A 72,089-nucleotide genomic window follows, 5' to 3' on the forward strand; every position below is an offset into this window, starting at 1 on the left:
CCTCCAAAGCTTCCTGGCTGGCAATGGTGATGATTTCTTCCGATCCAACAGGCCCACTCAGTGAGCTGGCACCCTGACTTCACCCAGCTCACTCACACTGCCTCTACACCCTGGGATCTGAAAAGGGAGCAAAACTCCCAAATCTTTCGAAAGCAGGGTCTGGAACCAGCTGCTGACATGATGCAGTTGGGGTGAGTGGTCAAAGTGTCAAGTAACCTAGCCTGGGTCTCGGTCTCTGTCCCCCCTCAGCCCTGACACCCTCCCCTGAAGGGACCCAGACCTTGCTGGCAGAGCAGGGTAACCACTGAGAGCTTAACATGGGGCTTGCCGAACACCAGGTATTTCACTGTAAGAGCCTCATGAAGTAGTACAGTTATCTCTCTTTTATAGATGAGGAAACAGTCCTGCCAAGGTTTAGCCACAGAAATTGCAAGAAGTCTTAGAAAAATAATTTGTGAATAGACAGATCGTCCCTGGGTCATGAAGCAGGAGAAGGAAAATCCTAAAAGAACCAGGGCCCTTCGACCATGCTCCCTACCCCGTTCCTCCCACTAATAGGGGGAGGCCCTCAGGGGTCCCACAGACAGGCTGAGTACAGGGAAGGGTCAGCTGGAGAGGCGCTGGCTCCCCTTCCCTGGTCCAGGACAGGGATCCCAGGCGGCTGGGGCTCACCTCCATGCGGGCCTGGTAGAAGTCCGCATCTTTCAGCTTCCCCTGGAGGTGTACAAGCTGTGTCTCTCGCCTCCCCACGAGGCGCCCCCTCTTCCTCAGCGAATGCAGCTCACTCAGGTGGGCACCAGCAGACTGGGCGCTGGCGGCAAGCTGGAAGATCTGGAAGGTGGGCAAAGGCAAGGGTCCTCACTCAGGGTAACACTGGGGAGGGAAAGGGCCAAGTCTCTGCAATCCCAAGAGAAGCCAGTTCCTGGTGGCCAAGGAGCTCCAGCTGCAGGCCGCTGCATGGGGGCCCCCATGCTGTCACTAAAACACATCACCCCCACAGCAGCTCTCAGGACACCTGGCTCTCAGGCAGGTTTGCATTGAGCAGGAAGGAAACAGGTCCCGAGGTTACACTCCTGGACCTTGGGCCACGTCACTGGGGTGTCCCAGCCCCCACCCTCTCCACACACAACAGGCTCCCGCTCACCTCCTGCCTGAGGTGCTGCAGCTCCAGCACCAGCTGACCCACCTCATGCCTGGTGGCCACCAGCTGCTCTGTTTTCTGTTCCCTGAGGGCGATTCAGAGGACGCTTGGTGAGGGCTTCCTTAGAAGCACCCAGAAAGCCCACTATCTTGGGAGACCACAGAGGGAAGGAAAGTGGACCTGGCTAATGTGGTGAGGAGAGAGCTTGTGGGGCTCAAAAAAGCTCCTGACTCAAATGTCATTTTTAAGTTTTCAATGCCTGCTCTCAGACTACACACATCAGACACTGAGTTTTCCTGTGAGGGTGCAGGGCAGGTCAGGAGTCCCCAGGAGCCACTGTGCCCCTCCACCAGGCAGGCAGTGAGGCCCACTGGCAGGGAGGTAATGGTTGGCAGCCCCCCAAGACGACAGGCCAGGTCACATCATCAGCTGCAGGAAAGGGGAACAGGCTCACCAGAAGGGGCGAGACACTTCCCCCTCCAGCCAAGGACACACATACCAGTGTGTGGCCACTGGAGCCCCACTCAGGGCCTGAGGGCAAACAGCAGGCTGCCTCTCTAAGCCTGTAATGTCTGGACTGGCAGGACCCCTAAATCCCCAGCAGATCCCCTCCTGTGCTGCACGGGGTGGGAGCTGACTCGTCCCCGGTCAAACAGGGACTGAGCTTGGAGGAGGGCCCAGCGACTCTGGGCTCAAGACAGAGCTCTCTTGTCCGCTGCACCGCATGGCAGTGACCCACATGTGCTAGAAACGTGCTGGTGACACACACAGAAGAGCAGACACGCTGGGGCATTGGAGGACTCACAGTTTCTGGCTGACGTGGCAAACCCTGGCCTTGGTGACAGCCAGTTCCAGGGCCAGGTGGTGCCCATGCTCGCTGGACAGGACACTGGTTGGGCCGGGTGTGGACTCAGCACTGGAGGCCTGGAGGGGGCAGGGCAGCTGCTGTGCCTGGAGGTGGTCCCGCTCCCGAGTCAGGTCCACGATTATCTGCAGCAGGGCAGAGAGGGGGTCTTAGTGCGTGCTCCTGTGCCCGGCACAGTGCCCGCTCTAGAACTTGGTGAAAAATGACCAAAAGAGAGTGAAAGAGAAGATGGCAGCCAACACCCGACACTGCAAAACCAGGAGGGAGGCAGGAGAACAGTGCTGAAACTTTTTAAAAAGCGATGACATATTTAGTGAGACAGAAAGAGGCATGAATGAAGCAGGGTCCCCAAGTTCAACTTCTACCCTGATGCAGGTGATTCAGAGGTAACTGTGCACTGTAGGGAGAGTCCTGTCCCTGTGGAACGTCGGTCAGGGGTTGGGGTGGTGTGCGGGATTGAGAGGGAGAGTGAGGGTGAGGAGAGTGGCCCATAACTAGGACCCCAGGCCCCTCCCCACCTGTCCCACCAGGCTGCTGGGCCCCCTGCAAACACACCTCCCTGTATTCATCTCGCTCATCTACGAGCCTCTTCACGTGAGACAGCATGTTATTCGAGGAGGCCTCCAGCTCCTCCCGGGACACGTCTGGAACCTCCAACATCTTCAGGTCCAGCACGTTCTTCTGGTGTTGGGTCACCTGAGGGTACACATGGGACGGTGCTGCAGCGGCTGGGCAGGGAGCAGCTGCGAGGGGCCAGGAGCACCTACCTCCCAAGGGCAGCCCTGAATTTCATCATCACTCAGGACTCTTTGGGCTGCATTCCAACCCCCTTTTATTACAAATATCCTGCTGGCTGAGCAGAAAAGACAATGAGTGGCAGACCTAGTCCCCAGGTACATACATTTTCAAAACATGTGGACACACCAGGGAAATCAAAAGGCAGAATGGTTCTTAGGCTGACAGGGGGCCACTTGCCCACATGAATGGCTAAGTGTATTTACCGCAATGCTGACTTTCCCCTAGACTACAGCAAGCTGCATCCATCTCCTGCTCCAGTGCTGACTCAGAACCCAGAACCCAGCACCCATGGTGCCTGGCGGCTGGGGACCCATCAGCCCAGCCTGTCCCCGGCACCGGCACAGGGAGCTGTGTTCAGCTGCCCCTGCCAGTCACACACCTGCTCCTATGTGCTCCTGCTCCGGTCTTTTTCACGCCTTTATCTCACCTGTCCAATCAGACTGAAGGCTGAACCTCATCTCCTAAGATACTTAAAACATACAAGGCTGCTTCTGGAAGGGAGGGTGTGGGAGTGTCAGGGAAACCCATTTTCAGGCAGGGGCTTGCCCCACAGGCCCAGTTTCCAGGGAAACCACTTCTCTGATGTTACCACCTCTGCCAAGGTCAATGCAGAGGGGCTGTCCTCACTGCAGAGCCCTCCAGACCCCACCCCAGAAGCAGAGTCCATGGTGACAGCCCTTCTGGGACCTAGTGGTTCCTAACCTCCCAGGTGGTGGCAGCCTGTTTCTCTGCCATGTCACTGACACAGAGCATCTTTCTCTGTGAAGATCAACCATCTGAAGCAGGGTAACATTTGCCACAATATATTTTCAGGGCCAGTAAATCAAATTCGGAGCCCAAACGACTTGACAGTACTTAAAAGTAGTCTGATTCCATATTAGGTAAGAAGAGGAGGCAGTAGACTTGACTGAGATTTTAAAGAATGTTTTAATCTTTACCGCCATTTTATTTTAGCATGCTGATGACTAACCTTCCAAACAGGATCGACATTTCTGTGGTATCTGAAACCTAAACTTAGTAAAATCACCAATGGGTGACGTAGTCTTTAAACTTTTCCCTGGTGGAGAGAGCCTACCTCCTGTCTTCATGGGAGTGGGGTCCAGAGCTGAGCCCCACGAAGCCAGCGACACACCTACCTCCTGAATATGGGCCATGATCCCGGCCTGGGTCTCACTGTCCAGCTCCTGGATCCGGTTTATATACTCCTCTCTCCTCTCACACTGTGGAGGGTAACCCGTGTCAATGGGAGCATTTTGCCAGTGAGGCAACCTCGGTCCAGCGCAGCACAGAGTTTCCAGACCAACTGCCTGCCCAGCCCCTGGCTCCCTCCTTTATATTCCTCCAAGAATGTGTCCTCCCTACCTCCCCTGAGACTGGGGTTTCTCTAGAAGTTGCTCTGAACGCCTACATCTGAATCACCTGGGGTGCTTGTTTATTAAAAAAACCCATCAGGTTGAAGACATAGGGTGGAATGCTAAAATATGCACGTGAAAAGAGCTCTCCAAGAGATTCTTAAACAAGTAAAGATCAAGAACACTGGGTTTAAGCCTGGGAGCGGCAACCTTCTATTTCAAAGTGCTGGGTGGTAAAAGTATCGTGGAGTCTGCGGGTCGTTTGGTGTCAGCTCTACCACTGTGGTGCGAGAGCAGCCAGAGGTAACACATGAAGAAACCAGTGGGACTCTGTTCCCGGGAAAGTTTATTTTCAAAATCAGGGTGGGTCAGATTCGGGCCCCCAGGCTGTGTGTAGATTCTGACCTTTGCTCTAGGTGTCTCTATACTGGGGACAATTTGCTAATGGCACCCTGGGCTGAGGAACCCCCACCTGCTTGTTGCCAAAGGTGCCCTGGTACTAGCATTGACTGCCACCTATTGATTGGTCCCCTCTCTGAGGAAGCCAGCAATGTATCGTGTTGGGCTGAAGGGAGCATCACTCCTACCTCACTAAGGGGGAGCTTTGTCCCCACAAACCCAAACACTAGATGGCTGAAGACAGGCCCCCTCCACCCTTGCCCAAGCCCTACCTGGACAGCACAGCCCAGCACCAACACCAACAAGTTCTTGACTTCCTCCATGCTTCTGCCTAAATCCAAAGAGCAACGTATTTTATTAGGCTTGTCTGTTCATAAAATCTCACTGGTGAGACACCAGTCTGCTGGGGAGCGGGGGGCGGGGGACCAGATAAACTTAAAAAAATCATTTCTCTACCCATGATTTCGACTTGGGTGTACACATTCCGTCTGTTTTCCACGTATTGGTTTGTATATTATTTAAGCCAGATGAGAACTCTGTACATAGCTATCTGTGGTCCTTTTCCACTCAAATCTGTCATTAATATTGTCCCAGGATAACCCATGAACTTCAGCATCAGCATCTCTTTTTAGTGAGTGTGGGAAGCAGCGCCCAGTGGCAGAGGCCTCTCGGCAGGGAACAATGAGCCGACTCTAGAACCAGGCTGCGCACAACTCTGCCTTTCATGGTGCCCACTTCAAACAGACCATCCCCAGGCCTGTCATCCTGCTCCAGCCTCCCCACTCTCACATCTACCCTGCCACGGCCTCCTCCCACTTCTGCGTTTCCATGTTTGGCTGGAATGTTCCAAAGAAAACCCCAGACAACATACAGACATCACTTTTGATGGCCTCACACTTATTTTGTACAAAGGCCACAGACTTACTCAACCAATCCCCTTCCAGAGGCTCAATTTTTCAATGTTTTCATCTAAATGATGCTAAACACCTTAGCGGCTGGCTCATTTTTAAGAAGAAGGAAGAAAATTATTTTTTAAAATATATTTTTAAAGAGAGAGGGAGGGAGAGAGAGAAAAGATGAGCACAGATGTGAGAGCAGAACATCAATCGGCTGCCTCCTGTACGCCCCCTGCTGGAGATAGAGCTGGAAAGCCGGGCATGTGCCCTGACCAGGAATCGACACAGCAACTTTTGGGGGCATGAGATGACACCCATCCAGCTGAGCCACACTGACCAGAGCTTAAAGGCAAGTTTTTAATGCAGATTCTTATTTACTTCTTTAGGAGAAACTCACCCTTTAAGCTTCTCCTACTGCCAAATTGCCCCACAGAAACGCTTTACCATTTTACTGTCTCACAAGCAACAAGCTTATGATAAGTCCCATTTGCCTGGACCCAGACCAACACTGTCTTCCCTCCCCTTTTCAGCTCTGCCAAGCAGCCCAAACATGTCCTCTGTCATCATTTTACACTGTCTATCTGATTATGTGTCTTCGTGTGCTTATGAGAACCAAACACTTGATAAACAGAGTCAGATGCTGGGGCTCTAGACTTGGCTTGGTTAGCAGGAGCAGTGTGACCCCAGGAAGCTGTACTCTGGCCCCCATCCTCAGTTTCCACATCTCTGAAATGGAGACAGCTAGCTTGGGTGATGTGCAGAGGGGGTTGGGGGTTAAAAAAAAAAAAAGTATAGTTTTCTAACTTTCTAATCATATCCTGCTCTATTTGGGAGAGAAGGAAAGTGCCAGAAATGGCATTGTCTTCTTGAAAGACTTACCCACACCCACTCACACTGTGCTAAAATGGCCCAAAGTATTACCAAGGACCCCGGGATGAAAAACACAAACTCGTGCCCCGAGGATTAGTGCTGTGGGTCATTTCGGGTCCCTGGGTGTAAGGTGTGGATGGAGTAACAGGCAGCCTCATCCCAATACCTCCCAAATGAGACATCGCTAAGAACAACCTTCCTGAGATGGAGACACTATGGCTGAGTCTCAGAACTGAGGACTGGGTATTCACTGACCTAAACTGCACCAGCCTGGGGAGGGCGGGAGGAGCGGGAACCGGACCACAGGGTCCCTGTGGACCATCCAGGTTCCACTCTAGCATATTAGGAATATGCTGGATACGGGTGGGTTCTGCAGATCCATCCCCTCCGGTCAAACCCTCGCCTTGCTAAGTCTAGAAACTCCTCAGTGTTAGGAATGGAAAAGCGTCAAACACTCCTATGAATTATTTTTCCTTGAGGCTTTCATTGGGCCTAGGAGGCTCCAATCCATAGTCGTTAATAAATATAATCACCACACTGACTCACTTCTCTATTGGTGCTGAGCTGATGATCAGTCACAATTTCAGTTTTGATAAAAAGAAAAGGAAATGCACACATGAGTGTTAAAAGCCACCAATCAGCCTCACCAACATCTCTCCCAGCTACAGTGCTAGTGCCCAGCCCATATGCCCATGTGATGGTCCCTCCTGCACTATCAGTCCCCTCCCCTAAGCCTTTGGTGGATATTAGAGGTACAGTCCCCTCCAGCCATCACCAGCTCCTCTCCCACAGTGATTCAGCTTTCCCAGGCCAGGAACTTGGCGCTGTAACCAGCAGAGCTGATATAAGGGAGAAAGTGTTTGGAGGGCTCGGATCAGCCAAAAAAGAAGGCAGAGTTCACACAGAAAATCTTTATGTATTCTGTCCAGAGCAGAGGCCGCGAAGCATCTATTATACCATACTTTAGAATAACTTAAACAGCCCTGACGACCCATTTTCCCAGCCACAACTGATGAAAACAGTATTAAAAGTGGAAACAAGTGTTCGCTAGGCCCACTGCTAGTAGCGAGTGTAAGCAAGGAGACTAGAAAACCTGTACATACAGACACACACACAGATACACAGACACACACAGGTACACAGACACACAGACACACACACAGACACACACACATAGACACAAGCTCAAAATTACAGTCTGAGGCTGCTCAATGAAAGAGCAAAGGGTTCTGCTCCCTTAGCACCTGAGTCACATGCAGTGACAACCCTGAGCCATGCATTCATTCATTCATTCATTTAGTTCATTCGTTCACTCACACCCATTAGGCATCAAGAGAAGCTAAATCCCACCCAGAGCACTGTTAGAAAAGCACGGAATTCCTGTTTGCTGAGTTTTGTTAGCAGAGGGGGAAACGGCTTAAAGGTAGAGAATTAATTTTAGAAAAATCTTCATGGACAAAAATTATTCAAAATAAACTTTTGGGCCATAAGCAGGGCACTAGGAGATTCCGCTCTGCCTCCTCCGGGTGGGGCAGCCCTGCGCTTGTTCTCACCAGGCTGCTTGAGTAAAAACATGCGCTTATCACAAACACATCCTGTGATTTTTATCCCTACAGGTTCCTATGAAACTTATAAAAAGAGAGATAAAAGCTGAAGTTCCCTCATTTCTCATGGGAGGCCGATGCCCAATTTCTCTCCAGGATTTTAAGAGTAAGAAAAACTGCTATTTTCATAAATCTACCAGACTGTGGGTTTTGAATAGTTTCAAAACATACAAGAGACTGTCTACAGGGTTTCAGCCAGTGATATTGGCTCAGTGACACAGTTAAGCAGGCAAAGAAAAGAAACAAACCTACTGATAACTCCCTTTCCAAGCACCCATGTCATCTGGGTGCTGGGAGCTTTGTCATAATCAACACAGTCCTCTCAGCTCAGACCAAGGAAATCAACAATGAAAAAAAGCTGAAACCCAGCCAGCATGGCTCAGTGGTGGAGCATCGACCTATGATCCAGACTGCAGTTCCATTCCCGAACAGGGCACATGCCCAGGGGTGTGCAGGAGGCAGCTGATTAATGATTCTCTCATCCTGATGTTTTTCTCTCTCTCCTTCTCCCTTCCTCTCTCTGAAACCAATGAAGATATATTAAAAAAAAAAAAAAAAGGTGAAAAATTCTAAAGGAACCTGGAAGGAGGACATCTAGTCTGCAGTAAGAATCAGGCAGGGTTTCTTAAAGGAATGACCTCTGAGCTGAGACCCAAAGGATGAGGAGAGATCTAGGATGCAGGCGAGCGAGAGCATCCCAGGCACAGGAAACAGTATGTGCAAAGGCCCAGAGGTAAGAGAACGTGGTGTTTGTCCAGGAGCCATGGTGCAGGCAGATGCTCACAATGCGGCAGGGAGGAGATCTGCCGCCCTTTTCAACTCACCAGGGAGCTACCTGACAGGTACAAACTAAGCTCCGACTTTCTAGAAGATGTCCAGGAGCACATTTCATTCAGTCTTTCAGGGTCACAGTGAGTGTGCGAGGCTAGAAATTGGAACCATTGCCCTCTCAGGCCTCAGGGCACAGTGGGAGACATGACAGGATTCATGCTGAGACCCACCACAGACTGAAAGAGCATCACAGGGACCGTGGAAGGGAGATGTGAGCTCCCTCAACAGATTCATGTTTTTTTGGTAATCCTCACCTGAGGATATTTCTCCCATTGCTTTTTCAGAGAGAGTGGAAGGAAGGGAGGGGGGACAGAGAGAGAAACATCGATGTGAGAGTCACACTGGCTGGTTGCCTCCCACATACACCTCAACTGGGGGTAGGAGACAAACCCACAACCGAGGCAGGTGCCCTTACTTGGGAATTGAACTTGTGACCCTTCGGTGTGAGGACTGACACTCCAACCACTGAGCCACACTGGCAGGGCCCTCAACAGAGTCTTACTTTCTTACCAAAGGGCACCCATCCCGTGATGGTGACATTGATTCCACATATACTAAGGAGGAGAGACCCTGGAGAGCCCACCGCAGCAATGGCCTTGCATGCCTCTGCACTTGGACTTGGTCTTAAGGAAGAAGTGTGCTCTTGGCTTCATGCCTCAGGGTAACAAACCCACCCTTTAAAATCGAATCGAAATGATGCCGTGTTTTCACTGTGCTGGCTCCAAGCTGGCAGCTGGAGCTCCGTGTCCAACAGCTGCCCAGAGCCAATGGCACTGCCAAGCACCCCAGAGGCAGCGTTCACTCACCAGACAGCGGGTCCTCGCCGATCACCATGACATCGGGCAATCTCATGAGGATCACCTGCCTGAGAACATCCTACAGAAACAAAGAGGAAAAGGTACCAATGAGAACAGGAAACAAAAATAAAGGACTAAGATGACCGGATGAGCGTGCAGCCACTACACGGCGACTTTAACACACTATAGAAGAGGAAGGTCTACTTAGGATACAAACAAATGTGAAACGTCAAAGCTAACTCACGTCTGTCTCGATCGTAACCAGGTAAGCCTCATGTCTGCTTCTGCACAGAGACCTTGGGGAGAGAAGACACTTTACACGTCAGGGTGGCAGGGGCAGGGGTGAGCATCTGTTTAAAAGATGTCTTTATTTTTATGGTTTGGTTTGCTTGTGCAATTGAAAATACAGAGTGAAAATGAGAGAGATGCTGCTGGGTCTCCATAGCCTGATGACCCAGGATGCTGGCGCCCAGCAGGTCTCTGGTACACGCTATAGATGCGGATACTTCCATCCTGTACAGCAGCGACTTCCCTGGGACAGGGATAGGTCACAGCTAATCTGCACCCGTCAGAGGGGTGGCGGGGGAAACAAGCTGCCTTCTGGCCCTCACACCAAGGGCCTTTGACAGCGGGGCCAGGCACCAGCCATCAGCCATGCCCATGCCTGGGCGTCTCTGACAAGCCCTCCTTGGAGTGTGCGGGCTCGCACCCAGACCCACCACTGCGTTCCCAGAGCGCCTCCAGGGCAGGTTGTCTTTGCTGTCCAGATGGGCCTTGGTTTTTACAAAGCAGAAGATAAAAATCTAATTTTACAGGAGACGAGTAAGGGGGGAGGTTCCAGAGTATTCTTGGCCTTACGAAAGTGGTCACTATAGAAATTCTTCACCAAAAAAGCTCTTCTTAAGCCATTTTAAAAGGTTTCCCACTTTCCTCAGTAGTCACCCTATTGCGTAGCTCACTGCATCTCTGCATTCAGCATCCTGCCAGCGAGCAATGGTGAAGAAAGGGCCGATTACACAGCCGGCCCCGTGGAGCAGCCGAGAACTCTCTCTGGATCATCCGATGAGAATGGCGGCCTGGTACACGCAGGCCGGGGGATGCCAGAGCCTCCAAACAGCTTGTGCATGGACTCTATCCCCCCTCTTACTGTCTTTCTGTGGCTCCTGTCTGCACCAGAACTTGGGGGGAGGGATGCTACACCACGAGGTGCACCTCACCCCAACACAACGGGACCCTCTCCACTTGGTGTTGGAGGTAGTTTAACTTTATTGTCTGGGTTCGCATGTCGCAGCATCAGAGAGGCTGGTGTTTTCCTAAACATGTCTCAGTGGTGAATACCTGGCTTGGACAGAAGTCTGAGCTGTGTAACAGCCTCAGCCCTCCTTCAGGCCTTGGGGAAATTCAACATGAGAAAACTGTCTCTCAAGTGAATGGCTCATGAAGGTATTCCACAGTCCCACCCAGGGCAAAACACGCACCACGAGCAAAATCAGCAAAATCCACTTTCCAGCTGCTCAGTCAGCACAAGGAAGGACTCCTCCCACATGAGCCCTGAGTCCTGGAGGCTCTGCCTCCCTCTTGCCTTCATACACAAGTCAAGCGCTCAGCGCAGCTTCCAGAAGGTCCACGTGTTACCGATGCTTGACCACCCAGAGCCCCGTCTGGTCTTGGCTGCTTTCCCCGACTGCCCCCGTGCAGCTGGAGTTAGGAGTCTTGTCTCTGGCCCTGTCAGCACAGTTTGCCTCCCCTGGCCCTTAGCACACAGCACCAAAAGCACTGACTCACCATGAATGGTGCCTGCAGGCAGGAATCAGGCGCCTTCCATGCCCAGGCCCAAGTTCAGTGGCAACACCACCCCCTTCCCCCAGCTGCCCCCGCCCGTGGCCAGCACAAGGGCAGCACTAGCTGAAACCCAGCAGCCTATAACATGCCGGGTCCTGAGTGTGGCTCCCCTTGGCCAAAAAATGAAGCCACTTCAGCCCCACCGTCCCAGCTCTCCCAGGACCCACCTCGACCCCCAGTGCCTCCTCAGTGCAGCTGGCATTTCTAACTAAAAGGATGGGGCCGGTTGTACGCCTCCTAGAGGTTGCCCAGGGAATCACGGTGCTGTGCTGCCAACAGGCCATGGAATGAACACAGCTGAGCGCTAAGAACAGGTCCCAGGCACAGTCTGGCCCAAGATCTCGGTGGAACCCCAGCGTGAACCTGGGACATGTTATTGAGCACTCAGTGGTTATTGAACCATGTTTCCTGGGGTCCCAGGAACCCACAGAGATGCCCTGGAGGGAGAGGACAGGGCTGAGCAGAAGGCACTAGGGTCCCCCAACCCCCACATCAATCAAAATCATTGAACTTCACCTCAGATCTTAAAAAACTTCATATGGGTGAAAAAGTTTCAGTGCCAAGAAAACCAGGGTCCTGGGGGACAGTTTAGGTCCATATTGCTTCAGTGCTGGCCATATAAACACCATAAACATCAAAGATTTCACCCAACCTTCCCAAGGCCCTTCCCCATCAGGCCCTCCTACCCACTGACTATCTGCTAATGAGGTATGGTGAGCACTGGACAAGTGGACACTCCACACGGTGAACTCTAGAGCTCCTGTGAGCAAGCTCAGGGCTCATCAATTACAGTCCCAAACCCAACATAACCCTTCTGTGCTCCCATATCTCCTTCAACCCCTTGAATTGCTGCTGTACAAAGACTCACTGAGCTGTGGACAAGAACCACATCAGGATGCCCATCCCAGAGGCCATCGCAACCACTCCCAGTGCAATTGGTGCTTGGGGTCACAGTGGTACCTGAGGCTCATCTTTGGGGCTCTGTCAGTACCAGACACTAATGCTCTGTACATCGCTTGAAGAGAATTCCCTGGACAAAGTAAAGCAATCCAACACCCGACCCTTCTCACAATGCAAAAGAACAACATGCAAGTGAAAAAAACAAAACAAGTGTCAGCACGTAGGTGTCTGCCCTTGAACACAATGCCCTCCCGGCTTCCTATGGGGAAATCATGTGAGTGACAGCACTGCCAGGGGCACAGAACTCCTGGGGAACTGAGAGCTGCCCTCACCTTGTAGAAGGTCTTGATATTTCTGACCAGGATGCTCAAGTTCTCAATCCGAAGGTTCGCATTGTTGTTGACGTTCTGGTGGATGGGCTTCTTTCCAGGCCTGGGATCACTGGGGGAAGAAACAGGAGAATGGAAATGGCATCTCCCAGCTTTGCCGCACCTCCCTGCCCGGCGGCAGATAGTCCTCTCCAAGTCTAGGTGGATGTGAGGCTGTAACGAGTGTGGCTCCAGTAAACCTAATTCTGCCACTGCTGTGGACTTGGATGAGCCCCATCACTCCTGCCCCACAACAAGGCCCTCAACCTCCTCAGGCCTTTAATCACAGTCACTGCCATTCCCACTGTTAACAGCACCCACAAACCACCACCAGTGCAGACCCCAAAAGTTACACCGTGTCAAAATCAATAACCTACCCCAAGATATATTTCAAGATTAAAAGGATTAAAAACTGAACATACCAAAATGTATGAACTATCAAGAGAGAAAAGGGGGAAAAAAGGAACATTTTCTGATTTACATCAGTAAAAATCATTAATGTTCCACTTCACATGAGTCCTCTCCTCTGTCACCAGCATGGGTCTCGGGCAGGTCCTGCCTGTGATTTTACATCCCAGGGACACAAGTCACCTGGAAGAACTGGCATCATCAGAACTGGGCACTCTATGGTGCCCAGAGCAGCCTACGAGAAATGCTAACAGTAGCTGATGTGGGAAGCCCCAAAAGTGTCTTTTACTTTCCGCTCCCAGGCAAAAGTCTAGTCTGGTCGTGATGAGACTAGAAATCTGAATCAAGTGACTTATAATTCCACTCATCTGTATACGTGCAGGATATTTCTCAAAATTCTGTCAAAAGAAGGTTTCCTATCTGAAGAGAATGGGCTCAATAGGACCATTTAGCTGCCACATCTCCTGCTTTTCATGACAAAGCCATCCCCCCACGTGACTGTCCCAAGACACAGGCAAGGATATCTAATTCAAATGAGGGCTGTGTTCACGGTTCCATCTGTCCCCAGCCCTGTGATAACGGTGCTGAGAAATTTCATAAAGTGACACATGTGCTTCTTAACATAGCAGAACTTAGAGAACATGCAGGGCTTTTCTGTTTCGTTGTTACTGTCACCTCAGCTTTCCTTTAGGTCAGATGGGACCACCCCAACTGTGCCAGGAGCCAAAGGGCCTCAGCACACACCGGGATGCTGGCTGCACCTAAAACACACTACATGCACCCAGGGTAGGGCCGGGCTCTGACCACCTCTGCTTCCCCCATCAGTTCTGAAGGCAGCAGCTAACTGCAACAACACTGCAAAAGAACCCCAACATTTACTGTGCGAGAGGCCCTTCACTGAATTTAGCCTCAGGCCAAATGTGAACTGGCAATGAACTGGCATTTCTCAAAGGAACGGCCAGCAGGCTTTCCTGATTTACAGGCAAGTGGTAAAAGCTTCAGGAATTCCAAAGGTCAGGGAAGAGCCCGGCCGGGCATGGCTAAGTGGTTGAGCTTCGACCTGGGATCCAGGCGATCGGGTTTCGATTCCCAGTCAGGGCACATGCCCGGGTTGTGGGCTCGATCAATGACTCTCTCATCATTGATGTTTCTATCTATCTCTCTCCTTCTCCTTTCCTCTCTCTGAAATCAATAAGAGATATATTTAAAAAAGAAAAAAAGGTCAGGGAAGAAAGAAACAGTGCCCGGCCTTTGTTCTGCCTCTGCCTGGGTGTAAAAGCTGAATGGAAAGTCTGGGGACACTACTAATGTTCTTAATTAAACAGTCCTGGGCTTGGGTAAGGGCAGGTTGAAGTTTCACTCATCACTGCACCAATGGAATCCAGTAATCTTCAGGGTCTAACAGAATGGGGGGGGGTAACCAGAACTGGAACATCCAGGGGACGACCTCAGGAAAACTCATTTTCGCCAATGGTTTTGGAGCAGTGCTGCCAAAGCTAATAGATATGTCGTTTAGAATCTAATCACAGGCTTCTGAGAGCGAGACCTTAGTCCCTCACAGATGCTCCTGACCCACCGACTCCTCTGTAACCAGACACTGTCTGTTACTCTTCCTGGATCCCCAAAAGGTTTTTGTTTTAATTTCATTGCTTAAACCACATTCAGTACCCGAGTTGGAAGTTAACTGCACCACCTACACCAAGTGTTTGACAGTCCTTCAATTCCAAATTCCCGTCACCAAACAAGCTGCCAGCCTGCTGTCCTGGAGCTCTTCTCGCCCCAAGGAGTGGCAGCAAAGGCACTCGGACTGAGACACCCCTGGGCCAGTGGAAAGACCCTCCCATAGCAACCACAGGTCCCATTTCTACACCCTTAAAGCAACACTTTCGTAGACAACTTACATTTGTAGCATGACCTGGTTCAGAAAGATGCCATCCACCAGTTTCATGTAGAAATTCAAGTTGTTGCAGTTGCCGCTTTGGAATGGGTCCAAAGTTTGAACCTGTGAGGAGGGGTTGGGGAGAAAGGCAGCACAAGTCACCCCGTGCACATCCTAAAGCTCTGCAGACAACCACAGGCCTGTGGGCTGAAGGGGTCCCCCAATGCCCACCCATGCTTCAGTAGGCACAAGGCCCCCCTTTCCCCAGGGCCCCCTCACTTCCTTCTCCAGGCAACAGACAGGAGGCAGCAGGAGGGACACCTTCCTCCCACTTTTCTCCAGCACCCAGAAGGGGAAAAACAAAAGTAAAGGGAACTTTTCAACAAATTTCTCATGTCTCTGATCTATTGGAAGTCACTGTGCCCACCCCAGACTGTACACATTCCCACTCTGAGACCCCCAATCCCACACATCACTGCCATTCAAGGGCTGGTCTTGGGTTCAAAAACTAACTACACGAGGATATTTGGGGAGAGTGAGTCCTATTCCTGGGTGGTCAATCCACAGGGGCCACGGCGACCACATCGACCCTGTCCACTCCTGGACTGGCAGCCCAGCACCCCAGTAGGGACAGGTGTACCCACAGGCCAGGGTTGGGGCACTGAGGGGTCCTGCACAGGGAGCACCGGCTCCAGAGTTGGAAACACCTCCGGACCCCAGGCCACTGTCCGGACCCCAGCTGGGAACACCTGTTAAGACCCCTGAGTCCCCGGACTGCCTGCCACCCGTAGCCCCCACCCCGGCAGGTCAGGTCTGCAGTGACCCGAGGGGGGTGGGAGAGGAGCCCGGGCACCAACACGGGCTGGGAGCCAGGGGCACTCACCCAGGTCACCAGCGGGCTCTGCAGGAAGAGCTCCATGAGCTCTGACACGGTCACATCCATCCCGAGGCTGCGTCCAGTCGCTGCGCCCACCGGCTCTGTGCACACCTCTGTGCCCACCGGCTCTGCGCCTCGAACTCTAAACAGCTCTGTGCCCCAAATTCTAAACGGCTTTTCACCCCACATTCTAAACCGCTCTTCGCCCCGCATTCTAAACTGCCCTTCACCCCACATTCCAAATGTACAGCGGTTTGGGCCCAATGCCAAGTGCTTTGAAACATGCAAAAATCATGACACTCTCCCTATGAAACTTAAGGCCTATCTGGACACATAAAATATAAAGGTTACATATCTACTTTCTACATGATTATTAATGGAAATTAACCACAGAAACCTAATTTTGTCTATCCCCATTTTTTAAAATTATTTTTTTCCATCAGCCGAATTACAGAAATGTGATCAGTTCCTTTGAAGCAACAATACACTCACTTTATTTTGCTAAGTGTTGCCCAGTATCTCAGCTTGGGAATTCTCCCCATCGGCAGGGAAAGGGGATGCTCCGGTTAGCAGTTCATCCGTCAGGACAGCTAAACTCCACCAGTCAACTGCCTGCAGAACAATGTGATAGAATAGTAACTAATATGTAATTTATAGGAAAGAAAAATGAAAAAAATAAACCTGTATATTTGGAATATGTATTTTTTCCATTGCTTTTCAGAGAGTGGAAGGGAGACACACACACAGAGAGAGAGAGAGAGAGAGAGAGAGAGAGAGAGAGAGAGACTGATGTGAGAGAGACACATCAATTGCTCGCCTCCCATAAGGCACCCAGACCTGGGCAGGGGATTGAGCCTGCAACCGGGGCACGTGCCCCTGGCCACAATTGAACCTGGGACCCTCCAGCCTGAGAGCTGACACTCTAACCACTCAAACTGGCTAGGGCTGGAAAATGTTTTAACAAAAAGATTTTGTACATAGCTTTCCATTTAAGGAGTATTAAATTAGCACATGCAAGAAAGACATTTAGAGAACAAATATGCTGGTACCTCACAACAGAATTTAAACATTTAGGCCATCAATCAATGAGATAAAAGTGTTTTAATCATTTTCTAAACCAGTAATGGTTTTACTTTGGTTAATTAAATTTTAATTTAAAATAAATTTGAATTATTAAGTAAATGAAATCTTTGGACTTATGAGAGAGGTGAAAAAAGTACTGATTAACATTTTTATTAATTATCCAGCTCCAATAAATACTATAAAATTACTTAAAGTCAAGGAACAAAAATGAAAAAAATCCCACTCTAAGATGTTCTTTTTTCATAACCACCTAAATCAATTCCTTTTGTAAAACCTATCCCATAAATCTAACAGTCTTCATTTGCAGGAAACATGATGAGATTTAAAATAATGTACATCAAAATATGATCCAAATGGGAAACAAATTTATAAATGTAGTTAAATCAATAGCTGTGAACTGACACAGCTAATAATGCCACCTAGGGAAATGGCCTGAGGTTCCCTATGTTCAGCCCTTTTCTTGAGCTCCACCACTACCCTGAAATCCGCTCCTCCTGCCACATCCTTTGTGCCTCCACATCCAGGCCCCTAGAACCTCCAGAAACCCCTGATCTGCCTTCTTCTGAGCTCACCACCCCCCTCCACAGAGCAGCCACCTGGGTTTAACCCTTTCTTTACTTCAAAACCACAGGCACCTGGAGTGAGACACTTACTTAGCAGTCCTGCTACTATCAGAAGCTGACTCATTACCACCCAAACCTTAGCATGTTCTCCCTAAGGGTATAGTAAGTAGAAAGCCTGTTAGAGGAGTCCTTTGTGTCTGTTATGAGAGCTGAGCACTTTGGGGATGCATTTTATCAAGCAGACAGCCCCAGATATCAAAAGAAAATTATATAAACTAGCCTTAGGACCCCAGGCTCCCGCTGACCAACTGGTAGAAATAACTTCCAGTTTTTAACAACCGAAACAGGGCATAGAAAAAGCAAGAAAGCCATCCTATCGCAACAAGCAGCTCAGCTTTAAGCCATATGTCACCTCAAGGGCCATGCCCCCCCTGTCACAAGTTCGGTCACTGGAAGGTGGACTATCTTGGGGTCTGGGGGTCTCCGGGATGAGAACCTTACCACACATGGCCTTGAACTGACGGGACCCAACGATCCAGTTGGCCCCCCACTAAGAACATCATCTATGAAGGGACAGAGCCATAGGTGACCCTTGATGTGACAGGTAAACCCATTATACTTTTATTTTATTAGACTGCTTGCTCTGCTCTCACCCACTCGCCAGGACCCCTTTCTTCCAAAACCTGTTTGGTCCCTGGGGGATGGGGATCCTCAAGGCTACTCAACCCCCCCAACTGCAGCCTCAAGAATCTCACTTTTAGTCATGTCTTTCTAAGCCTCCAGATAACATAATTAAAGAAAAACTTATAAAAATAAGTCTCTGAAATGCTCGAAATCCTCCCAGAAGACTGGAGTTGCACAAGCTGCAGAAGCTGCAAACAGGGAGGAGTGCCGCCCTCCCCTGGTAAAGGAGAGAAGTGTCAGCTTTAAATCCAAAGTGCAGGAGGCCTAGGAGCTGCAGCTCTGGGGACAAGCTGCCTGCCAGGCCTGTCTGCTCCTCCTCCTGCCTTTTCTTAATTTTCCAAAGTCTTTGGTAACTTGAAAGCTTTGGAGCATTGCTGGGTTAAATAATAAAAGTTATGAAACATCTAGATATTTTAAAATAACATGAAATACTGAAACATTTTTTGCTAGACAAGTTAAATTCACCTGCTTTTAGCTTTTATCACACAAAATCTAAATGGATTTGGAACTGTTGATATAATGTCTTGTGCTTTTTTAAAGGTGTGCTTGAAAATAAGAGTATGTTTAAGTGTATTCATACATGTCAATCTGAGAAATGCTGGTTGTTTACTTTTTGGTTATCATTGGGAAATTAAGGTTTCTAAATATTAAGAATTCAAATTAAATGGGGAACATTATATGAATTTAATAATAGAAGGCACAAAATATAAAAACACATATTTTCAGGACAAGGATTGAAATTAAGTTGTCTAATGATGGTTATTTCTGAATGGGTAAAATCTTTGTAAAAAGTTGTGAAGATTGTAAAAGTTTATGAAAGTTTGAAGTCTGACGGAGGACCCCAGTCAGGCCCCAGTCCCCTCCTCCACCTAATTTCTCTCTGGTGGACCTAGAGTTGCTTTCATTGCACTTTCTCTCCCACTTGTCAGTGTTGGGAAAACTTACCTGTCCAGCTACAGAGTAAGTCCTTTATGGAGACACACGTCATCAATGTGGAAGTGAAAGAAATCTGCCCTCTGGACACAGAGTCACCCGCCTACATGACTGACACCTGGGTGACGGGGCCCAGTGAGCCAGGACCTGATCACCGCTGATATCGAAGGGACCCCTTCTCTCCTCGTATTTCTAACAGCCCCACTCTTGTCATGTCACATCTTAGGTCACTAGGGCTCTGACTTGTAAGTTTCCAAAGCAGCCCTGCCCAGGCTCTCTCCTGTTGCTTAAGGCCTTCGATTGAAGCCCAGACTTTCTTTATTTCCACTGCTCATTCACAGTCCTTGACTCTTACATTGAAAGTCTCAATAGGTCTTCCCGCTTGGTATTTAGGAACTTCTCTCCCCTTTTCTAGCCTTCTTAAATGTTATCAAAGGCAAGGGGAAGATCTTATGTCTTCTCTACAAAAATTAAGAATTTAAATCATGCATATGGTCTTCGTGTATTTGTCTGTATGTGATATGTAGTGTGTTTTCTGCCTCTGGATGGCACCGCTAGGATATAATGTTGTATTGGCCTACAGAGATTAAATACTTATATAAATTAAATAGGATCCTATGGTCTATACAAAATGTTTAATATAAAAAACCGATTTAAGTTTAATTATATCTTTTAAAGTTATTACCATAATATATATACCTGTGTTTTACCTAGATTTACAAAAGATTTATAATATAAACTTTTGGTTAAGTATATTTAACAGCCTTCCCAAAGTTTAAATTTCAAAAGACTTTTTTAAACAGACAAATGACTTTGAGTTACTACAATGGGCCCTGAAATACCTCAAGGATTCATCCTCTCTCCTATGTTTTTAAACCAATTAGGCCTATTTAATATGCTTGAAAATTACCTGGGAAGCTTTGCCAAATAAGAATTAATAATGATAATAATAATTATTATATATATTTGACAAATATTCTAAAACTTCCAGTCTGCTCTAGAAGGAACTTACAAAGATTCAGAGCCGAGCTCAAACAGGAAAATCTCAGGAGTAACAGGTATCCTGTCAGTGACACTGGACAGGCGTATAGCAACAGTTCCCTCTGGAAGTCAACTGGCAGTAGTTATTTAGATGTTTGTAAACCACATATTGGGGTGTTGATGAATTGTTTCCCCTGCCCGCACCACTGAATTAACCTTACACATGTCATTTAAAGAATCTTGATATATTGAAAATTATTTCTTTTATACTTACACAAATCAAAATTTCAATAACAGTTGAATATATGAACTCATTCCGATGAGATATTAACTGGATGCTAAAATTTTAAACTCCCTGCTTCCAAATTTTAGGGCCAACATTTCAGAAAAATGATGCAAAACTGATGAGCCTAGAGCTATGTTAGACAAAATACAGAACAATGCTGTGGAAAAGAGGGCCAGGCAGACAGAAACCACAGAGGAGTGAGTGCAAGTCAGGCACAGTGGTGAGCATGCTGCATAATTATATCTCATCCAGTCACCTCAAAGTTGTCAAGCTGTTCCATGAACTCCCAATGACTCAGCTGTCTTTTGGACCCAGGTATGCAGAAATTCTAGAGTAATATAAGGTTTTATTTCATAAGAATTGGTTCTGTGCCCTGGTTGGTGTGGCTCACTTGACTGGAGCATCATGCTATAGACTGAAAGGTTCTGGGTTTGATTCCTGGTCAGGGTACATACCTAGGTTTTGTGTTCAATCCAAAGTCAGGGTGTGTATGGGAGGCAACCAATCAATGTTTCTCTCTCATATCGATGATTCGCTTTCTCTCTCTCTCTCTCCCTCTCCTTTCCGCTCTCTCTAAAATATGTAATAACATACCCTTGGGTGAGCATTTTAAAAAGTCTACCCTGAATTTGATATTTTTATATACACATTTTTATCAATCATAACCTTACATATATTTGAAATCTAGTAGTAAATTCACAAGTGGCAGACATCACTGGCAGAGAATTCTTTGTGAGCATATAGGCTTGAGTTTTAGTTCCCTAGGGTTCAGGTGAAACAACCCTGACCCTGGGAGGCAAAGGCAAAGTGGTTTTTGGAAAGTACAGCTCTGCCATCATATAACCATATGACTTAGGGATGGGCAGTTCCCTTCCCATGCGGACCTTACTGTCCACAAAGAAATGATATGCCAACCGTCCCCTCTGTTTCTCAAGGGATCAAATTATAATGTGATAATAAGTTAGGATTTTGGAAATATTAAAAGAGCTATTTAAAAGTGCATAATACCATTTACAATCCCAAGTTTGTGTCCTCAAATGACATTTAATCTTTTCCTTAAACAAATGCATAAAGAAAATGGTTTCATGGCAATGCTACTATAGACTAACTGTCTGAAAATTAGATGCAAGTTCATTTGTCTTTTCAAATATTGCCTCATGCATTCAAAATCACTATCTAAACTCTGAAATACAAATGACTAAGAGAAGGCTCAACATTAATTCAGGAAACGAAGGAAGAGAAACTAGACAAGAATGAAAGGAAAATAACCAAGATGTAAGCATAGAAAATTCATATGCAGGGCCCATGAGTAGGTTTACAGTTCTGAGTACACCAAACACAGTGTATTCTTGTTTATTAATCCTTGTACTGTTTAGTTCAGCTGTAAACCTACTTTTGCCCACCCCTGCATATTGAATACATATCTAAATCAAACTATTACTCTGAAAAGAAGAGGTGAATTTGATAATGATAATTGATTAAATCTTAAAGGATATAAGTATTTTATTTCCACATGAATGGAAATTATCAATCAGAAATGTTAATACATGAACACAAAGGAAGACATCAGGCTGCAGGAGGAAATGATCTGGGGAGAGCCAAGTTTCCCTGGAGCACAGATTGAAGTTCTGAGTCCTTTAATGTTCGGCCCCTTGAGTTTGGCCAGGGTCCCGTTGGGGACTGGGTGAGGAGCTCAGAGCTCCTTGGTGCAGTCCTGGGAGAGCAGGAAGAGTGCACACTCCTGCCCTTCCCTGGGACACCTGTGCTCCCAAACCTCTTCTGCCACAAAACTTGTCTGCCTGTGTTCCAGATGTTTAGACAATTACTGACCACACTGTGATAAACTCATTCACTTTTCACTAAGCCCACACCTGGACATGCATAGAGGCAGCACGTGAGAACTGGAGAGGAAACAGAAAGGAAAGAGGCACCAGGGATGCAAAAGGAGAAATAACCTTTGGTCACCTTGGTCACTGCTCTTGTTTCTCAGGCTAGATATTCAGGGCTCCTGAGTCCAGTTCAGAAGACAAAGTACTGGGCAGGGTCTAAGAAAGAATGTTAGGAAGGAGGGCACTTAGAGCCAGAGACCCTTTTACCCCAAATTTTATTTTGTTCATTAGATTCCATATAGAAGTGACACCACATGGCATTTGTCTCTTTCTGGCCTACTTCACTTAGCACAATACCCTCTAGGTCCATTCATGCTGTCACCAATGGTAAGGTTTCATAACTCTTCATGGCCAAGTCATGTTCCTTTGTACATATGGACCGAGAGAGTCTGCTATCCACTTGTCTATTGATGGGCACTGGGACTGCTTCCAAATCTCAGCCATTGTAAATAACGCTGCAATGACCACAGGGGTCACATATTACTTCAAGTTAGTGTTTTGGGTTCCTTCGATGTAGTCCCAGAAGTGGAATGGCTGCATCATAAGGCAGTCCACAGTGTTTCCACACTGTTTCCACAGTGGTTGCAGAGACTTTTGTTTGAGTTGGAGAAAGCAGTGCCCAGCTTTGGGCGGAGTGCTCCCCCCCCACTCAGGACAACCACAGTCCAGAGCCCTGCCTTGGTCCGCCAGCATCAGAAAGCTCTATGATCGGTGAAGGGAAGGCCAGGGTCACCCAGCTGCCACTTGATGGGGGAGAAAGGCAGGGTTCATCACACAGCAGAAAAAGATTCACCTGCTCCAAAGGAAGATGGGGAAGCAGGGGCCTTGTGCAGGGAACCATGGAGAGCTGGAGTTTGACAGTGTCCCTGGCAGATGGCACAATCTAAACAGCTTGATTTTATCCCGGTAGCTGGTGACACCTTGAGAAACCCAACTGGCAATGCTCTAAGCTGAGTTCTGTAAGATCCCCTAAGACAGGAGTGGGGTAGGGCTGATGTTCTGAACAGGAGGTTGTGGGGAGCCGGCTGGCTGCCCCTCATGAATAGTCTCCCTGGTAGGGTGCTGCCCTGGAATACCTCCAGGGGCTCGCCGACCCTAGCGCCGCCTTAGAGAGAAATCTCTGGCACGTTGACCCGCAGGGTGGGTCAGTTGAGCTAGCACCTCTACCCCCTGTAGCTTAGTTTTAAGATTAAACATTGCTTTAGGGAAGTAGAAGCTTTGCACAATAGATTTATTGCTCTACCTGGAGACATCAAGTCTCGATAAACAGGTGCGGATATGCGGGAATTTGAATTGTGTAAAGGTCACTGCTGGGGGCATTGTTTCACTGCTTGGGGTATTGTTCGGGTGCACTATAAAAAGCTTGTAATCAATAAACTCGGGGCCTCAGCCTGACTCAGCTTAACTTAGCTCTGCCTTGGTTGTGGCCCTCCCGATCCCATCCTTTTGTCTTTTTCTTTCTTTTCTAATCCTCACTCCCTCAATCAGGTCCTCGTTCGCCTGCCGGCTGGCTCCGGCAGGAGGTAACATTCATAATAATATTCCTTATTATGAATATTACCTCCTGTGACAGAGCACTGCTAACTGGGACCTTTCCTTCTCTTGTACCCGAGGCAGGTGCCAGTGCTGCGTGTGTCTTCTCCAGACATTGCAGTCAACTCCTAGGCTGTCACTTGTAAAGGACTCCCAGACAGACCCCTGTGCACTTCTGGAAGAGTCTGGATTATGTTATAGGTCCATGTACGTGTTAAATGAATTTGCCCCATTACTTATCTGACCTATAAGACAGAGCTTTGCTCAGTAGGAACAGTAACAGCAAAGTACAAATGATGATTTACTCTGTAAGTCTGATGCCCACAAAAAGCTGTGATCAATTTGAAAATTACTGAACACCGGGCACAGATTAGAGAAGCAGTGTTATTGGTGTTTTTCAATTTTATATATCAATTACAGTTTACATTTTTTATTTTGTATTAGTTTCAGGTGTAAAGCACAGTGGTTACATAATCGTATACTTCACAAAGTGGTCCCCCCGATACTTCCAGCACCCACCTGACACTGTACATAATAATGACAGTGTAACTGACTGCATTCCTGTGCTGTAGGTTACAGCCACTGACTATTCTGTAATTACTAATCTGTACTCTCAATCCCTTCCTCTTTCACTCAGCCCCCAACCCTCCTCTCCTCTGGCAACCATGAGCCTAAGAGCATGATTATGAATTTGGTAAATTGTTTAAGATGCCAATACTCATTAACTACTACTCTTATGATTTTCAGCTTCATGTTCATGGATTTAAAAAGCAGTTTCCTGATTGAAAGCTCAACTATGGGAAAATGCAAAAGTGATATTTTTTCCTGCTATGACTGGGAGAAGGAGCTCAAGGCTGCCCCCCTTTCTGTGCACCTCTGCTTCCTGCCCAGCACCGTCCAAGGGGGTGATGAAATGTGACTTCTCAGAGATGGAGGCTGTCCTTACCCAGGCTGGATCTGTAACTGCCAAGCAGATACTGAAGGGAGGTAACAGAATCACTTCCCGCTACTCCCTCTTGAGCAGCTTGTCCCTCTGTTCTGTACATGGCATGCCTGTGTCCCCAACATTCACTTGCTGAATCCTTAATCCCCACGTGGTGGTGCTTGGAGGTGGGTATATGGAAGGAGGTGAGGTATATATGACGTCATGAAGGTGACCCCTGGATTGAATTAGGGCCCTTTAAGAAGAGGAAAAACTAGAGCCCTCCCTCTGGTCTTAGCCACAGAGGAACACCAGGAGATGACCATCTGCAAGCAAGGAAGCACGTTCTCACCACACACGCCATCTGCCAGCACCTTCGTCTTGGACCCCCAGCATCCAACACTGTGGGGAAGGAAGGCCTACTGTTTAAGCCACATACTTTGTGGAATTTCTTAGAGCAGCCTGAGTTGACCAAGACACTGTCAGGAATCTTCCTCTACCTCCAAGACTGGAAGGAGTTTGACAGGACCAAGTCTGCACCACTTCTGAGCACATCCCTTTCCAGAAGCTCAGAGATTGTCCCTTATTTTAAGGGTCTGGCCGTGGGGGTGACATGAGGCCTTCCTGTTCCCTGAAGCTTTCTCCTTTCCTTCCTGTATGTCTTTAGCAGAAGCAGCCATGTGTGTTGGGGGGGGGGGGGGGTCTGACCTTTCTGTCCAATTCACCAACCAAGAGGAGGGGAATCCCAGTGTCTTGGGAGGAGTAGGAGGCCTGTGTGTCCCAGTCGCAGATGTGGTGTGTGCTCTGCCAGCTCTGACTTGACATCTTTCCTGGTCTCGTCACTAGTCACAATATGATTACACCACCTGCAGGCTTGGAGCTGTTTGTGACTTGGCGAAGATTTTTAATGCACTTATACCACAAGGAACTTACTGTGGATGATGCTGTTAGATAAACTAAAAAGATAAAAGCATGAACGGTGTTTTCCAGATGGCCTGTGGATGGCATGCTGTTTCCAACACTGTTGTTTTCATGCCTCTGGCACATATTAGTGCAGTTCAGAACTCTGTTAGGAGGCTGACTAGGCCTTTGGGCACTTATTGTTTGGAGTATTTGTATCCCACAGCCATGAACCCAAACGCATAATATGGATGGGCATTGAAAATAATATAAAATCTTAAAAACTGGTTATCTTGAACCTTAAAATTTAAATTCAGAAAGATGCTTCTTTGCCAGGCCTTTTCAAATTCATTACTCAGAGTCCTGGCTTTCATCATTCTTTTCTCAGCTCATCGCTCTCTCTTTTTTAAAATTCTTTAAATCCTCACCTAAGGATATGTTTTTATTGATTTTTAGAGCAAGAGGAAGAGAGATAGGGAAACATCTATGTGAGAGAGAAACATAGACATTTGCCCATGCATGTGCCCCAAACTAGGATCAAACTCTCAAGCCAGACATGTGCCCTGACCAGAAAGTGAACCTGCAATGTTTTTGGGATATGGAATGATGCTCCAATCAACTGAGCACTCACCAGGGCTTGTCTCATCTCTTGTTCCCTGACTCACAACTTGCTCCAGTCATTCTGGGCCACTGCTGTTACTAATGAATATTCTCATTTTCCCACATCTCATCTCTCTGCTCCTGATTACTCCAGCTCAGAAACCTTCAACACACTACGTGTGGATTCCTTTCAAATTACAGTCTGTAAAAAAATAATAATAAATGTAGCCTCTTTAAAATGGAGTAGAGCTGCCATGCCAGAGAAACTGCATTGAGTGTCTTAAGTCTCAAACCTTTAATGTTATATCATATCGGGAGTGGATTAAACTCCTGGCTGTGTGGATGAGATGTTCTTCATCCTGCATTCTCACCCAGCCTTACCCACATAAACACTTGAGCATTCTGAGAGTACATGCACTCCTGGGCTTGGTTTTCTTAGAAAGTGATAATAAAATAGTTTATGCTCTCAGAGGAAATGAAAGATGCTTCATTATGGCAGCTTCAACTGGGGACGTTAGGTAGGAGTAACAAAACAATCAGACACTTGAGAATCCCCTATCGGTAGAACACAAGGTGTGTAGAAATAGACAAACTTGTCAAAAGAGGGGGAGCAATAACCACACTAGTGCTCATTTAAGAGCAAAGGTTCTCATTACATGATAGAGGAGGACTTGGCACCATATACATGTCCATCTGCCCAAAGCCATCTATAGGGTCCATGGAATTCCTACCAAGACAACAATGGTGCACTTCACAGAACTAGAGCACATATTCCAAAATGTATATGGAATCACAAAAGACTCAGAAGAGTCAACAGCAATCTTGAGAGAAAAAGAACAAAGTTGGAGTAATTATGCTACCTAATATCAAGCTACACTGCAAGCCATAGCAGTAAAAACAGCCTGGTACTGGCATAAAAACAGACATATAGATCAATGAAACAGAATAGAGAGCCCAGAAATAAACCCACATCTTTATAGTCAATTAATATTAGACAAAGGAGGCAAAAACATACAATGGGTTAAAGATAGTCTATTCAATAAATGATGTTGGTAAAATTGGACATATATATGCAAATAGGGAACTAGACCACCTTCTTATACCATACACAAAAATAAATTCCAAATGAAGCCCGGCTGGTGTGGTTCAGCTGTTGAATATTGACTTATGATCCAGATTGCAGTTTTATTCCTGGTCACTGCTCATGCCTGGGTTGCAGGCTCGATCCCCAGTTGGGGGCATGCAGGAGGATGTCAATCAATGACTCTCTCATCACTGATGTTTCTATCTCTCTCTCTCCCTTCCCCTTCCTCTCTCTGAAATCATTAAAAAATATATTTTTTTAAAAAAAGAATATATCCTACAAGGCTATATTAATCAAAACAGCATGGTATTGGCATAAAAACAGATACATAGATCAGTGGAACAGAGTAGAAAGCCCAGAAACATACCTATGACTACATGGTCAATTAAGATATGACAAAGGAGGTAAGAACATACAATAAGGTAAAGATAGTCTATTCAATAAATGGTGATGGGAATACTGGACAGATACATGAAACACAAGGAACCTACAACACCTTCTTACACAATACACAAGAATAAACTCAAAATACATTAAAGACTTATATGTTAGAGCTGAAACCATAAAAATCCTAGAAGAAAACATAGGTAGTAAAATCTCAGACATTTCTCATAGCAATAATTTTTCTGATATATCTCTGTGGGCAAGGGAAACATAAGAATTAAATAAATGGGAGTACATCAAACTAAAAAGTTTTTGCACAGAAAAGGAAACTATTAACAAAATAAAAAGACAACCCACTAATGGAAGAATATATTCACAATACATCTGATTGGTTAATATCCAAAATTTATAAAGATCTCATGACACAACACCAAAACACCATCCACTTAAGAAATGAGCAAAGGCCCTGAATAGACACTTCTTCTAAAAGAACATACAGATGGACAATGGACATATGAAAGGGTGCTCAAAGTCACTAATCATCAGAGAAATGCAAATTAAAATCACAATGAGATATCAGCTCACACCTGTCTGAATGTCTACCCTCAATAAATCAAGAAACAACAGGTGTTGGTGAACATGTGGAGAAAAGGGAACCCTAGGGCACTGGTGGTCTGAATGCAGATTGGTGCAACCACTGTGGAAAACAGTACGGACGGTCCTCAAAAAATTAAAAATAGAACTGCCTTATAATCCAGCAATTCCATTTCTGGGTATATATCCGAAGAAACCCAAAACACTAATTTAAAAGAATATATGCACCTTATGTTTATTACAATAGCCAAGGTATGGCAGCAACCCAAGTGCCCATCAACAGATGAGTGGATAAAAAAGCTGTAGTACATATATATACACAACAGAATATATATATATACAACAGAATATATATATATACAACAGAATATTGCCATAACAAAGAAAATCTTACCAATTGGGACAGCATAGATAGACCTAGAAAGTATTGTGCTAATCAAAATAAGTCAGAGAAAGACAAATACCCTATGATTTCACTTACATGTGCAATATAAAGAATAAAATAAATAAACAAACAAAATTGAAACAGACTCATAGACACAGAGATCAGACTGATTCTTGCCAGAGGGAGGAGTTTTGGGGGATGGGTGAAATATGTGAAATAGGATTAAGAAGTCAAAGTGATAGTTACAAACAGTTATAGGGATGTAAGGTACAGCATAGGGAATATAGTCAATAATATGATAATAATGTACAGTGCCAGGTGGGTACCTGAAATATTGCGGTGGCCACTTTGAAATTACATGATTGTCTAACCACTATGTGGTACATCTGAAACTAATACCAAGTAATACTGAATGTAAACTGTAATTGAAAAAAATACAGTTCAAAAAATAAAGTCTTAAAGAATAACAAATATATAAAATAAAAAGTAGAAGAGTATTACTCTTTTACCATTTTACTACCATGTGACCTTGATAAGAATTTCACATGACTACTGCCTCTTAAATCATTAATATGACTAATGTACTTAAACAGGTTGGCATCAGGAATATGTAACGCAGGTATATGGGTAGTCTCCACATCCTGTTAGGTGTGCAAGTTGATCCCAAGGTTAGGCTCCAGCACTGTTGTTACGTGCCTTAAACATAATGTCCCCAGCCTGCTGCAGTCAAGTCTCCAACAGCAGTGCACTCGTTACTTACTGCCTGTTGCTGAGAGTCATGTTCCTCTTTCCCTTCATCTTCCTCTTCTGTTTCCTCATCCTCTTACCCACTTTCTTCACTTTCTTGTCATCGTTCTCTTCATCTTCTTCAGAAAAATCACCTTCCTCTCTTTCATTAAGTGCCTCAATTCTGCAAAAAAACAACTACGAGGATGATCACATGCAACAGTATTTTAGAGCAGATCAAGCATCTCCTATACATAGGAGTGTCCCCTATTTTGAGCTGAAAATTCAAGAGGAGGGAAAATTCCCAAACTCTTTTTATGAGGCAAGCATCATCCTAATCCCAAAATCAGATAAGACACTACAAAGAAAGAAAATTACAGGCCCATATCCTTGGTGAACATAGATGTTAAAATCCTGACTAAAATACTAGCAAACTGGATCCAGCAATACATTAAAAAGATCATACACCACAACGAAGTGGGATTTATTCCGGGGACGCATGGTTGGTACAACATCCACAAATCAAAAAATGTGATACATCACATAAGCAAAATGAAGGACAAAAATCATATGATTATATCAATAGATGGAGACAAAGCATTTGACAAAACCCAGCACTCATTTCTGATAAACACTCTCAGCAAAGTCGGAATAGAGGGAACACACCTCAACATAATAAAGGCCATGTATGACAAACCTACAGCCAACATCATACTCAATGGGCAAAAACTAAAACCATTTCCATTAAAAACAGGAACAAGACAGGGAAGTCCATTTTCACCATGCTTATTCAACATAGTACTAGAAGTCCTAGCCACAGCCATCAGACAGGAAGAAAACATAAAAGGTATCCAAATTGGAAAGGAGGAAGTAAAACTGCCATTATTTGCTGATGATATGATACTGTACATAGAAAACCCTAAAGACTCCATGAAAATACTATTAGATTTGATAAATGAATTTGGCAAGGTAGCTGGATATAAAATAAACATCCGGAAATCAATGGCATTCTTATACACCAACAATGAACTTTCAGAGAGAAAAACAATACCATTTTCCATTGCAACTAAAAAAATAAGATACCTAGGAATAAACTTAACCAAGGATGTAAAAGACCTGTACTTGGAAAACTATGTGAAACTGAAAAAAGAAATAGAGGAAGATTTAAACAAGTGGAAGAAGAAACCATGCTCATGGATTGGAAGAATTAATATCATTAAAATGCCCATACTACCCAAAGCAATTCATAAATTCAATGCAACTCGTATTAAAATACCAACAGCATAATTCACAGATCTAGAACAAACATTTCAAAAATTTATATGGAAACAAAAAAGATCCCAAATAGCTGCAGCCATCTTGAGGAAAAAGAACATAGTGGGAGGGACCACATTACCAAACTTCAAACTGTATTGCAAAGCCATCGTAATCAAATCGGCCTGGTATTGGTACAACAGACATATAGGTCAATGGAACAGAACAGAGACCCCAGAAATAGACCCACACCACTATGGTCAGTAAATATTTGACAAAGGAGGCAAGAGCATCCAGTGGAGTAAAGACAGTCTCTTCAATAAGTGACGCTGGGAAAATTGGACAGATACATGCAAAAAAATGAAACTAGACCACCAACTTTCACCATACACAAAAATAAACTCAAAATGTACAAAAGATTTAAATGTATGTCATGAAACCATAAAAGTCCTGGAAGAAAACACAGGCAGTAAGTCACAGACATCCCACACAGTGGAATTTTCACTGATACATCTCCTAGGGCAAGAGAAACAGAAGAAAAAATAAACATACACCACTACATCAAACTAAAAAGCTTCTGCACAGCAAAAGAAAACAGCCTCAAAATACAAAGGAACCCGACGGTCTGAGAAAACATTTGCCAAGGATGTATCTGAAGGGGCTAATTTCCAAAGAGTACAAAGATCTCATACTACTCAGCAAGAGGAAGACAGGCAATGCAATTAAGAAATGGGCAAAAGGCCTGAATAGACATTTCTCCAAAGAGGACACACAGATGGCCAAGAGACACATGAGAAAATGCTCAACATTGCTAATCATCACAGAGATGCAAATTAAAACCACAATGAGGTATCACTTCACACCTGTCAGGATGGCTCCATCAACAAATCAACAAGTGACTCATGCTGGTGAGGATGTGGAGAAAGGGGAACCCTGGTGGGAGTGCAGACTGGTGCAACCACTATGGAAAACAGTATGGAGGTTCCTCACAAAATTAAAAATGGAGCTGCATTTTGACCCAGTGATTACACTCCTAGGAATGTATCCTAAGAATCCTGAAACACTAATCAGAGAGAATATATGCATCCCTATGTTAACAGCAGCACAGTTTACAATAGCTAAGATCTGGAAACAGCCCAAGTGCCCATCAGTAGATGAGTGGATAAAAAAGATATAGGATGTATACACCATGGAATACTATGCAGCAGTAAAGAAGAGGGATCTCGTACCCTTTGGGACAGTATGGATCAACCTGGAGAAAATTATGCTAAGTGAAATAAGCCAGGTAGAGAAAGACAAACATCCCATGATCTCACTTATATGTGGAATCTAAACAACTTAATAAACTGATGAACAGAATAGACTCAATGACTTGGAGGCATACATCAGACTAATGGATGTCAGAGGGATGGAGTAGAAAGTAACCAAAGAATTTATACACATATATGCACAACCCAAGGACATGGACAATGGTGGGGAGAGGGACTGGGGAGGGGGAAGGGATGGAATGAAATGGGTCATTAGGGAGAGAAAGGCACATCTGTAATATTTTAAACAAAAATAAAATTAAAACAAAAGGTTTTAGAGTGCAGAGCACACTACTTGGTACATACAGAATACAAAATAAATTAAGTTGCCTCTTTTTTACATTTGTAATCCTTAATCGAATCTTATCATTCCAAAATTTATACCACATAGATATAGATAACTGCAAGAAATCTTTTTAAATATATTTTGAAAATTTCACTGTTACCTCAATATTTTTCTCATTATTAGTGTTTTTAACTGTACTAATAAAAAAGAAAAAAAAGGAAAGAAATAATGCCTCAGTTTCAATGCTGTAAACACAGCTCATTGCAACGCGTATGCTTTACCTTTGGTAAATATCTCGCCTTTTACTGGCTTCTAGAGTTCCTTTCAATTGATTCCCTGAAAGCAAACTACCAACCTACAATAAACAGAGACTGTTTTAAATATCATATTCTTAAATACCATGTAACCTTAGGAAATAAAATTTTAATATTTTCCCCAATATTTTTGGATGAACACATAGAATAACGTGGAAAGAATTTTACAGTGAACACCCATATACCCACCAGCTAGGTTCTACATTAACATTTGACAATACTATACTCATTTGATCCATCTGTTCATCAGCCCTATTTTGTTATGTATTTCAAACTAAACTGCAATTGTCAATACATTTCCCCGTAAATAATGCACCATGGTATCACTAACTAGAGTTCAACATTTGCTGTAAAATTTACATACAATGAAAGTGACAAATCTTACATATACATTTGTGTGCACCTGTGTAACCAAACCCCATCAACGTATAGAAAAGTACCTTTACCCCAGAACACTCCCAGGAAGTATGGACTCTTTTGTGGAATCCTTTCACAGCGTGTTTCTGAGATACTTCCATATTGTTTGTTGTGTGTATCATTAATTTATTCCTTCTTATTGCTGAGTAGTATGCACTGTATGAACTCACCACACATTTGCTTGTCCTCACTCTTTCTTTGTAATTCACACCCGAGGATATTTTTCCCATTGCTTTGCAGAGAGAGTGGAAAGGAGAGAGAGAAACATCGATGTGAGAGAGAAACATGGATGTGAGGGGGATAGATCGATTGGTAGCTTCCTGCATGCGCCCCAACCAGGGCTCGGAATAGAGCCTGCAACCAAGGTACGTGCCCTTGGCCAGAATCAAACCCAGGACCCTACAGTCCAAAGGCCAATGCCCTAACCACTGAACCAAACCAGCCAGGGCCATCCTCATTCTTACATCTTACACCTTGACTTAGTATTTTCCAAACACTTCATGGAACACTGCCAATGTCCTCACAAAGCAGCCACATAACTGTTGTGTTCTTTTCTATAAATGATGTGAAGTCAAAGTGTGTAAGAAAGAGGAAAGTTCTCTAGCTTCTCTGCTCTTGCTATTCTGCATCTTGTCAGGGTCATGAATGAGCTGGTCTCGTCCCCTGGACACCAAGTTGGAAATCTGTTCCGTGTTTTCCTTTAGGCATCCTCTGCAGGGACAGAGAGGAATGAGCTCACACTATCCAAGGCCCTTCCCAAAAGCAGGGCATTAAGGACTCCTGAGCCAATTCTTCTCCAGGCTGACAATCATCGTTAGCAGCTTGTTTTAATAACAATTTCTGTTATTCTCCCAACATCACAATAAACTACAATCAGATACAGAACCATATCCAATATACAGCCCAAGTTCCCCATAAGCCCGTGACTCGTCACGTTTTATTTTTATTTCCACCAGAAGAGTATTTTGTTTTTGTTGCACCACTATAATTCCAATAGAGTCACTTAAGAAATATTTATCCATCAAATCGTTGGTACTTTTTAAATGAGAGTCCAAACTGGATAAAATATGAGCATTCAGTAAATCTCTTCTCTGCCAGCGATAATAAAATTATTTTAGTTAGTGGAAACAACACTTGGCAATTTTTTTAAATGTAAAATTAGCAAAGTTAAATAGGAATTTCAGAAAATAACCCACTCTTTTACTTTTTAAGTAATATATATTTGGTATTGAAAATCATGAAAATATCAAAATGGAGAGAAACGTAATAATTATCACCATGCTACCAGCTACCATCCTAGCAGGCTTCCTTCTATCTTTTTCCTACATATATAGGGTGTTCCAAAAAAGTTTACGTACTTTTACAGCTGGTAGCTCAATTTTGAAAATGAAATGTGTTTTCATAAACACAGCCTTTATAATTATTCAAAGTGTGTGTATATTTATTTTGGGACACCCTATATATAAAAAATTTATTGAAATACTGTATATTCAAATTTATATTTCTCAATCCCTCTTTCTCTCTAATACCAATAGAAACATTTAAAAAGTAAAACCGATGAACATAATAGATTCAATGATGTGGAAGCATAGATGAGACTGACGAATGTCAGAGGGATGGAGGAGGGAAGAGGGTGGAGGGGAAGAGAGTAACCAAAGAATTTATATGCATATATGCCAATCCAAGGACATGGACAATGGTGGGGATTGGGACTGAGGAGGGGGATGGGACAGGGTGGATTGGGTCATTGGGGAGAAAAAGGGACATCTGTAATATTTTAAACAAAAATAAAATTAAAAAAAAAAAATACACACACAAAAAGAAAACCTAAGGATAATATGGGGGTTTCTACTGCCTGCTCTAAAAGTATCTAAATAGAGATAATTTTTTAAAATTAAAATTAAATACTTTCGTGGCATAAATGAAAAAATAAAAAGAAAATAAAAAGTAAATAAAATTAAAATGCCCCAGACCTTTCCTCTGCAGTGGCTTGGGTGTCTCTGAAGCTAACTTACCTCAAGCCCCGCACTTACCCGTGCGCCTGCTGAGGTCCGAGTCCCTCCTCTCACGGGCACACACGGGGACTGCCCTCTGAGTGGCCCTTTAGCCAGAGGTCACGTGAACAGCAGCCGCCCCGCGGGCAGACGGCAAAGGCGACGGGGCCGGGAGCGGAGCGGTGCCCGCGCGGGTGAGGTGGGCAGTGGTTATGGTTAAAAGGCAGGACTGGGAGGGGCGGCGGGTTGAGGGCGCTCAGGCCACGGTCACCATTCCGGGAGGCGGGTCCCCGGCGTGTGGTGGGCGGGGCGAGGGGCAGCCCCGGGTGGCTGAGGGACGCTGGGACTGGCGCGATAGGGCGGGGAAGGTCGTGGGTCAGGGCTCCCAGGACTCGGACACCCGGCTCTCGCCCTGCCAGAGCCCGGCCTCCCCGCCACCCGCCTGGAGGAACAGCCAGAGGCACCTGCTGCCTCAGCTCCAGGCCTGAGCCGCAGGGACAGCAGGGGGGTCGCGAGGACACTGTGCCAGCATCTCCTTGCCTCTGTGCTGTGCCTCACCGGTGACCAGGGAAACGACCCCAGTGGCGCTGGCAGGTGAGGCCACGCTGGGACGCCATCGTCGTGTGTCTGCCTCACAGCCCTATGCTGCAGGGGCGGCGCGGGGGACCATGTGGGCCTTGGTCACCTGTCGCATCCCCGCCCCGCTGCCGCAGGCCCTGAGCTTGCAGCCCCCTGCGCGTTGTCCCCTCTAACTGGCCCACCCAGAGCCTGGGGTGGACACGAGGGAGTCCCACGCGCCCAAAACCCCACCTCCCGTGATACCACCGTGTGGACACAGGACTGTGAGGCCACGGGGTTACGCCCCTAATTTTCTGATGCCAGTTTTGCTAAAGCAACCTTGATAGCATTTTAAGCATCTTAAACTCTTTAATTAACTGCAAGGAGAGCGTTCCTCCCGGCCCTGTGGGATACCCAGTTCTGTTGCACACACTCCTTTCAAAAGGCAGGTTTTAGTCTTTGCCATTTGGGGTGTTGCTGAAGTTTCATTTCATTCTATTAGCAGTTTGGGGAGGATTGTGATTCTTTCTCTTCTACAGCAAGCCTGTGAGGATACAAGATCCCCATTTTGTAACCATGAACAGATACCTCATTTTTAAAATATACTTGAACTTATACAGGACTAATAATACTAAACTTGGTGAGAATTTAGAGGTAAAAAGAATCTTAACATAAATTAGTTGTAACAAATAAAATATTTTAACCCATATAAGACTATACTAACTAAAGGGAAAACTAGAATATTAATGAGATAATATAGGTTCCTACAATAAAAATATGAAAACTTTATATTATTCCAACTGACAATAAAAGAAGAACTAGAATGAAATACACTAACACAACAAAACTCATAAAAACAGTTATATACTTACAGTTTCCTTATGAGCACCCTGCAGGACTCAGCAGTTCCAGTTCCCAGGTGAATAAGAAATGCCTGATCCCAAACCTCCCAACCTTGGGAATTTGGCTGAGGCTGACCAGTTCAGAACACTGACAGCGAAGACCTATATCGGGAACAAGAAGAAGGCAGCGTGGCCATCCACAGTTTCTGTTCATGTCCACAATGTCTCCTCCCCCCTTCCTTCACGACACATCCATTGTGGCCTGAGGGGTCCTTTCCATGGTCCAGGGCATCCCAGGGTTGATAGGACACTGGCCATAAGGGATCCCCCTTGTCTGTGCTGCTTTCCCAGAATCCCTCTGGCTGCGAAGACAGGCAGTTCACCTTTTCTCTGGGGACTTACATACCTTCCTGAGTCTGTCACTCCTTTTGACATAGGGAAGAAAGCTTAACAGAAGTGTAGAGAGGAGTTGAGATCAAGTTGCCTTTTCCCCTATTCTTTTTAGAGGTGACAGTGTTGAAGAAATCCCACCTCTCTTATTTTTTATCATCTAAAGCAATGCTGCTTTGAAGGAAAAACTGGAAATCTTTTAATATTCCTACAGGAAGGGTTTGCATTTCTGAAGGGCTGCTTTACTTCTCAGAGCCTATTTGGTTTCTGTTTAATTTGTGCAGGGATACAGCAAGTCTGAAGAGTATTGCTGCAACAATTATAGGAACACTAAGGAAGGAAAGCTACATTCTCAGATACTTCAGAGGGCAACGAGGGTTGTGCATTTTACCTGCACAGAACAATCCCCCTTCTTAACTGGGATTGTCCAGTGATTGTCCCACTGAGAAACAAAAGGAAAGGGCATTAAAATGGAAATGGGGGGGGGGGGCATTTGTTTTCAAGGTCTGATTTGGGAAGTGTGTGACTGGTGCCTTCCCATCCTTCTGAAGTACCTTAAGAATGCCCTGGATTTGAGTTTGGGAAGAGGAGCCTTGGTACCTGACAACCCTGCACAGGGGATCAAAGATAAGTATGTCATCCCTTCCTCCAAAGGGCTTCAAACAGCTCAGGTCATGGGGGCTGTGCTCCTATGAAGAGCAGGTGCCTATTTGGAAATTCTCCTGAGCCCTCCCCTGGTGTGTATCTGTGATTCCTCTAAAGATCTGGGAACTTCCAGGGGTAAATGGAGAGTCACAGTAACTTCTAACTCTATGAAGACATGTGGAAGATGTTTCTTTTACTGTAAATACATACAAGTATAAAAGAAATTATTCATGGTAATACTCTTAATATAATGATGCTGTGTTTTATATAAACTTTGTATACAGACTTATCTAGCTTTGTTGCTCACAGCTGCCCAGTGATGGATAGTTATCTTGCCCCTACCACCAAGGAGGAACTGGCTCCAGAGCACAGGCTGGGAGAGGGAAGAGGGCGACATGCTGAAACCAGGTTTCCAGTTCTCACAATTACCTGTATTTGTATGTGTTTTAATTAATTTTTTGATAACCCTAAGACTATTTTGTCCATTATTTTTAGAGCGTGGAAGGGGGAGGAAGGGGGTGAGAGAAAGAGAGAGATGCACTGAAGCCCTAACCCCAAAATCTAGTATATCGGAAGGTGACCTTATTTGGAAATAGGGCCTTTGCAGATTAATTATTAAAGATGAGATCCAACGAGACAGGTGTCCTTAGAAGCAGACATACACAGAACACACATGACAACTAATGCAGAGATGTGAGTTAGGCAGCTGCTGGCCAAGAAACAGTAAGGGCTGTCCTGAAACCATGAGAAGCTAAAAGAGGCAGGGAGGGATTTCCTGATAGATTTTATGGGGAGCACGGCCTTGCCAACCCTGAGCTCAGGAGCCGGCCTCCAGAACTCTTAGACAGCAAGTTTTCATTGTTTCAAGCCACCCGGAATGTGGTATTTTTATGGCAGCTCTCGGAACCTGACATGGATTTGTAACCCCAGTGAGTCATTAGATCTAAATCTAGTCACCTCATAAATGTGCCTCTTATGTCACTCAGTTCAATTCTCCAATTCTCCTCTGGTAAACAGGATCTGGATGAAGCTATACATCCAAGCAACTTCACTAATTAAACTCTACATTATACAAATATAACCCTTATCCATTAGCCCTATTATCTGTTCCTTCATTTTAATCTGTTGAGCACCACCTCTGTGCCAAGTACCAAGGCCCTCAGTCATGAACAAGATTGCTACCACCACCTTCCTGGTGCCAAGACCCCCGAGACACACAGTGGCCAGAGCCACTCCCACCCACCCGTGTCCCCTCCATGCTCACAGTCTCAGGGACCCACCTAAGCGCTGTAATGACTTGGTGGAGGATCCTCTGACTGCTGCAAACTGCGAGAGCCCATTTTTAAAGCTGGCATCATTGCATTGTTGTTACTTTTCAATACATTAGTATGTCTAAAATACCCAGGGAAGTGACTCAACAGAAAACATTCAACATTTCCTGTTATTAATATACACAAGGGCTTTTCCATAAATATGAGATACGATTTAATTACAGGCAAGCAAATCATTTCACTCTGCATGTGTTGTCACCATCTGCACTTTCTGAACCTGGATATGGAACGTGCTTTAAAGGTATCCAAAATTAATTTGAAGACCCCACAAGCTATCTCCAGTTCAACAACCGGGTAGAACATATCTGAGCTCAGGGACTAGGAGGCATTCTCCAGGCTGTGACATGGGGACATTGCTCATTTCTCTTCATGGTTCACAATATGCCATGATTTCAACCAACAAAGTATTCCTGGCGCCTAGGCAAGCAGTAAGCAGGAGACACACTCCAGAGCGAGGCCCTGCTCCTTCCTGCCACAATTGATACACTGTTGCTAAAGAGGCATCTGCAGTGGTCTGAACAAGGATCAGTGGTGTTAAGTGTTTCACTGTTACATTATTTCTCTCCAGTGATGCTGCTTTATATTGGGGGTTGGATTAGATTCTCCTTCGCAGGGATTATTCACACAGGTTACTGTAGGTAAGATGCCAGCCTTTCTGGGCTGCCGGCTAGTGCACGTGGCTCCAGGTGGGGCAGGAGGACATGCACTGAGGGACTCTCTTCCTTCCCCGGTTACTATCACACATGCCTCCTCTGTGACTTCTATAAACATTGTCAATGAGTGATGGAGGGGGAATGAAGGCAGGAGATAGGCAATGTGAGGAAGACAAGGGCATCCCAGGGTTGTATTCCAGTCCCTTAAATACAGGGAAAGAAACATGCCCCAGGGCTCAGAATGCTTCATGTTGAATCTGAAGCAAAGATCCTCAACAGAGGCTGTAGAAAAGTCATATAAGAAAAGGGGTATTGTCAAAAAAAATCTAAAATGTGAAGCTATCTGGGTCAAGGTCACGGAAGACCCTGTATTGAAGTTGGCACTTGAAGGACCGTTGCAGGTGGCTGCAACTAGCTGGTTACATCATCACATGTTTTGTACACTGGGCATCAATGATATTCCCAAGGAGGCTGTAGATACAGGCAGAAATCACCTCCTCGGGGTGAGAGACTGAAAGAAAAAGAAGCTCAGACTGAAGGTGGCCTTTTGAAAGTACAAAAGGGAAAAGAAAAAAAAAAACTTCTGAAAGTGAACATTTCTTCTTACTCCATCAAAAAATTACTTGAAAATATAACCATCTGGAGTCCTTCAGAGTGAAAAACCTGAATTTGTATTGTCTCCTCCAAGGCAACTTCAGTGAAGATAGAGATGGGTAATTGGGAGCAAATGATCAAAGGGAAGAAGGAATGACAACAAACAAAGGGCCTGCTCCTGACTTGATTTATAAGATAGTCAAAACTTGGACAAATCTTTTTCAAGATAAAAAGAAACAAGGTACAAAAAATTACAATGAATGCAAAAATGGGCACACATAATTAGTGGAGGCATCCAAAAACATATTATAAAGAATATTATCTGAGCCCAGCAGTTGAGCATTGACCTAGGATCTAGGAGATCGCGGTTTGATTCCTGGACAGGGCACATGCCCGGGTTGTGGGCTCGATCCCCAGCAGGGGGCATGCAGGAAGCAGCCAATCAATGACTCTCATCATTGGTGTTTCTCTCTCTCCCTCTCCCTTTCTCTGTCTGAAATCAATAAAAACATTTTTGAAAAGGAATATGATCTGTGACAAAGACAGGACAATCTATCATTTATAACAAATTTCTTAACTTAGATGACATACCTGATTATGTTATAAAAATGTCTCAGAAACATAAACATTACATAAATTGATCAATAGTGAATAAAAAAAATGAAAGTATATATTTTCACGAAAGGTACCCGTGGAAATAGTGTCAGATTTATGATTTATCTAAAATACTTTAAAAACCAAGTTTAAATCCCCAAATTATATAAACAGCTCACATCAAAGATGCAGATACAATTCAAAGTTTATTTTACAGAAACAATTAAGAAAAATCTACCGGTAGTCAAAAATGAGAAACGACAGAACAAATAAATGTTTAGGCCAATCCCACTAATGAACAGCATATAAACATCCTAATTAAAATATTAGCTAATACAGCAGAGTCTGAAAACTGCAATGTGGCATCGCCGAGCGCATCCTGTCCAATGAATGTTCAGCAGCAGAAAACACACCAAGCTTATGTGCTACATTAAACGATTACAGATGATAAAACATAAGATTTTATGTCCAAAAGCTGTTTTCTAAAATGTTCCACCAAACTCTGATTAAAACTTTAATATGTAAAACTTTTAGCGAGCTAGAAGTAAAAAAGGAATTTCCTTGACTCAATGTATTTTATCCACCAGAAAACTATAGAAAAACATCACATTTGTGGTGAAATATTGGAAGCATTTCTTCAAAATCAGTAAAGAGAGAAGAGAGTTCACTATCAGATTGTTAATCAGCATTGTACTGGGGCCCTTGGTCAATCCACCAAGCCAAGAAATAAAAAGATGAAATATATAGATATTGGGAATAAGTAATAAGTCATATACATATTCTAAAGGAGTGAAAAAATTCTGTTATATTCAGAAAATAGCCACAAGGCAATTTTGCATAGCTTTATTGTATGCTGGCAACAATAGAACTTATAGCAGATGATAAGATCTGCTTACCAATACCCACAGAACTATAAAATGCATAAAGTTAATCCTAGTAAAAATAAGTATAAGGTCTATATGAAGAAAATAACGTTTTACTGAAGGACATAAAAGAAGATTTGAATGAAAGGTGATCCATGCCCTATGCTGAATGGTATGATTCCACATTGGAAAGATAAGAAAACTCCAAATTACTCTGTAAATACACTGCACTGTAATAAAGCTCCTATTAATGGTATTCATGAATCTCAAGGTTATCCTAAAGCTTCATTTAAAAGGAGAGAAAGGCCACAAGCACCACAAGAACATTCAAATAACATAAACAGGATAAGACAGGTTTGCCTACCGTGTTTCAAAACTCATTATAAAATGTGATTAAGAAGATATAATACTGCCATAGAAATGAAGAGATGATGGTCCCAAAACAGCTCCAGGAGAATGGAGGGTGAGAAAGGTCGTAGTCTGGACTAGGAACACAATGTGCTGGCCATAACTAGGTGGGTAAATCATCCCTAAAGAGAGAAAATAAATTAGATCCTTCTCCCCCAGAACTGACGGAAATACACGCAGGCATAAACATTTAAAAATGTAAATAGGAACATTGTGAATAAATGAGAAGAAAACATGTCATTATTTAACATCAGAACAGGAATAAGTATTTAAAAATACACACACACTCAAATAATGTAACACAAACACCATGGAAGTTAATATATTTAATTAGATATTGAAATAATTGTATAGTAAAACTCATTGAAGAGTATTAAAGGCCACAATGAAGGAGATAATATTGGTGCTATAAATATATATACGTATTTTTGCATATGTATCCTTGTGTGATTACATATTCTATATCAATGTTAACATTACTGTATGTACTAACACTATATATGTGTGTGTATTTAGGGTGTGTTTATTATTTGTATTTAAATAGTATGTATTTGTACTATATGTATATACACACAAGCACATACACATCAATAAAAATCTAAGAGTAATGGGCAAAAGATCCAGACAGACAACTCAAAGAGTCACAAAAGAGGAAATAAAAATGGTCATTAAAGCAACAAAAAGATGCTTAACTTCACTAACAATCAGAAAAATTAAATTCAAATAGCAAAGAAATGCTACATCCATTGTTTTGCCTACAAATGGGCAAACATTAAAAGTTGGTGTCATTTTGTCAAGGACAAAGGACAGTTCTGCTGAGGGGCCTCCTTTGGCACCACCCATTAAAGTTGTAGCTGTGTGTGCTTTCACCCTGCAATACCATCTCCTTCCTTCATACAGAACATTTTATAAAAGTGTGTATATGTGTATGTATATGTGTTTATACTGATCTAAATATACATCCATCTACAGTAGCACCCCTCCTACATCCTTCTTATCAATTTAGCCTGGAATATATTCTTCACATTTCCCTTTGAGATGCTAACTTTTTATTTAGTTATTTTATTTCCTGACTTGCTAGACCAGACTGTGGTTGTATGGGATGAGAGCAGGAATCAGTCAGTTTCCTCACAGCATGACCTCAGTACCTGGAGCAGCAGCTGACACATAGTAGGCTCAGTAAGGGTTTATCCAAACAGAAATGTTATCTGATATTTATTGGTTAACTGATCACAGGGGTGGTAGGTCAGCAGGATTAGCAACACTGTAATGGAATGTCTGTGGTTAATGCTCAGTATCACCGAGCTCAGTATCACCGAGCTATCTATTAGCAAGTACTTATACCCTTTAGCGTGTCTGCAAATCAGAACATATAAGTATGTCGTGTATTTGCTGGGTATTAGAACTTGTATTAAAGAATTATGTAACTAGTCTATGCTTGATAAGCGCCTCTTCTACCTCAATAAAGCCTTTTGGGGGAAGAACAGAAATGAAACAAATGCTTAGAATTAAAAACAATAAAGTAGAAACGTCAATTTTTCTTTCTAATAAAAATTCTGGAACCACCAAAGTGAAAAATCATGTCCATTCACAGCACCTGCTCTCAAAGTGGCTTACAATCCAGTGGGGGAGACAGCGCGGTGCCCAGATCACTGAGGGGAACAAGGGAGGTCAGAGGGAATCTCAGTCCAGTGGGGTCTGTGTGCGTGTGACAAGGACAGTTAACAGCTGAGCAGCAAGGGATTCATAGAGATTCATCATCATCCAGCTTTCAAATCAGAACAGTACTCATTTGTGTGGAAGAAAAGGGGTCGTTTTAACCCACCATCCAAAGTCCTTGACTAGGGTCTGGGCTGAGGATGGCTCTGGGGGGTACTTAGACTTCAGCCTATGAATTGGTTTCCTGGCTCAGAAAGTCCTCTACCTGCAGGAATACCTGACAAGAGCTGCACAAAGGGGCTGTATATAAATCACATTCTAGCATCAGAATCATTTCATAAAGCCATATTCCCAGGTGATATTTCTTGGTGGATGGGAAGCCTGAGAGGTGCGATGAGAGCCCGAGGCAGGAGAGCAGGAGTTCCAGGCAAAAAAATATTTAGAGATGAATATCCTACTTATTGGCTTTGATGTTTTAAATCCATTTACCACTGTGTATCTGAAATGTAATAAACCCTCTCTCTGAACCATGTCTCTCCAGAATGTGATAGAAGCTTTCAAACGGGAAAACTTATTCTTCAGAAGAGGCCATAAAAGCCAGTAATGCATTTCTAAATGTTGAGAAAGCTTTTTGTTAAAAAAAAAAAAAAAAAATCATAGGGTGACAACAGTGAAACTGGGAGTCTAGCTCTGAAATTTTGACCGAATGGGCTGTTCATCTCCATCCTTGCTATTTGCTTGCTTTATGTTTTACTCCTTGAAATAACAGGTGTGCTAAACTGCTCATATTGGTTGGTGAATGGGCATTCTTTGTATGTATCTTCTCACAAGCACCTCTTACCATTAGAGGTGAAGCCATCTAAAAGAAATGGCCATGGAATGAACATTAAACTTGGGGTAGTAGGTATCCCTGATATGTGTACAGAAATATGGCATTTAAAACGCTGTGAGGGGATACATCATTAGTTTTGTAAAAATCAATCATGGCAGAGGAAAACAGCAGCGGGCTTGGCAGACAGACGGAGTGAACAGTGAGGTCCCATCCATCTCCAGCTCTCGTGATTACAAGATTAAATATTAGTGTCTAAAACAAGGGAGGAAAATGCCAGCTCTTGAAATACCAACTGTAGACCAGAGAACACTGAGTAAATACCTCATTAGGCAAATCCAGGTTCATAAGGTAGCCAAAAAAAAAATGGGGTCCATGGGCTCTTTCCCAGGAAGCTAATTAGAAATTATCAGGAACTGGACTTGAAGGAATGGAAAAAATGTTACTGCAACAGCTAAAAGTAATTTTTGTGGAAGAATATTTTATTCTGTCGCTGATATCTTATTTAATGCTATGCTGAGACAATGGAGACCAAAGAATAATGAAAAACCCTTCTAAGGGAATTAATAAAGAGTATTAGATACCCACTGCCCCATCCCACCCTTTTATGAAGAGTGATTCCTACCAGGAAATCTCACGTATGACGACAGAAAGGGCAGATGAGGACCATCTGCAAGTTTGAAGCTTCCACTAGCCTCAGTGGCCAGGCATGTCCCTTGTCTGCTCCTGAGACCTGTATCTGTAACAGAGACTCCCTGACCATTCAGGGTACAAGAGGGACTCGCCCTCCAGTTCACGGAACCTCACACCCACCCCCACACTCACCAGATGGGGCCAGTGCAGACACACCCGTCACCCCTGAACCTAGCATGGACATGCCTGGGACATGGGAGGACTCTGGGGTGCCTGGAGAAAACCCAAGCACATATGGGCAGAACACGCAAACCCCCACTCAGTGAATAAATCCTGAACCATGCTCAGTGATAGGGTCCCAAACCAAAAGGCTGCATGTTGTATGATGTCACTCATACAAAATATACAGAATCAGCAGATCAACAGAGAAGCAGGCAGATCAGGGGCAACCAGGGGCTGGACAGTGAGGGGACTGGGGAGTGGGGATGGGGCTTCTTCCCAGAGTGATAAAAGTCCCTTAAAATTGATTGTGGTGACAGTGAATTGTTCAACTTTCTGAATTTATTAAAGAAAACTGAACTGTATGCTTTCAAAGTGCACATACTGTTATGTGGAGTCTATCTCAATAAAAATTTTATTTAAAAAAATGAATAAGACAGATGAACATATGGGCATTAGAAAACATTTTTCATAAGCATGTGATTGTAAATCTCTTTATTCTCTACACTATTTACATATACTACAAACATCTGTAACGTGTCTCATGTTCTTCTGGTTGAAAAACACTGACTTATTCTGCTTTATGCCATAGACCAAGCTGGGGAAATTATCCATCATCTTAATAATACGATGCAGAATTAGCTTGTATTACAAATGGCCAGATAATTGAAGGACATTTTTGTCTATAAACATAATAATTTTATTTCTCTAGCTGATCTATCATCTGTGTTTAATAACTTTTTATAAAATTTTATAAATTGATGAATTAGATAAGATGACAAAACCTGATTTTGTTGACAGGAAGACACTACTTTCCTGGGCTTTCAATATTTGGTACAACCAGAGATACAAATGAAACAAATATATCCAGAAATTCCTGTGAACATACAGGTTCCCAAAGCGTGTGGGTGTTCCTAAGCTACCCCTATGCCCATTAACATAGTATAAGACTTACAGATGTATGCACAGCTATTTGAAGTTAAATTTTGTAAAATTGTATGGATCTTGACAGCATTAAGCTTGGCCCTGTTGTCTCCTTTTCTCTATAATTGTATATAATTATAAGCCCTGGCTTATCAGCAGCTTCAGCACTTACTGCTTTTTCACTTGTAGGCAAGACAGGATTCCTTGTCAAAAATATTATAAATTCGGTAGGAATGCGGTGAATGTGCTGAGGACCGATAAAGGGGAGGCGAGATGAGAATGACCACATACAGCAGCCACAGACACCATCTGGGTGGCAGGAAGCGGTGGCTTGCCTCAGCTCTGGCAGTTGATGTTTTTACACCTATAACAACTCAATCTAAAAGAAATTCTTCAAGGACCACTTCATGCCCAGGTTCTATGTTGTGCTGATAACGTAGAAGTGGGGGAGGAGACCAACAAACTCTCTAACTGAATCGCATTCTGAATTTTTCGTTGTCAATTCACGTTTGTATTACAGAGGATAGATTGAGGAAGAATGAAAGAAATCAGGTTTGCTCAGGTCGCTTTTCCTTGTGTCTGGGGTTCCAGGCCACGGGTTAGTGTATCACGTAAAGATAAGGCTGCCACTGTATCAGTCTTCCTTCCACCTTGTTAACAGGTGGCCATTACTATGCATCACAGGGTTTTGTCATCCTGACCAGCTTAAGTGGCTGCTCCAGAGTCTAAATGCATTCTGCACCAAGGCCCTCCCTTGGTGCTATGAATTGACTTAATTGCTGTCATGGAAACCAGATGTTAACTCGGTTATAGAAGCTTTTTTTTTTTTTTACTAGCTGGGGTCCAGAAATCTGACACATTTTGTATCCGTATTAAAGAGCTATTTGGGGTATGCTGGCCCACAGAATGTCACTGGGGAAGGAGAGGATCTGGCCTGGTGAACTCCCCGACTCCACTCCCCTGCCCGCATATGGACAATGGACTGTGGTGTTCCCGAACCCACAGTAAGTCCCATTCATCCGAGATGCTGGAGGACAATGGCTAGCTGAGCTGGCCACACTGCCCGTGAGGGGCCTTGAGATGTCATTACAGGGAAAGCCATCATAGGCCATTTCTAAAGACGTGAGTGGTGTAAGAAGCAGTTTTCCTAGAGCTGAAATTTAAACAGATGACGGGGCATAAGAGGCAGGCATGGAGGTCTGCCAGGGTTTTGAGCTGTGTGGACCTGGTGGCCTTCTCCAGTCACCTAGGTTTATTGTGCCCCATGCACTTCTAGAGGATTCCTACATACCCTTTATTTAAGACACCTTCAGGTGGGTTTCTACTCCTCGTGACTCAAAGCTATTTGTACAGAATGGTCAGCAAAATAGCACATAAATAATAGTTCCAGGAAGCTCTGCTGTTTGAAACATTTATACACATTTCTAATTCCTTCCCTCCTTTCCCTCCCACCTTTTTTGCCCTGAAAATGGCAACACAATCTTCTCGTCTCAGTGGGGAAACACCCTCTCTTTAGAATTCGGTGGTAATAATCCTGTGAGGAATAATCATTCTAGATCCACTGTACCATGTGAATTAATCTATTGCTCTGCTATCTCTGCTCCACAACACAGGCTGGCGCTGAAAGCTCAGAATGAACTAATTAATTAGCGAGAAAGCAAAATCTAACATCTCTCGGTGGTAACCTATGCAGAAGAAAGGGAGGCATTAGGCTCCTGTAGTAACTGCAGTTGAAGTAGAACCAAGTTTAATAGGGCTAAGTGTTCTCACTACTCATCCGGACAGTCTAGTCCAGGCCCACAAGATACTTGTGACCCCCAGAGGCTGGTCTGAGGGTCTGTTCAACAGAAAACTGGTCTCTGACCAAAAGGCTGTCTGCCCCATTCACAATCCAGGAAAAACATACACATCCCATTTTTTTCCCTCCTATATAAAATATCTCCTGGTACTAGGTTAAGCCTCAGAAAAAGAGACAGTCATCTTAATCACTTTTGGTCACAATGAAATCCAGTTAAATAAATGTAACTAGAAAAAAAAATCTATCGTAAAGACACATGTGACCTTCATGGTCCCAAGGACGGAAACAGAGCAAACCTCCTGAGAGAATAAAGAGTCCTTCCTGGGCTTTCTTGGCTCAGCCAGAAAATGACACCTTTCCTCAGCCTCATCTCTATTGCCCTAAATAGCTCCCCATACCCCCATGTAATTCCAAGACTCTGGGGAGCCCCATTTCTAACACGCTCCATTTTTGTGGTCTCGTAACAGTGACCCTGAGGTGGAGGTTCATGTGCAGGGACCCACTGAGTACACTCGGTAATGACACCTGTCCATCACTTAGCTCAATTTCTTTAGACGAAAGCATTTCTTTCTCAGAGCAAATCTAAAAAAACAATTTCACAGAAAGATTAGCCTTAAATATCTTGTTCCAACACATTTATAGTTTACAATACCTCTATACTTTACGTTTGTAGTTTACAAGTGGGAAATAAAAAATGGGGAGAAAACCCTGACCCTTCTTTAATCTGAATGCTTTCTTAACCTATTTTTACTATACTTTCCATATATGTTTGAATGTTCATAGACACACACACACACACACACACACATATACGTTCTCCTCTGTCTCTTTCAGTTGAAACTGAAATTCTGTGAAAGAAAACACCAGCTATTGTGCGCAGGATACAAGAGAGGAGCTCCCTTTCCCAGAACCATGACTTATAGAAATATGGGGAAGCATCTAAATTGCCTCCCCTCCACAACAGGCCCCTATAACTTCTCCCACCATTGATTTCTCCTCTGGAGCTGCAGCTCCGAGTGGCGGGCGTTGGGAACCCCGGCCAGGCAGCAGCTGCGGCACAGGGCAAACCAGGTACCGAGCACCAGGTGCCTGGATTTTAAGCGCAAGGCCTGGAGGTCTACACAGCAGGTACACAGTTGAAGCAGTGTCTTCCTGGGACAACACCTTGAATCTGAAAGGGCCTGTTAGGGGAGTGTGACACTCAGATAAGGCAGTCATCGCTGCAACAGGCTGACTCTAAGGGACTGATGTGCTTTTAAAAATCCAATCACATGTTTTTATTTGCCAGTATTACAAACAGAAAAACAAGCCAACTTGCTTCCTCCCCACTGTGACCTCCTTGGGGCTAAAGTGCACTCTGCCAAAGCCTGTTCAGCTGCAGGCAACCCAAAGTTTTAAAGGGAGACACACTGGTCAATGCCCGGCTGTCAGTAACCAGCCGTGTGTCTGGAAACAGGCACAATACAGCCCCTCATTAACCTGGCTGCTAGGAAAGTCCCCTGAAGAGATCAGACTCACAATTTACTGCCATGGATTTGTAGACTGGACTTCATCACCCTGAACAAGGAAATGATAAGCTATGTGATCAATGAATCTCTACAGTGTATGGCATAAATTGATAGGAATCTGGAGAAGAGAGAGAAAGGTAATAATAATTTACATTTTATGTGCGGAACTGTTTCTTAATATTAAGGGCTGTATAAATCAGCGAGAGCCAAGTTAGAGCTAGAATACAAATAAAGAAAACGAATTACTAAATGTAGTATTTAAATTTTAAAAATTTAGGGAAAAGTTAATGTTGTTTTAGGTAATTCTAAAAAGACTAAAATAGCTGGAAGGTGTTCCTTTCACAGTCTTGTCTTGCTGGATGTTGTTGGCTGCTCTGTTCTCTATCATTTTGCTTATCACCTATTTAATAATTCTAAATAATTACACAGATGTGGGGAGCTGTTGTGGCCCCAGGCACGGAGGACCTGCCTGGGTGAGCTGCAGATGTGCTCCCCTGCTCCCAGGGAGACGTGGGTGAGCTGCTGTGGCCCCAGGCACAGAGGAGCTGCCTGGGTGAGCTGCAGAAGTGCTCTCCTGCTCCCTGACCCAGACCTTGAGGCACCAAGGCGATACTAATTTAGTTTGCGGCCATAAATTCTAGAAAGGCTTATGAGGAAGCTGGCCCTGGCCTGAAGGGTTAAGGGACAGTCAAGCCACATACCAAGCCAAGGACTCAATCCTTCCCAAAAAGTTCCCATTAGAAGCTGAGACAAAGATAGTTACCAAGGTCTGAGCTCCTGCAGGAGGCAGGATGTTTACGCTGAAAGTGTGTTTGTGCAGCCTGGAAAGAACTACTTTGTATCCAGCAAGGGGAAGGAATGCCGGGCAGGGTGCTATTCAGCAAAAACCACAGCGCCGGTATAAATTGAGCTTGGAAAATAAATTGAGGGCTGCAGCAGTCACGAGCTGCAGTCCTCGTGATCCCATCTTTTTTGTGTCTGTCTTCTCTCCATCCTCACCCCTTCCTCAGGACCGTTCGACTCTGCCGGCAGGCTCTGGCACACAGAAACTTATTTCTTTGTCCAAGTAACCCACAATGATTTTCAGTAAAAAACTTTAGCCACACCCTACGCCTTAAGACAGTATTTTGTTTCTTTTAATATGTTTTTTCTTTTAGAGAGAGGGAAAAGGAGAGAGGGAGAGAGAGGGAGAGAAACATCAATGAGAGAGAGAGACATCAGCATTGATCAGCTGCCTCCTTCCTGCACATTCCCTGCTGGGGATCAAACCCACAACCCAGGCATGTGCCCTGACTGGGAATCAAACCTGCAACTTCCTGGTGCCCGATAGAACACCCAACCACTGAGGAACACTGCCAGACAGTACACTATTTCTATTTGGAGTACCTCCACTCAGGGCTCCCCATTTTCATTATTGAGGATCCAAAGCTGCTTATCAACATAAAATACGTGTGCTCCCGGTGTTTACCAGAATGCAGTCTCAAACTCACCACCCTCTCCACTGTGAGACAGGAGAAATGTGACTCATGGGGTCTCCTGCCAGCAGTTACTCTGTATTTTATATGTCATCCCTCCGTCAGACTGTCTCCAATGTGCAAACTCAAACTGCATTGTCTTCATTGCCTGTAGATCCCCTTGGTCTGAATCGGGTAGGATGCTATGACCTCTGCTCGTGGGGAGGGATGACAAACTCCATGTTCACTAAGAGTAGTCCTAGTGTTTGTAGAGACAAATGGAAAACTGGATGAGCATCAAGACTCCAGAAACATTCTCACTCAAATGCAGTCAATGGACTTTCAACAAAGATGACACATCAATAAAATGGGAAAGGAAAGCCTGTATTAACAAATGATTCTGGAACAAGAAGATATTATTGGAATAAAATAAAAGCCTCAACTCCTAACTCTACAAGCAAGATGAGTTTTGACATTGATCACAGAAGAGCTCAGACAGATCATCCTACATAGTAGACACCCAAAACGTGACCATCCACACCTGCAGCTCCCAAGACCTGGAGGCTGTGGAGAAAGAAGGTGAGGAGACAGGTGGTACAGCCAGACCCCTGAGACAGACCACTGTACCTGGAAGAGCAGATTGACAACTGGAAATCCGAAACTAGCAAGAAAAATTTGTGAGGGAGAAAATGATGGAGGAAAATTGCAAATACTATCATCAAAATACTTATACAGATAGAATAAGCAGATGCATCCATGAACAGAGACGATGACGTTTAAACGTTTCACATTTAAGAAGACTGGGAACATTATTGAGCAAGTGTATGATACAAAATTCTAAACAGCTATGAGTTCAAGGAAATCCCACAAGTAAGGCTGCTAAGAATGTACCCTTGTGAGTAAACAACAGAGTTGTGGAAGTAAACAGTTATTTATAAAACCTGACATTGCTGGGGGGCCACCAAGAGGAGTCCAAAACTATGGGTGTTCATACACTCTCTGACCTGCCCTGAAACTGTAGTTGTGATATTTATAAATTATGTTTAATGACCAGCAATAATTTGAGAATCTGAAAATGTGTGCACATAAACACACTTTGGAGAACCTTTAGTGTGAACTGGGGTTTCCTGCTCCTTACCAAACAGCACCCTGACTCCAGTTATTCCTAGTGTCCCACATCCTGTTCCAACATGAACCCTGGCATTGGTCTTGCCTCTATCCTGCCTTATACACGGTAGATTCACTCAGTTTCTGCTCCTTTCTTCCCTTTAGGATCAACCCCACATTACCAAGGAAAGTGTTTTCATGTAACATTTATTGTGAATACATGAATAAATGAAGGGCTTATGTCAGTTTAGACCAATAGGAGTCCTTAAGTTTCTGTGGCCTGCCGAGTCAACAGTAGACTAAAGATGGTCCCTAAATAACAGCAAACTGACCTTTAATTTCTAGTCAGTACAGGGCATTTTCTGTGCTGCCCATGTCACCACAGTCCAGCTGGGGGCTGGTCACAGCAGTGCTCACCCTGCAGTTTTGAAGGGAAAAGAGCCATAGAGAATGTATTGCCCAGAATGGAGGTATGAATACATATTTCTAGCCCGGCCAAGGTGGCTCAGCAGTTGAGCATTGACCCATAAACCAGGAGGTCAGGGTTTGATTCCCGGTTACGGCATATGCCCTATTTCAGCCTCGATTGCCAGTAGGGAGCATGCAGGAGACAGCCAATCAATGACGCTCATCATTAATGTTTCTCTCCCTCTCCCTTCCTTTCTGAAATCAATATTTTAAATTATTTTTAAAAATATTTCTAAGGAGGTGTATCACCAAAAAAACACCAAGCTCAGTGTTTAAAACTCTTCCCCAATTCGGGAAAGGAAACACCGCCTTAAGCTTAAAATACTGACTCCTGCATCACAGAAACTGAAGTGAACAGTAGACTACAACAGGAACTCTGAGTATGTTGATACTCTTGTGTAAATAAATATAAATAGAAGTAAATGTGTTTTCCTCTAAAACAATTGAAAACGTCATATGTGTAATTGGATAATCAATTTAGAAGCTGTGAATGGTGGATGTCATTTGGAACACAGTTCTGTTAAGATGGATTGAACTCATAGTCAGGGCTGGGGGGCAGAATAACTCCTCTCCACATTAACCCACTGAGACTCGACATATCCAGCTGTCGGTGGAGGGCAGCTAGGCATGAAAACTAAAATTCTGAGTATCTTACACCCTGAGGAATGTTGATGCCATCAAGTTTTGTTGAAATAATGAGATTTATTCCAAGTGTTTATATTCATTAACGTGCTCCATAGCATAGAAAGGATACTGAGTCTCTCCTGTGCTTTCTGTTTTCTCTAATTGTTAATGCTTGTGACAGTTTATATCCTGATACCATAAACGGTAAGGTTTTCAATCTCTCCCTAGATGTTGCATACCAGTAGATCCAAGAATTCTTATTGTTTTTGGCAGAATGTAGTTCAGTCCTCTTTTTTTTATTGTTTTGTTACTACTTGCCCGAGTATATTTTTGCCATTGATTTTTAGAGAGAGTGGAAGGGAGCGTGGGGGACACAGTAAAACCAATGTGAAAGAAACACATTGATGCGTTGCCTCTCGCACAAAGCCAACGGTCTTAACCACTAAGCCACACTGGCCAGGGCTGTCTTTATTTTTGACTTTTATTGATGTTATGATGTATGCATGCTACAACATAATTAGATTAGTAGCAGTCCCATTTATTGCTTTCTTACTCCATGCAAGGCATTGGGCTCAGCACTTCACACACAGCATCTCATTGAATCCTCATAGCAGCCTGACTCTGAACATGAGCTGCTGCCCTGGCTCCCTATTGCCGCTGTCACAAGTAACCAAAGACTTGGTGGATGAACACAAGTTTGTCTTACAGAATTGGAGGCCCAAAGTCTGAAACGAGTCTCACTGAGCTAAAATTTTCATTTCCAAATGGCATATACCTAACAACTCCTTTATAATTGTAGTTTATCAAGTATAAAACAAAATACCTATCAGTGGGTGACTGCTTAAGTAAATCATGATTAAATTACATATTATAATGAATACTATATTAAAAGCATATCATGTGTAGCATATATTTTTATCATATATGTTGATATAATCAATCATGTACATCTGCAATGGGATATAAAGCAGCTAATCAAAAATTTCACACTGATCTTTTATTGGTATGTCAAATATATAAGGGTAAAAAACAGGGTTCTAACGCCACAGCTACTGCATAATCCCATGTAAGAAAGTGTATGTCGCATGCATGTATGTGTTAAATAGTTATGCATAGGAGTGAGTGTGGAAGGATATGCCTCAGAGTGTGAAGTGGTGATCACTAAATTTGGAATATAACTGATTTTCCCTTTTTCCTCTATACTTCCCCGAGTTGGCTGATTTTTATAAGCATACTGTATCTAATAATCAAACAAAAATATAGAACTACTTTTCCTTTAGGAATTAAATTACAAGTCAAAGTGGATGTCATGAATCATGGTCCAAAAACATAACTTCTTAAGTAATACAGTCTATATCTAAAGTTCCATAAATAAAACTAAACAAACATTTCACATCCATGTGCTCCTGAAGGTTGGCCGATAGCCATACCCAAAGGTGACTACATGTAAGACTGGAAAGCACACAGCTAGTTCTGCAGTGTTTATGGAAAAGTTCTCTCTTATTTAAATAACATAATATGCACCATCTCAAACTGTAGCTTTGTTTATATTTTCTCTAATATGTTCTCAAGTAGTAAAGTATATTTATAGCTATACTTGCCAACTTGATCTTTACAAATAAGTAGGATTTCTTTTTTCTTTCCTAAACTGCATCAGAGACTATAGGCATGTGAAGGTAACTTACTCAGCTTATGTGGGTGTCACATGATGCAATAAATTCCTACCCTCTTCACACAGGAGTTTTAATTCTGTGAAATGTTTACTATGGGGTAAAGATTTATTAAGTTGTGCAAGTGTATGTAAGCTTTACTCCAGCATTGTTGATGAGAAAACATATGATACATATGATAAATTGCGTTATTTGTATCATTTTTATTTTCATACAATGAAGAATTTCATTGGAAATCTGTTCATGCAGTTTCATTTCATTACTGGGGCTGTATTACCTACTGGGATGGGGATAAGATATATGATTTTAATTTAGTTTTCTAAGCTTTTGATGGAGAATACTATGTAACTTCTACATAACATATCAGATCGAAATTTACTGTTCCCTTTCCATTCAGTGAAAGAGCCCCAGCCACACAGTTTCTATGTGCTGGTTTGACTGCTGCAATACTCTTTCTCTTCTTTAGCTCTCAAAACAAAGACACAGGATTGTAGGCTCTGGGAAGCTCTAATATGTATGATAAAGGTCCTACTCCTTTTTTAAAAAAATTAAATCAGACTTTAAAAATACATTTCCAAGCAACAGATTAAACTAAAAATAATCACTTCAGATATAAAATGTCAAGATTTCAAGAAAAGCCTATAAAACTATTGAAGGAAATTTAATTGCCTTACAAATGACTTGTACTGACTCATGTATAAACCATAAGAGACAAGATTTTATCATGAAAATTGTGCCAAAGTCCCAAGTCCAATTTCTATCATTAAGGGGTTAAGGCCTTAAGCACTGCACTGTCCTCATTATGAAGGGAGCTTTCTGGTCTCCACTTCCAGCCGGTCCTGAGCGGGCTTCCACTGGATAGGGGGTGATTATATACCTTGTTGCTATCCATTGCCGGGAGGATTAACTCCATGTAAATGAATTCTTTCTCAGTATTTCAAATTATCCTTAGACAGTCTTGGCTTATTTTGAAATAACTCAGGAACTTATTTCATGAGGAAAATCGAGAAACAAACTTCAAATTTCAGTGTTGAGCTTTTCTTCCTGAGCAACAATGATAGGGTGATGGGGATAAGATAGTAACCACAGGCACAGCACACCTAATGGATGTATGATTATGCGAGATAGCAGAGAGCCCATCAGAAACCATGGGTCTCTCCCTGTTCCATTTTCATTCCATTCCACAATGATTTCCCAAATGAGTGTTTGTAAAATAACCTTCTCAGAGATAAGTTCCAGATATCTCTGTAAATTGGATAGATTTTATTAATAAATTGGTCATTTCATCAATCATTATGTTACTAATACACACAGAATCCAGCCCGTTTAGATACCAGGGATGGATACCTGCAGGGGTCTTCCTGCAAATAGCTGGAGTCCACACAGAGATCTGAAGTTTTGGTGACACTGCATTACCATTTTCCTGTTTGTAATATGTGTATTTTCTCACAATTGAAAAACTAAAAATATATGTAAGTTTTACCACTTAATCAGTTGTAGATTTCAGGGGCAATGAGTAGATTCACACTGTTATGCAACCATCACCACATCCATCTCCAGAATTTTTCATCTTCCCCAACTTAAACTCTGTCCTCATTAAACTATAACTACCCATTTCCCTTTCCCTCACCTGTGGCAACGACTATTCTAATTTGTTTCTGTGAATCTGACCACTCTAAGTACTTCACGTGAGTAAAATCACATGAAGTATGTGTTCTGTGTCACTGGCTGGTTTCATTAGCATAATGTTTTCCATCTTCCTCCCTATGGTAGCATGTGATCGAAGTCCCTTCCTTTCCAAGGCTGAATAAGATTCCACTGTATGCAGAGACCACATTTTGTGTGTCCATTCACCTGTCAGTGCACAACTGGGTTGCTTCTACCTTTTGGCTTTTGTGAATGACGCTATGAACGTGCCTGTACAAATACCTGTTCTAGTCCCTGCTTCAATTATTTTGGATGTATACCTAGGAGTGGTGACTTAATTTTTAATTTTTGAGGAGCTGCCATACCATTTTCCACAGAGGCAGCACCATTTTATATTTCCACCAGCAATGTACAAGTTTTTCAGTTTCCTCATATCCTTGCCCACATTTATTGTCCATTGGGGGGAGGGTATTGTTTTTAATAACCAACCTACTGGGTGTGGTGTTCTTGTACTTTTAAGGACAGGCATCTGGAGAAGCTACTGTTGAAAAAGTCAGCATCCACATTATAAATAGGAAACATTTGTATTATGTGTAGCATGGAAAATGGCACGTGGACCTACTTAAGGAAGGCCGAAGGCATCCCTCCTTCATGCTGCCCCTCAGACCAGTTCACTCCTCCATTCAGGGAGGTGCACGCATGGCTCACAATTTTCTCAGCATTATTCCAGCAACAGCAAGAGTACACACAGTCTGACAGAAGAGACTGATATTAAATAAGCATTTAAAATAGCCCTTATGGGACAAGCCCAAAGAAGCTCAGGCTCAGGATACCAGGGACACTTTCTCCAGGACATGGCAACTGCCCACACCTGAGTGAATACAAGTGAGCCAACAGCTAGGGGAACTAGGAAATACCCAGATGGAAGAAACCAGCTCCAGAATTGAATGTGGTCCTTCCCAGCAGATTCCAGCAGCTCAGTGTTTGTTTACTCACCACCGTGAACAGTAAACCAGGCAGGAAGCAGGACAAACTGGCTGCCTCAGAAACACACCTCTACTAACGAAGGACGTTCACAGAAAGGTCCAGGTTCCAGTGAATTCAGAACCCAACCATTACTCTTAAATTTTATACAACACATGTCATATATCCATGGATAGAATTACCTGCTTTCCCCCCCCAACACATGCCTGGCTGGAGTTTTCAATGAAAGAGGCGAGTGTGGTACGAAAGAACTTACTTGCATCTCCTGTCCTTCAGCTTAGAAACACGGGTCATGGATGCTCCGGGGCAGAGACAAGGTGACATAGGAGGTAGAGCTAAGCCATCTGCAGAGCAGGAGAGATACTCTTTACTAAATGTCCCTGAGACCAATGCCAGCTGTCACAGGACACAAACTCAGAGCAGGTATAACAAACACAGGTAGTGTGTTGGTTCCCCCCTGGCGGTTTCCAGCACTCCAGGCTGACGCTTGGTCTCCCCCTACAACTCCAAACTCTGCCTCCAGGGTCAAAAAACCTTTTTCCCCAAGTCTAAATGTCGACAGGAGGCCTTCTCTTAAGGACAGCAGTGACTGTGGACCCTCCTTAATGCAGTACTGATTAGCGTTAACTAATTCCACCTGTAAACACTACTTTCAACTAGGATCCCCCTCTGAGCTCCAGGGCAACCTTGAGCTTGGGGAGGATGCTACTTGGGTCTGCGCAAATGTTACTATGGAACTCAAAGCGGGGAGAAGACATGGGTGGAAACTGCCTGGAAATACAAAGGTCCACAGAACAGTCTCGGACTAGGATTCCTTAACTCGTGGGCAAGAAGCCAGGTTGTCCCTTAGTGTGAACTAAGCCTTGAACCCAGGTATCTGAAGTAGTTTCAAAAGCCTCCCCACGTGGACCTGCTGTAGCACCGAGTGTTAGGTGCACTAAGAAGTTAAGGCGTCAACCCCGTTTCCGTCACGGATGTTGTCCCCCGAAGTCACATGCAAATAATAAGGGGCTCCCCCTCCGACTGAGCTCACCTGCTCCCAGGCTGCCCTGCATGCACTGCTGCAAAGGGAACAAGGTCCCGTGAGAAGGCCCAGCAGTGGCACGTGCGCTCCTGCCCCTGTGCGCAGGGAGGACACCGCATGGGAGCCTGCGGAGCAGGGGCAAGATCTCCCAGAACCCACCTAAGCCCCAAGCTGCTGAGCTGCTGCCTGGAGAGCAAAGCGTTGAACAGCAGACCTGTGAGACCTTCACCTGAGACAGGACCTCTCCAAACACCTGGCTTGGAAAACCTGCAACTCGACCCACAAGAAATGACAAAAGTCCGAGCTGGGCTGCAGGGAGCTGGGAGGCTGTGCTTCCAGAGCCCTGCATTTAAGGGGCCCACCTGGTTAAGGGGACCTCCTGCTTAAAGAGCCAAATGGTTAAAGGGCTCACGTGCTTAAAGGGCCCACGTGTTTAATGGGCCGGGTGTTTAAAGGGCCCCTTGTTTAAAAAACCCACCGGTTATAAGGGCCTGAGGACTGAAGAGCGGCGCTTGGATGCCCTCCTGGCCCAGAGCAGAGGCTGCAGCTTGGAAGCGCCTCCATGCTCGCCGGGGCCTGACTGCAGCCAGGCGGCCACAGGCTCACTTCCGGAGGCCCCCTTCCTGCCACCCCTGGCCCACTTCCGGCAGCGCCATTTTCTCCCTGGCCTGTTCCCAGCACCGCTTCTGTCGCGAAGCCGGACCCACAGGACTCCACCCAGGTACAGTTCCCAAGTTCCCCTGTGTGCTTACCTTCTGGTTCAGTGGCTCCTTTCAGAGTGTGTGGGGAACGCAGGTCAGGGGAGCACGGGGGCTGGGCCTGAGGGAGCACAGGTCTTAGGGGCAGCGACACTTCCCACCCAGTAAATAATTACAGCCTGGTAGCACCTCAGGGGCCAGCACGGAGGCTGCAGTTTGAAAGCGCCTAAGGCTTCCTGGGAGGAGGTGCAGCGCTACATGTAGAGCCAGGCCTGCAGGCGGGCCTTGCAGGGGCCTAATTGGTGGGGGGGGGGACTCTCCGCGCCCTCCGTCGCCTTACTTGAGCCAATGCCCCACAGGCTCACTTCCGGAGGCCCACTTCCAGCGCCGCCATTTTCGCCCTGGCCTGGCCCCTGTGCCGCTTGTCTTGAATTCGGACCCACAGGACTCCACCCAGGTACAGTCCCCGAGGTGCCCTGCGTGTACTTACCCTTTGGATGGGTGTCTCCTTTCAGAGTGTCTGGGGAGGCGGGTCAGGGGAGTCCAGGGGCTGGGCCGGAGGGAGCTCGGGTCTTCCTGGTAGGGACACTCCCCACCCAGTAAACCATTACAGGGGGCAGCATCTCAGGGGCCAGAGCGGAGGCTGCAGTTTGAAAGGGCCTGCGGCTTCCTGTGAGGAGGCGCAGCGCTAACTGCAGAGTGAGGCCTGTCGGACTGGCTGGCAGGGCCTGGCGGGGGCTGGTTGTTAGGGGGGGACTCTCAGCTCCCTTCCTCACCTGACTGGAGTCAATGCGCCACAGGCTCACTTCGCGAGGCCCACTTCCTGCGACCCCTGGTCCACTTCCGGCAGCGCCATTTTCGCCCTGGCCTGGCCCAGAAGGCCTGGCTCCGGCACCGCTTCTGTCGTGAAGCCGGACTCACAGGACTCCACCCAGGTACAGTCCCCGAGGTGTCCTGCCTGTACTTACCTTCGGATTTAGTGGCTTCTTTCAGAGAGTGAGGGGAACGCGGGTTAGGGGATCGTGGGGACGGGGCCTGAGGGATCCCTGGTCTTCCCCGCGGGCGGGAAACAGAGACGCAGATACTTCCCAGCCAGTGAATAATTAGAGCGAGGCAGCGCAGTGAGCAAAGGCGGGGACAGGGCATGGCCGAAACCATGGCTGCTGAGGGTCAGCGGCATGCCCCGCCCTGAGCCGAGGTGGGGAGCCCTTGAGGGGGTGCTGCATAGACACCTGCTGAGGAAGCGTTTTGAATGTATAAAGTCCCAAATGCATGGAGCTTAAGGTACAGAGGTTCCCTGGGTGGTCCTGAGCTAGGCTGGGGCGGCCTTCAGAAACACGGTTTCCCTGGCGGCCTCTAGGGGAGGTCGAGCTCTCACCTACCGGGAGGTGCCACGTGGGTGGACATGCCACGCCATGAAGATCAGTGACACCCAAGGAGGACCTGACGCTGGCTTTTAGATGGAGGAGCCATGATGGCGAGAAAGGTAGGCAACCCTCGGGTCCAGGCCCCAGGCCCAGCTGTGTTGACCTCACTTCCGACTGGGAGCTGAACGCTGCCCGCAGCCCAGGATCTTGGAGGTGGCTTCTGACATAGATCCTCCAGTAGGATCCTGGCCAGACACCCCTTTATTTCAGCTGTATTCGACCCCCAGCAGAGAACCAGGTAAAACCAAGTTGGACGTGTGACCCAGGGTGACTACGAGATAGTAAGTAATGTTTTAAGCCACTAGTTGTGGTCACTTGTTATGCAGTAATTGGAAAGGGCACAATCCGGACAGTAGGGGATTGGTTGGGGAAGGAAAGGAACCCCAAGTATGTCATCCAAAGAATGAATATGTTGGGATGTCTTAGAAAGTAATTGACAGCAACAGTCCTCAGTAAGAGCCTTCAGAAGGTATTGAGGTTTTGTCTTCGTTTTTGGAAACTTGGGATCAACCAGAGCCCATGGACTTGAAGTTGGCCCAGTTACAGACCCCCTTCCTCAGAGTGAGCTGACAACTGGTTCCCTGTGGTTTTCAGCTCAGGGTCCTTGATCTAAGCTGGTGGATGCTGAAGGATGGATTCTCAAAGAAGCTACAGGGCCAGCGTGTCCTTCTAGCAATAGCTTGTTTAGTTCTGTCTGTAAACCATAGCACAGGAGATTATGAATCTTTCTGAACTACTTTCAGCAAATCCCTTTCCATGATATAAGCCATCTGGTCCTCAGGAGGTAAAGTTGTTCCTTATATATGGCTGGGAACCAGATGTAACCCTGAGAAGAGTTAGGGAAACTACCCAGTGTCAGACTGCTGTTACTTGGTAGAAACCAAGTGTGATGTTCATTTGCATTGCCATTTACTGTACTTGTCCTTCTAGAGGTTAGTGTTTCCTGGTGGAGGAGTCTCCAGGGAATGAGATAAAGTGGTCCATTAAATCATTGATCAGAACTCTTCTAGAGAGGAATCAATGTTTAAAAGACTTTTATTATTTTATTAGTATTTTCAGCCAGTCAAAACTTAAATTGTAATCTTAGGAGGTTATGTATATTTCAGCAAAGGTTAAGTCACTCTCCTAAGATCTGCTGGACAGAAGAATATTTCCCAGTCCTAGGAGGTCAGCAAGTCCAAAAATAGACATCTGCGAGTCCTTTAGCAAATTGATCTTGTTAAATGAAGGAAATAACGAATTCAGCTCTATACGCAGGGCTAATCCCCTAATCACTCTGACTTGCTCTAGCATCTGGAGTGTTGAACTGACTACTGACTCCTGATATGTGGGGGCCAGGGTTCTGCCTGATTGATTCTGCTTCATAATCAGTATCGTTTCTGCTTTGACATTCTGTAAGTTGTGTACCACACTCATATCATGTAGCACACAGCTTGATATTTTATCAGATCCATCTGGCCTAAGCACTGTTGGCTTTTTATGTTTTCTATTTTTTAATTCCATAAATATAAAAGTTTTGCCACTTTTCAACCACCCTTAATAGTTGGCTGGTGGTTGCCAAGGGGTGAGGGAGAAGGGTTGGGGATGGGTGAAATAAATGTCAAAGTACATGAACATTCAAATGTGCAGAAAGCAACATAGTGAGTTTCAGTTTCAGTTAAAAAAATCTCAGAAATATGTTCTAGGACTCGGAATTCGAATTTGAGAAACCAACTTTTTTTGGTTTGAGGTAAAAGTCCTTCGAACTCTAATATCCCCTTTGAAGTAGATGGAGTCATCCCCACTGTTGTGTGAGTGAGCCCACACATCCTTCCCAGGACCTGAAGAGGCCGTTTAGGAAAAATGCCAGAATAGGTGATCTGGGAGAGCTGGAGAGGTGGAGGGGAGAAAGCACTGATGGCATGCAGTTCTCAGGGTTCCAGAAAAAGGGACTGGTTAGTTATTTTGGCATTGGGCATTGGAAAACTGAAATTAACTTCTTAGATGAAGTGATTTTAGTTAGCTTCTTACTGTATTTAAGCAGATGCAAAATGTGTAGTAATTTGCTTTGAAATTTTCTCATAAGATATATGTGACATGTTCATTTATTTGGTCACAGTGGAGTAAAGGGAAAGGAAGCATCAATTGTGTTGAGCTTACAGGCCCCTTTTCCCCTTGAAAAGTCAGGCTTGTGTTTGTTGAGAGCCTCCAGTGATGATTAAGTCTATAGTAAAGAGCAGAGTCAGCCATCTAATACTTAGTGTACCTTTGGAATGAAATGTATGACATGTTCAAGGATGTATTCCTATGTGAGTGTTTCTGTTCTCCATTCCTCTTGTCTAGCCAAGAGATGAAAAAGAGATTTTATTTTGCATGGTACCTCCAATCCACTGATTGGCATTGGCTGCCTGAATGCAAATGAGACTAATTCTGAGATCAAGCCCTGTTCAGAGGTAAAGAACGTCAGGGTTGATTACCAGGAGCACCGTGGACATGGAGAAAAGTGTTTGTGTGCCCACTGTGTACCCAGGACAAACCCTAGCTCATCTCATGGTTTCTAAGTGTCCTAGCCTGAGATGAAGAGGTTCCAACCACATTAAAATCTTCCCATTAACAGCTGATGCATTGGGAGCTTTACACATACTACCTCTGGTGAGCCCTGCACACTCGCACATCCACGGAACTGAAAGCACTCAGTGTTCCAATAAGATATGCAAAATCATATTAACTGACATAAAAATAGGCCACGTTTGACATGCTCTTTTGAGAGCGTCATTTAAGTGTGTGCTGTTATCCCATTTCAGAGCAATAGCAGACATTTCTGCTTTCTTCTGAGTGTGTTGTATACTAAGGTTAGACTTGAAGAATTAACTTCCTACTGTGCCTCTCTGTTGTTAACCCTCCACCTCCCACCCAGTACTTTACTCACAATGAGAGCTACTACTTTGCTTTGGTGCATACTCTATGTTCTTGCAGTCATTATATCATCATCATTGCCTGTCAAAGGCCTCTCGTTCTTGATATCTTCCTGAAATAAGCAGGGAAACAGGCACAGCACTTATTGTTCTGAACCATGGATACTTTATTGAATTTTCACTTGAAATTCCTTAGGAGACCATTCAAAAGCATTAAAATAAAATGGAGTTTTCTTCTTGTAATTTGAGAACTCTGTACAGAAATGGTGGCAGTTATGTATTCCATTGGGTGGGTTTACAGTTCACTGTACATAACACTGTGGGGCACTTTAACTATTCCCTCAGATCTTTACCCAGAGATGCTAGTAACACCATAGTCCAGGTAACAGTGATAGAGCTGGGTCCTCCAGCCTTTTAATCCCAGTACTCCTGGCACTGGATTTACTCCTACGCTGCGTTTTCTGTTAGCTGAAGGACCAGGAGTGGGGTGTGCCTAGTAGCTCATCTCCAACTGTATTGACTATAGGACTTGTGTAGAGAGGCCTCCCAAACAGAAGTCTATCAGATTCCAATTCTGTGAACACAGTCTCATTCCTGTTTCCTTCTCTTTCCATCCTATCAGAAGACAGGAGAAGATTCTAGGCTTTGGGCCACTTGTGGAGCTAAGTGTGTTAGACACTTTGGGTGGTAGGTTTAGATGCCTGCTCCTGAACAATAGTGTAAGCAGTCACTTCCAGGACAGGAAGCCCATGTTGCACAAGTTGGACATGGAGAGAGAAAAGTTTTGGCAAGTCAGACCTTGCTCCAGAATGCTTAGGAAATGGAATATGTTACTCTTCAGGAAAAGAGTTTCTTTGGGTAAGTTTCAGTTTTATTTAACATGTGATAGTCATTCGCAACATTTTTAATCTTCTATTTCAAACGAAAGTATATATATTAGTATATATATATATAGTATATATATATATATACTAATAAGGATCACCAGGAGAACCCATGCCTGTCATCTTCTCAATCAAAGAGAGCTTAGTAGATGTGCTTGGACATTGTTGGGAGTATATGCTCCTTGGAGGAACTGAGACGTTCATCTTGGAAAGTACTTAATGTAGCTACTGCTGTCACCACTATTGGTAGTAATAGCATCAGCACAAATTTATTGAGTCGCTCAGTGAGCCAAGGATCTTACAGTAATCATCTCATCCAGTCATGAAAGAAACATGAGGTAGATACTGTTGTTTTCTCCATTTGACTCTCACCAAAGTTATTGAGTTTTATAGTCATCAAATAGCCTTCCCAGAATCAAGGAGCCAGTGGTGTGAGAGCCAAGCTTCCAACACAGTGTTATTCAGATGCCAAGGTCTAAGTCACTATTCCTCTCTCTCTCTCTTCCTTTATCCTTTATTCCTCTGCTTCCAAAAGGATGTTCAGGCAAAAGTGCTTAAAACCTCAGAAGGGAGAGTATTGCCCAAGGACTAGTAAGAAAATTGGCCAGAGTAAGGGAAGCCCACAGTGGAGAAGGGAGGTTGGGTATCTGGGAGATGGCAAGGCTGCTGGCAAGGAGATGAGGCGGGGTGCAATGGGAAGAGCTGTAGGGCTCTGATGTGGGCGTGTGTGCAGGTGGGACTACAGGTGTGGGAGCTTACAGCATATGTGTAACAGGAAAGAAGATTTGCTATCACTGCAGTATGAGTCTCTGTCTTGGCTACTGTTTTTTTGTTTGTGTTTTTGTTTTGTTTTGTTTTGTTTTGGCCACTGTTGTTATTAAAGAGATTACTTAAAAAGTAATGCTAGAGGGGGGAAAATCTGGATAGGCAAGATGTCATGTGTGGAACACCAAGAACTATGAAAACTTCAGGTGAGACTGAGATTTCTTTCTAGAGGGTTGGTAAAAATGAGGAATTGCCCACAGAATGAGGAAGCTGTGGGAAAGGACATCAGTTGCTGTTTCATCTCTGAGTAGAGCTTCCCCACAGCTGAGTGGTGAGGAACTGCTTAGAGTGGCCCATGGTGGAGGCCATGGTTTCAGGGTGAGGACAGACTTCATTTTGCCCACAAAGCTTTTCTCCCAGGTTTTCTGTCTAAACAAGGTAGTGCCCTCTCAAGAACAGCTTTGTTATCAAACTTCCTAATTATCTGTTGTTCTGCTGGATTCTTGGTTGGCTTCAGTTTCCTCTACTAAGTTCTTAGTCCGCTTTCAGTTTTCATAGTACCTTGTAGAGAAGCAAACTTAAAACTAGAAAAAGATACATACAGTGGTATTAAACCCCTTAAATATCTGCTGCTGCAGTTCCGCCCCTATCTTACCTGGTAAAATTCTAAAAATATATCTGTTATATAAGAGCTTTGATTACAAACGGTAACATTTTACATGTAACACTTACTTTACATACAATTTTTCCTGTATAACATCCGCTGTTTGAACATTATATCAAATATATGTGATTCATTGTGTTAGAAATTAGGACAAGTTTTCAGTAGAACTCTTGACATAATTTTAACCATTTCTAAGGAAAGTGAAAACATTCTGAGATCTGTTTTCTTCACTCTCCAAAATACATATCTATGTACTGTTTTAAATTGAAGCTTTATGTGGATTTGTAAAGTGCTCAGTTTGATTTGTTTTAGAATACATCCAAGATAAACATATCTTTAAACATATCTTTGAGGGAAGATTCTATTGATGTTACTGTCAATAGCCTAGCATAGTTGCAAATTACAAGCATTTCTCTAGTTAATTTAAGCAAAAATCATGTTTATTGGAAGACAGTTGTCAGCTCAGAGCACAGCTAGGAAGAGTAAATGAGGCAGGGAAAACAGCAGGAGAGAGTGGAGCCAGGAAGCCAGAGGCAGGCTGAAATAGTGCCCAGAGGAGCCCAGTGCAGACACTGTCACAACCACCTTTGACTATGCTGCCACAGCTAGTACCACTGCTGTCACCAAGATTCAGTGCCACCACTGAGCACTCTCCTCTGCTATCCCCAGAGAAAATTACCAGGATCTCTGCTCTTTGTTTTCATTCTGTCGAGATACAAGTTGTCAGTTGGAATAGTTGATACTGAGCCTGATCACAGGCCCACAGCCTAGCTGGCCTTTCTTACTTCCATTGGGAAAGGGCTGCCTTACACTAGAACTCATCCAGGAATTTCTGAAGCATTGGAAGGTACAGAGTATTTCAGAGGCTGTCCATTGACAAGAATAACCAATGTGTAATGCAGAATGTTTTTGTTTAAATGTAGTTGGATTGGTCAGGTTTTGTTTCTCATTTTGTTTTTTCCTCAGTAATACTAAATAACAGAAAAACTCCAGCATGTAGAGGCTCACTCACAGTTCTTTGGGCCAGCTGGGGCCCTTCTGGACTTATGGGGGGTGGGCTGGGTATTGGGTTCAAGTTTGCTCCAAGCATCTCTCTCTGGTGCCAGTGACCGCCCAGGGCAAACTCTCAGAAGTGATGGCGGAAGAGCAAGTGCCAGCCTAAGCCCTCAAGTGCACTTGGAGCCCTCGCGGCATCAGCCCATTCACCGAGGTTCTTTGGCCAGACAGTCACATACTGAACCAAGTTTAGGAGTCAGGATGCATCTTCAACCACTGTGGGGAGGCCCTGGAAATGCATGTTGCGGACGGCTTGATATTTAATTTTGTCCCAGGGATGAAATGAACTGGGGAGATGTAGCTAGTCTATTGTAGTTGGAGAAGTAATTACCATTTAGTCCGACACAATTGGAAGGATGTGTTATTGTGAATAGCATTGACGTTATTGTGGTACATAACATTGGCATACGAACGTCCATTTTCCATTCTATCCTACTTGTAACATGTTTTTGATGACATTGCCCCCCCCCAAAAAAAAATAGTTCCACCTTTCTAGTTTCTCCTGTTTATTAAAATTCAAAGGGTAAGAGAGCTATGAAAGGAATTTAGCCATACAGGCTCTGAGTGGGGGTTGCCCAACATTGTGAGTGTACTCAATGCCACTGAATTGTTCACTTTAAAATTGTTAGTTTTGTGTTATGTGAATTTCACCTCAGTAAAAGAAAAAGCCATTCACACTTCAGGAGGAAAAAGTTAGCCCATGGTCAGTACATAAGTGAGTCAGCATGGCTATATTCCAGTATATGGTATTGTAAACTTTATACTACAATAGGAGAAGGCTGGTCAGATTGGCCACCACTTGGGATAATCTGAAAAATAGTTTTGATAGTGATGTGAAAGCTGGATCAGCTAGGAGTTGGGTAAGTGTAAGGGTTAGATAGATGTAAAGATGGAAGCAGGGAAGTGAGGAGACTGTCGCAATAGTCCAACAGTTTTTTCACTTTGGGGAGATCATAGAGCACTGTGAAAAGCTGTTGCAACTGTGGACCCCTCTTCCCATTCAGTGTTCTTTATGAACATGGCCATACATTTTGCCTATAAATGCCGGTTCACAATCCTATGCTGAGAGACCCTGTTGTGGTTGGAGAAGGTGGGAGTTCAGATCCCTGAAGAAGGGCAGTGAGGAAGTAAGGGGTCCAGGCACCTGAGAAGTGTCATGTTCCATACAAAAGTCAATACGATGGAAATTAAAAAGAAGCCATTGGGATTCTCAGGGAGCTCATTGACTTACCTCAGCGGGAGCAGTGTCCCCAGAACAGTGGTAGCACACGGCCAGCTATAATAGGACAAGAGTGAGTGAGGGTCAAGTCGCACAGGCAGAAGTGTACACTAGCTTCTTGAGAGGGTTGGTGGTAAAGGGAAGAAGGCAGCTCTAAAAGCGTGAGCTTCAGGGCTGGTTTTTAATAGGAAGGGAAAGATGTGAGCCTGTTTGCAGGCTGAGGAGGCAGCCATCTTCATCTCCTTGGAGATAAAAGAGCTGTAGGTGGAGCGGGGGCGCATATTGGGATCCAGCAGGCAGGTGGCAGATCTTTTTTGGAGGAAGAGAAAGGCCACAGAGACGGAACCGATAGGCGCCTGCAGGTGAGTTTAGAAGTGGAGCAGCTAGATGAGTTCCTCCTGCCTCTATCCCTCCTCCATTTTGTTTTAGCAAAATCAGGTTTTACAAGAACAAGAGAGAGGGGAGAGAACTTGGCAGTGTCTTTTCCTAAACGGCCCCCTTTTCTCTGTGAGATAATTGACAGGAGCACCTGCTGAGAATGAGAGAGGAGGTGGATGTGGGGTCAAGGGCTTAGAGAACTACACAGGTTTAGGGCAGGGGCTGAGGGCAGGGATTTCTAAGGGTCCCTAGCGGCAGATGTTTAGTAAAACTGAGGAGTTCCTAGGACTCAATCCATGAATGCTTATTGAGTGTGTTTCATGTGCCATGAGGTGACTCATCTAAGAATATTTGATGCTTTTCTAATTTTTCAGAATGAGTGTACAGCCCAACACTCTTATTCAGAAGGGTGACAGCAGCAGTGGGTTCAGCAAGTCGATTCCTTGTAGTTTAATTCCATGGCACAGGATAATCTACAGTAGGTTAGTCAGTGCACAACAGGGCGACCTTCACACAATCATTGAAAAGTTAACCTAAGTATCCTAAAGTAGAAGATAATTCCTAATTCATCCAAGGGTTCCTGTGAATCCTCTGAGGCTTAGTAGCTAGACGGGACATGTGTTCCTCCTGCCTCTCTCCCTCCTCCGTTTTGTTCGTTTTAGCAAAATCAGGTTCTGTAAGAGCAAGAGAGAGGACTGCAAGCTCAGAAAACACAGTCCTTGCAGTGGAGGTGTGAGTGGCCCCTGAAGTTTGGGGTGATCCTCAAGCCATTGCTTGTTTACAGCCCAGTGACCAACTCTTATAACAAAGGTGTTCAGCACCCACTGTGAACAGCCCTGGGCATTCTTGGGTAGAGCGTTCTTTTTCTTTTTCTTGAAGTATATTCAGGTGTTCATCACAGTGACTCAATATTTATAGACATTATGAAATGATCACCAGATGCTGAGTATCTACCCTGTGTGTTGACCTCCTTTCTGCTGAAGTCCAGCTTCCTCTTTCCATCTGTGCTTGATCCCGCCTGATGCCACATGGTTTTGGAATCCATAGTGCACCGGCCTTGTTTGAAAAGGTCACTGATTATTAACAGGCTTTTGGAAAGGAAGTTAGAGATTATTGGTTTTCAGTTGAGACAATGCTCAATTAAGACATTTATCCATTTTCCAGAAAACTGGAAAGAGCATGACAAAGGGCAAACTCTGAGGAGAACCTAGTCCATTGTATTTTATTTCTCAGATTTCTTGGTCTTTTCTGGTTTAGCTCTTGAACCATCTCCTAAAGGGGATTTATTCTATACTTTGTTTGAGTGCCTCATTTTACTTTAGAATAATGTTTGTAGGATTGACTCGATTCTTAGAACTCTCTGGAAAAGTGTTTGCTACTTAGTGGAGGGAATGGTCAGTTTAATCAGTTATGATGTGAAAACTCCCCCCCACCCCAAATAAACACTTTTAAAATGTAAAATTTCTCTCTGGGGAAAAAAAAAAAGAATACATTAAGATTGCTCTTTCAGATTCTGTGGCCATAAACTAATAAATCTTGAGAGTTAGTATAAAAAATGGAAAGAATCGTGATAGCTGTCACAGGAGATTACAAAGAAGTGTATGAGTCCCTGATTTCCTTCAAGAAGCCTTAATGTGGCGAGGAATTTGAGGTTAGATTCAGCGTTGCTGCCTGAAGAGTAATTTTCAGCCAGCAGTGTGTTGAGTACCTGCTGTAGGCCTGGCAGGTACTGTGGTTGAAACTGTGCGTGTGGGGAGGGAACTAGAAAACGGCGTCTGAATCTTCAGAACTGCATTGACTCCAGGGAAGGAAAGCCACATGCATGTAAAACAGCAGTGAATAGTACAGGACTGTTTGATGAAGCACTGAGTCACACTGGTACAATGATTTAAGAAACAGGTACACTGTGGCTGGGGAGCTAAGGTGTATTAGGGATAAGAAGGAAGATCTTACTTGGGGTGTAAGGCAAGTTCACATGTACACACATTACCCTGGAAGTGGTTCTCGGCATTTCCCACATATTAGAATCGCCTGGGGAGTTTTTAAAATGGCAGCATCCAGCCTACACCCAGTACCAATGAGATGCAGATGCTTTCACCAGTCCAGAAGCTCTCAGAATCCCGTTGTTTAGGGATTTTATGGAGGGCCTGTTACTCAAGCAAAATTAATTAAATCATTGACACTTGGTGACTTAACTCAACCTTCATCCTAGTTCCTCTTCCCAGAGTCCCAGGGCTGGGACTGAACTTTTCAGTCCTCTCTAGTCATGTGTTTCCTTCTTGTCACCAGCCCCCTTCCTGAAGCTATGGGGTGGTGTCACCAAGAGTATGGTGAAGAGCATCAACTCAGGTATGGTGAAGGGACTTGTTCTGAATAACAAAAGATACTCCTGACACTAAGGAAGTCCCAGGGGCCTAGACCAAGGGTATTCTTCATCACACTACAACTAATTCAATCATAACTTATGGGAGTAGGAACCAGGCATCTGCCTTTTTAAAGCCCCCAGACACTTCCAGTGTGTGCAGCGATCCTTTAAACACTCCATGTTAAAAAGAAAAAACCTTAGCCCTACTTCTGGTCCAATTAGGTCAGAATTTCTGGGTGTGGAGCCCAAGGCACTCTAATGTGCCCTCATGTCTGGGAAGCTTATGTAAAGTAACGATGGGACCTTTACATTGATGTGGCTCCAAAGATACTTGGACATAGGGAGCTAGAGTGCAAGGAAAACAACTACCTGCAGTTGTTCACTTGGGGGTCCTGGTCAAGTTGTAATAAATCTAGGAGTCACTACCATTACAAGCAAGAGGGGCCCAGGACAAAGACTTGGGAACACCCCAGAGGAAGAAAAGGCCAGTGTAGAAGAGAGGGGTGTGAGCCAGCAGACACGGGAGTGCTATTGTGGGATTCACAGAGGATGTTTTAAAAGGTGAGGGGGCAGTCTGTTTGGAAAACCATGGGGAGCTGGTGTAAGGTGACCAATAAGAAAAGCCATTGCTTTTGTAATAGTTGTATCTTGAGGTGATTGATGGGGGACCAGTTTCACTAGAGTGTATTGGGGGTGGGAGCCAGGTTCTAGGACCTTACTCAAAGAGGCTACAGACCCACAGGAGTAGAGCCCGGGTGCCAGGAACCTTTAAGTGCTAGGAATGTGCAAACCAGGACAGGAGAGAACTTGTGAGGGCATCAAGGTCAAGTGAAGTATCTTGAGGGGTTTTTTTTGTTTTTTAAAAATATATCTTTATTGATTTCAGAGAGAGGAAGGGAGAGAGAGAGTTAGAAACATCTAACTCTTCGTTGACCTGGAAGTAATGTGTCTTCACCAGGAAGTAGTGTGTCAAATTTTTCTTTGGTTGTTTTTAAGATTTTTTTTCTTTGTTCAACAGTTTGGATATGAGGTGTCTGGGCATGGATTTCTTTGTGTTTATATTGCTTGTGGTTTGCTGAGCTTCTTGAATATGTATGTAAGTTTATGTTTTCTGCCCAATTTAAGAAAATTTCAGCCATTGTTTCTTTGAATATTTTTGCTGCCCGCACTCTTTTGCTCTCTTTCTGGGACTCTGATGACATGTTTGACCTTTTGTGATTGTCCCCCAGTCCCTGAGGCTGTGGTAATTTCCCTGACTGCACTGTCTTCTCCTTATTTTTCGGATTGACTAATTTCTATTTTCCTATCTACCAGTTTTGTTTTCAACTGGTTTTAGATTTGTGGGGAAGGTGCAAACATAATACAGA

This window comes from Miniopterus schreibersii, assembly GCF_964146895.1.
Source record: "Miniopterus schreibersii genome assembly, chromosome: 13".
Classification (NCBI taxonomy): domain Eukaryota; kingdom Metazoa; phylum Chordata; class Mammalia; order Chiroptera; family Miniopteridae; genus Miniopterus; species Miniopterus schreibersii.